General features: G+C 43.5%; 3 protein-coding genes across 13 annotated transcripts; all 3 read left to right on the top strand.

The window, feature by feature from the left end:
• The first annotated feature begins 16,485 nt into the window (after window positions 1–16,485).
• On the top strand, window positions 16,486–18,516 carry LOC114862783 (homeobox protein MSH-C-like). The gene is made up of 2 exons (XM_029163460.3): window positions 16,486–17,009; window positions 17,327–18,516. Exons 1-2 carry the CDS (start codon window positions 16,586–16,588, stop codon window positions 17,737–17,739), a joined length of 837 nt encoding a protein of 278 aa, XP_029019293.1. The 5' UTR covers window positions 16,486–16,585; the 3' UTR covers window positions 17,740–18,516.
• Window positions 18,517–19,530: 1,014 nt separating this feature from the next.
• Window positions 19,531–25,860, top strand: atp5pd (ATP synthase peripheral stalk subunit d). The gene is made up of 6 exons (XM_029146526.2): window positions 19,531–19,684; window positions 23,787–23,917; window positions 24,496–24,592; window positions 24,767–24,838; window positions 25,524–25,586; window positions 25,678–25,860. Exons 1-6 carry the CDS (start codon window positions 19,556–19,558, stop codon window positions 25,807–25,809), a joined length of 624 nt encoding a protein of 207 aa, XP_029002359.1. The 5' UTR covers window positions 19,531–19,555; the 3' UTR covers window positions 25,810–25,860.
• Window positions 25,861–26,446: 586 nt separating this feature from the next.
• Window positions 26,447–48,063, top strand: pnpla6 (patatin-like phospholipase domain containing 6). 11 transcript variants are annotated; one of them, XM_029146491.3, is made up of 37 exons: window positions 26,447–26,561; window positions 29,627–29,715; window positions 30,983–31,036; window positions 31,246–31,333; window positions 31,430–31,512; window positions 31,597–31,688; window positions 31,805–31,945; window positions 32,075–32,234; window positions 32,609–32,689; window positions 32,930–33,058; window positions 33,479–33,559; window positions 33,766–33,901; window positions 34,016–34,090; window positions 34,209–34,309; window positions 34,437–34,604; window positions 35,197–35,274; window positions 35,493–35,698; window positions 35,895–36,026; window positions 36,143–36,266; window positions 36,342–36,455; window positions 36,539–36,614; window positions 36,901–37,050; window positions 37,188–37,251; window positions 37,358–37,526; window positions 37,679–37,861; window positions 37,936–38,054; window positions 38,273–38,429; window positions 38,525–38,641; window positions 38,752–38,821; window positions 40,996–41,112; window positions 42,712–42,828; window positions 44,234–44,382; window positions 44,688–44,840; window positions 45,117–45,233; window positions 45,778–45,839; window positions 45,991–46,078; window positions 46,322–46,460. In XM_029146491.3, exons 2-36 carry the CDS (start codon window positions 29,668–29,670, stop codon window positions 46,046–46,048), a joined length of 3,969 nt encoding a protein of 1,322 aa, XP_029002324.1. In that variant the 5' UTR covers window positions 26,447–26,561; window positions 29,627–29,667; the 3' UTR covers window positions 46,049–46,078; window positions 46,322–46,460. The 11 variants fall into 11 exon arrangements, with proteins under 11 accessions (XP_029002324.1, XP_029002333.1, XP_029002272.1 ...); XM_029146500.3 differs by having other exon boundaries at window positions 46,319–46,458; XM_029146439.3 differs by lacking the exon at window positions 45,778–45,839 and adding an exon at window positions 46,586–48,063 and having other exon boundaries at window positions 26,448–26,561; window positions 46,322–46,461.
• Window positions 48,064–71,471: the final 23,408 nt, after the last annotated feature.

The raw sequence follows: 71,471 nt of genomic DNA, 5'->3' as shown, positions 1-71,471 counted from the left end.
AAGAAAACACGAGCACAACACCCTAATTAATATGTCACAGAGAAAATATTTTAATGACTTACAAATGGGGGTGACTGCACACTGCCCCGTGTCATTTATTTACAGTGAGGCTGAGACTTATTGGCATGAGGCAGCACATACAGTAAATTCTTAGACATCTAAATTAGAGGGGGCCCGGAGTGTCGTGGCTTCAGATACATGTGTGTAACCTCTGTGGTCTCCGAGCCCCCTCCTTCCAATTTGCGTCTTCCCTAATCACTGCCAAATGGATTTTTTTCCTCACTCCCACAGTTTGGGCAACGCAGGCAGTGAGAAAAGAGAGGAAGGAAGTCATTGTATTGAATGAGAGCCTTCCATTTTTACTTTTTACAGCCGCCTCACATACAGCTCCACATAAACGGAGCAACTCTTACAATTACCAACGCTTTCATGTGTCCCAGTCAGTGGTCGCTGGGGAAAAAGGGCCAATTGCTTATAATTAAGAGGTATTTGTTTGGGAGCTGTGGGGCGCTAGAGCCTCCATACACATGGCTTATTCTGCTCACATTAGCAGCACTGCAAAATGAAGATTCCAGCGTAAGCTCAAAAATACGCAAGTGTTGTTTTAAAAACATTGCAATACAATTCTATTTATAATTAATATTTTGCCATTGTAGTTTATTTTTAGGCAAAGCAGTTGTTGGACTGTAATAAACACGTTGGACAGCGGGTCTAAACGCGTATGAGGACCCGTTTAATCTCATTCGTGTCTAATGCCACAGTAAAAGAATTCCACACTTCACCCGGCATATGCTAGTGATTATTAATTAGAGTTTTGCTGCATTTCGGGTAATAAGAGCGGAGCCAGTTAACGTGCGATCCCTCATACCCAAGGCAAATGCCCGCAATTAAAGTTTACTATGTGTTTGTTTTTCAATAGATTTTTAATGGTCAGCTGATGCAACGATTTGGCAGACGCTCGTCCTGCATGAGACAAAGAGCTGCAGCGAGTTGAATTCGCCGCATACGTGTTACATACACGTGAAATGACAAAATGTCTTCTTTTAAAAAGGTTCAATAGAGATAAAACGTTCCGAATGTGCCAACGTTTTATAACCTAACTTACAGTTCCATTTTGGCAGTTCTATATAATTGCTGTACAGTTGTTGCAAGTTGGTTGCAGTTTCATATTTTCTCTTTCACATAGTTTTTTGGTGATGGGAAGAGGGTTATTAGCAATTTGAAGGAATAAGACCGAGCCTGGTCCATGTCTGTAGTCTAGAATTTCAATATCTACATGCAGACAATCACATCACTGTGTAAGACGCATGCACGAATGAGCAGGTTACTCTGCATAAACTCTCTGGATAAGACTCATAACTGGGGAACAGATGCCGAGTTTGCAACTGTGACCTCATTTTGAGTTTTAATAAAACCAAGCTTATAATGATCAACAGTGATCAGTAATTGACAGAGGAGTGAGGATCTCCTGAAGTGACAGGCTTAAAAGATGAGTTCTTGTTTTTAAAATGCTGATGTTATACTATAGTATCAGTACAGTCCAGCTTTTTTGCAAATCCTATATACATGTACAAAAAATGAATAATTTTACTTTTCCAGATACTAAATTTCATTTGTATGTGTTTTGATATAAAGTTTAACGTATAGGTGGTGTTACAAATTTGTTCCCAGAACAATGACACTAATTGCTTTATGGTCCGACCAGTTAAAACTACATGTGATGTTGGAAAAGGTCCCACTGCACAGTTGATCATTCAGCTGATCAGCAGAGAGGGCATCTAAGCCTCGAAAGCAACACATGACTCTCTACTCTGTCTGTGTGTGTGTGTGTGTGTGTGTGTGTGTGTGTGTGTGTGTGTGTGTGTGTGTGTGTGTGTGTGTGTGTGTGTGTGTGTGTGTGTGTGTGTGTGAGACACAGAGACTGGGGGGTGTCCTATCATGGCACCGTCATTCAGTCCTGCTGACATGGCAGAAAACTGTCTGGGTCACAGAGTCAGCTGGCACCAGAACTAATAGCCTGGCCTCTGTGTGTGTGTGTGTGTGTGTGTGCCGTGCTAATGGTTTCTTGCATGCAGGTCTATTCAAATTAATCAGTGTGTGTCTATGCAGATACACATTAAAAGTTCCATGTGTACACATGTGTGTTTGTATGAGTCCCTCCCGGGCCCCCAGCCCTGTTCTCTGCTCACAATGAGCCGCGCTCTGAAATGTGGAGCCGTGTGATGACAGGCCGATCGGCAGGGGACAATGCGCTGTAATTTGTGAGGGGCCTTGCCGCGAAAGGAATGATGGGTAATTAAGAGGAAGACACTGAGAGACGCGGCGGGGCTCGGTGACAGGCGACAGGCCTTTGGCTGTGTGTACGGACAAGCCAACAAACCCTTCTGTGGTTCCCCCATAACAGGCTGCTCCCCGCTCCTCATACACATAGACCTGTTGTCTCAGCTACATGCCACACACTGATACTCAAAGGATAATACAGTATTTCAGAATAATTTTTAAAAAAGACAAAAAAGAAAAAAATATATCAATCAAATCAATTAATTAAATAACATTTACATTTACTTACTTTATTATATTATATTATATTATATTATATTATATTATATTATATTATATTATATTATATTATATTATATTATATTATATTATATTATATTATATTATATTATATTATATTATATTATATTATATTATATTATATTATTGAAACCCATCTTCCTATCACCTATTTTTGTGCTTTTATGTATAAAGATAAGCGATTTTGTGTTAAACAGTGGAGTGCGTCATTTCTAAAATAGAACTTTGAATATTAGAGGAATTAAATGGATCAAGTTTGCCCTGAATTTGTGCAGTATTTAAATATCAGTTGATGAATTCCAACATTTTCCAGCATTCTCTGACTTTTAAAAGCACATCTTTAAACATTGTGTAGTTGCATGTTTGGGTTTTTGTTAATAAAAAATAACTTAACATGTAAATGTCTATAGCTTCTATGTAGCTAAAATAGAGGCAATTATATTGTCCTTTGTTTATGATTATTACTGCATCTCTAAATAAAAAAGTGAGTTTACAAAAAATATTTTCCTCATGTTTTCATGGCAAAACATTTCCATAGTACACAGTAAGAATGTTGCTTTTACCCAAAAAAGGCTGTGGTTGAAATCTAATACATATGAAAAGAGCCATTTAGACTCTCACAAAATCTCCTTTGCATTTCTTCCCTTCCTTTCCCAACCTTTTCATCTCACAGCAGTTTCACCACATTACTACAGGGACCTTAAACCGCAGCACCAACTCCTCAAGGTACATGCTAGGCTTCATTCCCACAGACCTGAAAAAAACCCTATCAGCCCATGTCTGCACATCTCTTCTTTACATCTCCCTCGCAGCCTGTAAATCACCAGAGCTCACTCCCGGCCCCATTAAATAAACGTGCTGGAGTCGCTGACTAATTGATAGCGTTACAGTCTGAACTGGTTCATAGTGGGTCTAAATTGAAAACACCGGGGGAGGAAGACAGGGGGATGTTGGTAGTAAAGCGAGCTTGTGAGGGCACCGACAAAGCACAGGGGGGATGATGGGAGGAGACAGACAGAGACAGAGAAAGAGGAAGAGAGAGAGAGGAGGAGGAGAGGAAAGGAAAGGAGGAAATGAGGAGGATGCAAAGAAGAGGAAAGTCTGCAGGCATCAAGAGAAACACAGACAGAACAATTAGAGCGAGGAATAAAAGACGAGAGACAGGGACCGAAAGCTCTCTCCGAGTGTTAAATGACCTCTGTGAATCTCTGTGATGAGGTAAACTGAGGTGAATTCACGTCAGCATGTTTTTCAAAAGCCAAACAAAATCTGCCGCTCATCTGGACCTTTTACGGCCCCGTTATTTACTTTAGCGCTACGCAGCCTGTCTACGCCCGACCTGGCTGAGGACCCGGTGCCCGAGGATTGATTACCGGACAGGTCTATCAGGCTCCGGCCCGAGAGGTCAGGGCAGCGCTGTGCCAGAGCCTCCGTTTGAAGTGAGTGTTGACGTTAAATCAAATGACCACAGAGGACGCGGAGAGGCTTGAAGGCTCTCCAAAGTGCCACAAAGAGACTGGAAACACCTCCAAAGAGATGGAAAGTGCCTACAGTGACACAGAAACCAACACACACATCAACAAGTATTTATAGTGGACCTAAGAAGATGTGATATGACCGCTTTTATTTGGCTGATTTTGGATTCATAAACTTTGATTCCTTCACTTGAAATCCATCAGCTGTATGGACGGATGTACAAAACACGGGGGCAAATTATGCATTGCAGAGAGAGAGAGAGAGAAAGAGAGAGAGGGAAAGAGAGAGAGAGAGAGCTTGAGCGACGGAACGCTGGAGGGGGGGGGGGGGCACCTCGGCCTTTGATCTCGCTGCATGTCTGCCATGCTGCTTTCCTTCAAGGCTTCCTGGTAAGTTTCAGGAGACACCAGCGGGTCCACTCTTGGGGATCGGACGCTAATGGATCAGTTAAAGGGGCCTATTCTTTATGGCCTGGCTAAGTGTTATCATCTGGGGTTAAAGACACTGACCATGGAGCAAACTCCTGCCAGATAGCAGCTCCTCTGGGGGATTACAGTAGGCCCTTCGCCAAACCAAGGAGCCAATTGAGGGAAAGTGTGTCCCATTCTTTGTTTTGTTTTGGTTCATTTATATCACTTACATGTTTCTCTTCTGTCTCATTTCTTCTCTCTCTCTCGCTCTCTCTCTCTCTCTCGCTCACTCTCTCTCTCTCTCTCACTCTCTCTCTCTCTCTCACTCTCTCACTCTCTCTCTCTCTCTCACTCTCTCTCGCTCGCTCGTTCTCCACATCGCTCCTGGTCTCTCACAGACGCAGACGCACGTCGGGGGGAAAACCTTCCTGAGTCTCTCAGTTTGAAACCATTTGTCAGCTTTGCCAGACAGAAAGCTGGCGATGGATTCCAGAGGTCGAGGTGACCCCTTTCATACAGCGGTTTATCCGTGGGACCTCTCAGGGCCGACTGCTTCAAATACAACGCAGAGCCCGTCAGATAAGGATCACAAAGACAGAGACGTGCCTCCTAAAGTGATCATTCTCCGCCTGTGTTTTTGTTTAACGAGGAGGCCGAGCGCTGGATTGACAGCTCATGGACTCCCTCTAATTGAATATGATAGAACCAGTCATTAAGTTAATTGGCAGCTGGCGTTAATCATGACCTGTCACACTCACTAACAGATTTTACGGCATCATTTTTGAGGCCAGTTGTGAAGGCTCCATCCGCCCGGTGAATACGTGGCCGGTGAGAACAAACTGGAGCTTTTGGGCACGTGGTTTTACGGCAGGCGTTGGAACGAGGATCATGGGGACATGTGCAGGTCATTTACAGTGTTACATGACTAATAACAAAGGGCTTTATGTACAGTAGGTATATATGAGCCATGAGGATTGCATATTCCTGTTCTCTGAGATCCATACAAATACAAATATGGATAAATCCATTTAAAAATAAGCCGAGGCGTTAATTGGCAACTATGTAGCATCTCTCTCTTTAATAAGGAATAATACGAGCTCAAATAAAGCACAGATATGAAAGAAAGTTACTTTTGCCAAAGCTACTTTTGATGATGTGATGTGCATGAAAGTCTTTTCGTCACGTTAAGTAGAAAGCTGAAGCTGAACAGGTCTGTTTAAGAGGACCTGTCGTAAAATAGCCCATAACACGTGTTTCAAATTGGCCATTGGTTATAGATCGGTTTACAAGACTGGCTGGTTATCGGCCCAGTGGCTGTTCCCCATGTTGATGAAGCACCGGAGAGTTGTGGGTCAATTAGTTCTTGCTGCAGCAGGAATTCGTGCAGACTGCAAACGAACGCTCTCGGCCTGTAGTCATGAAGCCGTTCCTCCCGTTGCTCTGCCCCGTGTGAAACCTTGTTCTGAGCCGTCGTGAGAAAAAGCTTCAGCAGAGGCAGCGATGCTCGTGTGTTGGTTTGTGCGCAGCCCACTGGCTGGTGATTCAGTGCAACGCACTGATTGGGCTCCCTGTTTTTTGAAGTCACTGGAAAGCGTATGCGCAAAGATAAACACAACATATAAAGAAACAAACACAATCAGAACGGGTGAAAACAAAGTTCTGGCTCAAAGTTCTGCAGAGTGGAGACAAAAGACGACGGGAGATGATTGCAGGGAATCAGTTTTCCATTCTGCTGGGCCCATCTGTGTCACAATAGCCTTTGAAACAAACCTATCCTCAGCAGCGAGGAGGACGAGCTTCTATCTTTTTCCCTTCGCTTGTGAGTCACAAAAACGTGCTCACTGTCACAAGCTTTTATTGTGAAGTCTTTTGTTCGCGTACGGCTGCAAATTGTTGTTTTTGTGACGCGATGCAAACGGAGCGTAACAATAAACACGGGTCCACTGTGGGCTGTCGGCTGAGGTTTGGAGATCATCAGACGCAGGGAGGAGGGCAGGAGGAGCTGCGGTCCAATCATGGGCTGACGTGTTTATGTGTGTGTGAGAGGGAGACACGGACCCATGAGGATCAAGTCGGCGCTAAAGTCACAGCAAAAGCTCACAAATAAACACACGTGTAAATTCTCATTATGATCCAAATCCAGGCATCACGCTCCATTCTGACAGCTACGACGAGATGAACCTGCTCTCAGTCGCAGCCGTATAATGTAATGTGATCGGGCTCGATCACATTATGCGCATGACCGCTGATCAGCTAACAACTCTGTGGACGCGATGGGCGTCAGCAGGCGCGAGAAGCGGCGCCCTGGGAGAATCTCCCTTTAAAACCCAATTACGCCGCGGAGCCGGAGACGTTTCAAAGGCCAACAGTAGAAAATGTCGGCCCTCCATAAAGGACACATGTGTTCCATCACACTTAATGGAAGCAGGGTTTCCTGAAAGAGAAACAACCCCGGAGCAATATGACAAAACAAACAGATTTAAGGACATAACAACTGTATTTGTAATAGGAACGTTTTTCATGGTGCATGGAAATTGGTTTGTGTGACACATTTCTTCTTTCTCAGCGCAGCGAGCGCAGTTCTTGTTGTTTTTTTTACTGGATATCACTCTGTCTTGGAGAGCACACCATGACGAGAGGTTTCAAACCTTCCCAAATTTGATTACAGCTCTGCAAAAACCTCAAACAATGCCGTGGCGAGCATGTCACTTACGGCCACAAGCCCGAGTCCGGCTCCTTTCTCTTTTTTCTTTCGTCTCCTCCGTTTCATCCTTCAGATGTGAAGTTCAGAATAAAGACACAAGTTTTGTGTTTGAACAGGAAACACACAGAACAAATTTACAGTAAAACTGAGCTGAGCCGAACGGGGGGACGGCCTGGCTAATATAAACACAACAGCAGGTTCTGGTGGCTTTAATTTTGGGAAGAGTTCGAAGCGTCCCTGTTCTGCGATGACATCATCTTCGCTGCAAAGGTGCACATTCGAACGTTTGAGTTAAGTCAATAATTAGATTTAAGTAAAATAAAAAATAACGACAGAGAAAGCAAAATAAAAAAGGAAAACACACACAGGAGCCTTGTGCGTCTGGATTCTCGGAGCGACTCTATTCCCCTGATCTGTAGGATGTATTTAGCATTTACAATTTCTCATATACGGGGATATTATTACCTCCCTGGCACCGAGCCCTGCTTTGAGAATGCCTCCCTTTAATGTTAAGTCATGTGGACATTAAAGTTGTTCCTTGACTTACAAGACATGACATCTCTGGAAACATACAACCCGGGTCAAAGATGGAGCTCGTTAAAGGATTGCATACGACCACAAATTCACCGAGTGAGCAAAAAAAAAGAAGAGGATAAAAAAAATAATGTTTAGTTAACGCAGACTTGAGCCGAGGAAGCTCCGCTTTGTAACTGGCTCAGCGGAGATGAGAGACAAAGACGGTTCTGTGCAGCCCTCTCAACAAGTCTAATCTAATTTATCCCAGGAAAACTGTGGTTGTTAGCGACAATGGCTTTCATCACACAAACTACAAACAATAGGAATAAGCATTACTGATGAAACAACTCTCATTTTCTCCCCCAATGTTAAATGTTGTAATATAGAGGTCAGACGCCTGCAGCTGTTTGGTCACCTGCAGGTTTCTGTTGCTTTCATTGTTGTGCAGCATTAGCACACAACAAGTAAAGCATCAGTCCTTCACCTTCCATTTCTGTTAAACACCTATAATTAACATAATACACAGCATTCAGCCAGTGACTTTCACCTACAGAGTACAAAGAAATGTCAAATTAAGTTTGTGTAGTCCTCGCAGTGTCCACGGCCAAAAAGCAGCTAGGCATGACTGCAGCTAATTGTTTGTCTCATTAACTGTAGTTTGTTTGCCATTAAAGCGAGCCAGGGAGACACTTAATGACCCCACAGATGAGCAAATTACAGAGGCCTACTACCACCTTTAATTAGCCTTTACTGGCTGCTTTCAGATTTGGAGACGGTATTTTAAAGCTTGATTTTCCCAATGAAATCGAAGCGGCCGGGCTGCTGCTCCGCGAGACACGTTTACACGTCCCGTAACCGGTCAACAGTGCCGTTTGCATTCGTTTTGGAGCGTTTCCCGCCCGCTGAATCCTCCAACATCATGATGCAATTTGGGCTTTTTTAATCACCGTTTTAGCAGTTACAGCGCGGCTGTCCGATTTCCTGCAACAAAAGCGCGTAGCGCCATTAGCGCCAGTAATTCCACACAGCAGGCCTCCAGTTGTGCATGGGCCCGGGAGAAAACAACAAGCTTCACAATGGAAAACCTGAGCTAATGTCCTCAATCGTCCCACCTTGTTGTGGTTGTTTTCTGGGGCAATTGCATTCTTTGGCCGTTAAGGGGGGGGGGGGGAAATACCCGCAGATGGGAGACGAACCCTCAGCTCTGCTCTGTAGCAGCGCGCCTACGTTTATGCCCCTCATGCTGAATTTCAGGTGTGTTTAGCGTCACACCGAGTCTTAAAACTCGTGACAGTCCCTCAAGATTTCCTAAATGGGTCTGGAGCGGCGTTGGAAAGCTATTGCAAGGTCAGCGGTGAGTCATGGAGCCGATGGCAGAGCGGTGCGGCGCTGGGGAGGCTCGCCACCGTGTCGTCCTCGCATTAAAACGAGGCTTGTTCCCCCGAAGCGTGCACCGTTTCCCAGGACAGGTCGTTTTGTGGAGGGAAGTGCACTTCTGCCGTATGTCTGACAGCATGGAGGCTAACCTCATCACGCCGGTCCACTCCACATCCCCGTCCCACGCACAAGTCAAACAAGCAGAGCCCACAGCGGGTCAGATATTGAAGTACGCTCGCTCAGAAAGGGAATTCTTGTCCTGTTTTAAACTCTGCCTTATATAAACGTTAGCCGGCTGGGGTGATATCTGATAAAATAGATCAAAATTACATTATTGGCTTTTACAGCCCACTGAAAACATAGCCCAAAGGTATGCTATTTGGCAGAGAGCAGCTCGTAATATGTCTAAGAATTGTTACCATCTGGCGCGACTGCAGGGAATGCTTCTCTTAAAAACCTCAAAGTTGAAATGATACAAGTAAAATGCAGCATTCATAACCAGGTCGGCTCTTTATGGACGCCCGTCCACATCGATTCGGCTCCGCGGCGTCTTAAAGATAACTCGTGCCATTCAGGAGTATTTGTTTCTGTCTGTTTTGCTCCGTTCCCGTGGGCTCTGCGCGTCTAAGAACAGCGTTACGTTTGACACCAAAGAGGAGCCAGTATTTTTGACATTTTGTGTTTTTGATTGGAATAAGTGCTTTCTGCTAAAGCTGCGGAGACGAACTTTCGGTGTGATGTTTGTTTCACGACTCAAAACCCTCAAAACACAAAACGTACAAAATACAACTCCTCAGTCTGGACAAGAAAATGTTATCCTCCGACATTTGACCCCGTTTTCTCTTCTAATCGCACTCCTGTACACAGTTTCAGTCCTCATTACCTTATTATGAGATTACAATGTCAATGTGCTTGGAATTGTGACAATTACAGTAAGTGGTGGAGTAATTTTCGACATTAAATGGAGTCTTTGTGTCGTACGTTGCCGTATTCCTGCAGCCTGTCATAACCTGAAACAGGGCGCGTTCTCATACTCATACGTACAACGGGGTTAGCAGGTATATGGACCGCGTGCATGTGTGTGTGTGTGTGTGTGTGTGTGTGTGTGTGTGTGTGTGTGTGTGTGTGTGTGTGTGTGTGTGTGCGCACGCCGGAGGCCTGTGGCACATGAAACATGAGTCCATGTTTAGCAGTGTGAACCGTGGGGGGGGGGGGCTGTTTTTTCAATGCCTCCTTGACCTGTTACTATTGATGATGTGTACGTGCATGGATGTGTGTGTGTTTGCATGTGCGTACGAGTGTGTGAGAATCCAGCAGACATCTCCCGCCGCCCCCACCCTCCTCCCCTGCTGCCGATATCCTCTCATGCCACCCCCCCTCCTCCCTCTCCTCCTCCTCCCCACCTCTCTGCCTCCTCTCCTCCCCTCTCCCGGCGCCCCGGTATGAGAGAGAAAGCTGTTGTTAATAAAAAGTTTTCAAAGAATGGGATGAAAAGGGAGGTGAAATTGAGCGGCCCTGGCTGTATTATTTCTTCTCCGTATGGGAGCTGGCCTCTCGCGGGCTCTCCGACGCTCTCAGACCGGGAGGGGGTCGCTGGCTCGGTGACCATTACTGCCCCGGGGCCAAAGCAAATGATTTGCCTCTCTGAGGCTTCAAAGGGGAGCAATTACACTTAAGTAACCAAATGAATAGATAGCCCAGCTTGGTAGCAGTTTGGGGCAAACAGTGGAGGCCTTTGAGGGAAGAGGCACCACACCTCAGGAGTAATACGTAACAGCTCACATCACACAGAACAAAAAAGAGAAGAAGAAGAAAATAAACAAGAGAAAATTCAACCGCTAAATTCAAAAGAAGAAAGAGACACTGAAACATGCCCAAACCAAAACAACAACATCATTTAGAGTGGTTTACCAATCCAGCCAATGGCTTTTAGAGTAATTGTGGCCTCATAGGAACCCAGAGTCGACCGCCAGCCACTTATCATATCATATAAACACACAGTGTATGTGCAGTACAGTGGCACATTTGGGAGAAATTAGATATGAAATTGGTTTGTTTTCATCAAACGCACTTAGTTGCGTCTTCAAACATTTGCTTTTGTTCGCTGCTCACTGACATAAAGAGGAGATCAAATCTCCACTATGACGTCCGTGTTTGTTTGTGGACATAATTACTGTACACACGCACACCGAAGAGTGGAGCTTCGTCTGGGAGGACGACGCTGCCGAAATCCCTTTAATGCCGCATTTAGCCGTACGAACAAGCCAATGAATAACATTAATTGCAACCTTGAGAACCCATGAACTGCGGCCCTGTGAGTGGCACACATAAAGTTTGCCTTTCCCCGCTGATAAAAGGCTTGAAAGGGGCCCTATTGACTGGAGGCGAGACCGGGAGCTCACCTGGTGAGAGGAGTCTATAGCTGCATAGAAGGCCCAACAGCTGCCAGGGTTGTAAGTCTAGGCACCTAGCAGAGCCGCAGAATGGGAAATGCAAGGCACTCTTTCAATGCACTGCCACTTAGTAACAGAAGGCATGTGCCAAACTTGCAGAATTAGAATGAAAACTCCCCCTTTGGAGTTCACTAAATATCAGCAGCGACTCTCTTTTAATTCCCTCCCGTCTTCCCCCCTCCCCTCTTTTTCTTTTCTCCCTCTCCTTTAGTCTATTATAATTCCTCCATAAAAGAACAATGGTTGACTGAAAGACCCCCAAACCACAGAGATATACCAACAATCGGCAGGGAGAAAGAAGAGGGGGGGACTCGGCTGAAGTGTGGAAGCCATCAATTACTGAGGGCCTAAAGTTAACATCCCAGCAGGATATGTGCATTAGAATGCAGATATGGGCAGGCTATGGGCAGCAGATGCCTAGCGGAGCGGTCAAAAGAGCACCTCCAGCTCAAGGGAGGACATATGCAATGTGGGAGAGCCGGCCTCGCCTCGGAATTTACAGAAGAATAGAAAATTAAGCTGAATGATGATTGTAGAAGTGGCTCAAAAGGGCCATTGTGTGCAGCTAACTGGAATTATGGGTTTGAAAAGTGACAAACAACTGACATCTCACAGAATGGATGCCAGTGCACGTCCCACTCGGGCTCCCAGACCATGGCGGCGGACCCGTGGGCCGCCGCCACAACAAGTGGGCCCGCGGGCCCCCGTCGGGCCCGAAACGCACCGTGATTCCTCCACGCGCACTGCCCTAACGGGATTTCCCCCTCTCGCCGATCGCTCTATTCTTGCCGCTCAGCAAGACTCGGCCCTCTGGGCTTCCTCGCGCTGCTAATTTACACTAGCCTGCAGGCTACCTTCACAGCCAGAGCACTGCAATTGTATTTTCGGGCTCATTAAGCAATAGCCCAAAAAAACAAAAAAAAAGGGGAGCTCCAACCGCCCCCCCCCCCCGTCTGCTTTCCCGTCCCACGTGAGAAAAAGGGCGAGTTCGAAATGATCCAAAGTTCTAAATTATAGTAGTCGGCCGGGTTGTTTGTGTTTACCGCGCCGGTTTGTTTGGGAGCTGGTGGTGGAGGAGGAGGAGAAGCCCGGACGCACTGGGCTCCCGTCTGAGAACCAATCCGGCTGCTCGGTAGCGGTTCCATTCAACCTCGGCCCATGCTTGTTTATTTGAAAGAGACCCCGCTTTTCTAAACTTCCCACCCTCCCCTTTGTTCGGCTTCTCACGGTGAGGACTTTGAAATTGTAATCTCGGGATATGCGAGCACACACATTAGCGCCGACCTTTGGTGCCTGCCGTAACATTATTGCTGTGAGACGGGCAGTGCCGGTGGGCCTACGGTGTCGTCACCTGCTCAAACCTCGACGAAAGATTTAAATTAAGAAACAGCTGGAACTGGGGGGAGGCGTTTTACTGTAAGCAGTTTATTTAGCATGTGTTTCACTGCTCTATATTAAAAACGAGCCGGTTTAAACTGGTTTTGCTCACGTTTTCAGGTGAGATCACGATTTTTTTATTATCCCGTAAAAAACACAATCCTAATTATAAAACTTTATAAATTGGTCCTGCGATTTTTATTATTGTTTTCAATAAAACATTGCCGGAGGAGTGTCCATTTTAAGTATATCCTCAAACTTATTGATCGTAAAGAGAAACAATATAAGAAAATTACCAACGACAAAATGTTACCTCTGTTCAAAAACCACCTAATATATTTTTTATGACACGTAAAAGAAGAGAACTCATAGAAAATCACCAAATTGCTGGGTTTGGCCTTGCTGGGATTTGGAGCCAGCAGTGAAAGAGAACATTGATGCTGCTTCCATGTTTTTTCGTTTTTTTTTTTTTATCTCAACACGCTGCTACAGCTTTGGCTGCCGAGAGCGTACGAGATTGTGGCGACATTCTTCGGTTCGTGAATGAGACCACGAAGAGCAGCCACACAAAGTTGCTGCTCCCCAGTCCTCAACCTAACTCGCCCACTCACATTGTCTCTAGACTTTCCTCAAGAATGTAGATTTCTATGGCCGACGGCAAGCCAGACGAAATTGACAACTGCATTGTCACCTCTTGTGGGTTTTTTTTGTTTTTTTTTGATGGGCAGTAAAGTCCAGGAGGAGCCTTCTCCGCGACAACATCTGTTTCAAAGACAGAGAAACTGTGTTGAGGACGCTATTTTAAAATGCACCTAGATCAGCAAACTTTCCCTTCAACTTAACTTTGAAATGCAAACGTTTCCACTATATTCAAATACAATAAACACCGCTGTGACTCTGAAACAGGAGCTGCAGCGCCACAGGACACTCTGCCCTGATTGCCTCTTCACAGTCCAAAAAAGAAGCCGCGATGAGGGCAATTTGCTTCCTTTACTTCAGCGTGGCAGGAATATTTCCCTCATTACTCCACATTCAAACATAGGGCACTCTGTCGCCACAAGAGGAAGTGGCTTTGGCAGAAAACGTCAAACCAGCGCTTAAGTGCAGGACTGAAGCTGGTCTGATGTGGATTGGATCAACTTGTTAAGGCAAATGAAAGGTCAAAGATTTTTTCCAAGGCGCTGAGTCAGCGAAGAGCTGCTATTTGGATTGCTATTAAATGGAGAATGCCGTGCTGGTCACCTCGCGGGAGGAGCGCCAGCGAGACGAAGCCTCATGGTAGTTGGTCCTCTCTGGATCTTTGCGTTTCAGATCTCAGTCATTAGACGTGAAGCGAGCGGTGCCTCGTCCGCTGAGTCGTGGCAAATACAGGCCTCCATCGCGCGGAGCTGCCGGCCTTTGTGCCGCCGCCGCCGCCGCGTCTCACAGGGATTGGGTTCCAGATCTGTTTGTTTGTGAGCGGGGAGTTCACACACCGCTGATGGAGGAACAGCAGCGCGGACGCGTCGGCCGCTGCACCTGAGGAGCCCCCCCCCCCCCCCGCTCAGACGTCGTGCAACACGAGAACGGCTTTAAAAACTGCAGAACACTGTTTTCTCGTGTAGGTTATTGCGCTGTCACTTGGCCCCTTGCACTTTATGAACTGGTTAAGTGGTTTCATTGAAGCATGGGAGTATTAGAAATGGCCCCCGCACATGCTGGTGATAGGTTTTCATTTCTGGTGCCAGCTGAGGGGAAAGTGCTTCCCATTGCGCTCGCTCCGGCCTTGAAGGGCAGATCTGCTTTCAAACTCACTAACACCTTCTGACACAGTTCACTCGCCTGCACGCTGTTACAGAGATGTCTGTGAGGTTTGCAGAGAGGGGGCCCCGAAGCCGAACGCGCCGGGCCGAACGCCGGGGGGGGGACGAGCAGGAACCGCGCTCCTCGCGTAGGTTTATCTGCGGGCGTACCTGTATCGGATGAACCTCCGTATGGGCCCGCGCCCTCCGCGGGGCCGGCTCTCATCTCCTCGCACGACGCCGCGATGATGAGATGAGAGGGGAAAAGGGGGCACACGGTCGCTGGGATTTAAACCCAAACCAGCTGGGAAGGGAGAGGCCCCCAGCAGGCGAGGAGACAGAGGGTCGGCCTCGTCAGATAGGAAATGAAGGAGCGGGCTGGGCATGAGGACTTACTCAAGTCGGGCCAAACAGATTCTTCCTGATGGAAGCTAAATGGCTCTTTACACCTGAAAAGAGGAGCTATGTTTCCGTCAAATACTGTAATATTTTTATTCATGATTGGATGCTGGGAGTCAGTCATTGAGGGTGCTGGTGTGATTGGATGGCGCTGGTCTGATGCCCAGGAGGCCACGCTGGGCCTCAAGCACCTTTAATGTGATCAGCTTAAACTTTACACGGCGTGAGGAACCCATGTAGACGGATCAGCATAACATGTGAAGGCGTTTACGTCTCTCTCTACACAGTCTGGGTCCAGTGTCTCCTTGACGCAGGAAGAGGAGGCGTTGGAGTGAATAGATACAGTACACAATACTGCAGTTAAGTACAGTATGCAGACATCTTTGCTGAGGATTTTTCATTTGATTAAACTTAATTTTCCCTTCAGGTGAATATTAAATATTTAGTCCATGTTATTTATTTCATTGAGTGGAACCTTTTTACAGTTCCAATTAAAATGCACTTGCTCAGTTTCTTTTCATCTATTATCCTATTTTTTTTTAATTATTATTTTCATAAACGTTTCTTAATCCACACCCACTGCATTGACCTTGATCCGTTTCCACACCAGACGTGAAACAGTTAACTGGCGGCGCTCGCTTCTTCCCAGCTCCATGCAGTGGACTATGAAATATTTGGAGGACAATTGGTTAAGTGGAGTTAACCGTTGCCTTTTCTCCCCGAGGTATCTTCCTTTTTGATCCTGCCGAGACTGGCGCCTCGCGAAACACAACTTGTCTGGCTTATTAAATAGTATGACCTGGAGAAAGAAAACGCCTGTTGCTTCTCAACCGAGGCCATTGTGAGGCTGGAAGGGCTCGTGACAGGCCTTAAATTGCTGTAATGCTGTGTGACCAAAAGTCGTACCTAATCAACCTCTGTCCTGGCTGCGCACGTTCACTCACGCAACCACTTTATGCGCTGTGGAGCAGAATTACTGTTGTTTATATTTGTTTGTTTTTATGATGTCAGTCGTTTGATCTTAAAAAGCAAACTGACACATTTGAAGTTTCTCCTCGTCGCGTGTGTTAATAACATTACTTTGACATTGACTTGTGACTCAGCTTTACAGTAACCATTAAGAGCGATGAAGTGTCCGGTTAATAGATGTAAATGGTCAAGAGAGTCTTCCCCACTGGTTAATTGCGCTAAAATTGGTCTAAGCTACTTTGTGAGAGCCATCAATAGCCCCGCGCTGCATGGGGTCTGTATGATTAACTTCTCCTTCCTTTCAAAGCCCTCTTGATGTTGCCTTGGAAGAAAGTGGGCCAATCGAAGCGAGGCTCACAAACGTAGCGAGGCCAGCGTGACGTGCTGATTGGTGGGAGCCGAGTGAGGGACCGGCCCCTGTCCTTTTATAGACCACCCCGTCCAACGCGTAAAAGGCTACCGGGCACTTGTGACAGCGCTGAGACGCACTCTGGGACGCCGTAGATCCGACTCCATTCCTCTTAACGGGCCACTCGGAGGTGCATGGCCCCAGCCCCTCGCGTCATGATGAATCCTGTGCAGGGGTCGCCGTCCCACGACGCCAAAGTGCCGCATCAGAAAGAGGAGACGGACGCGGAGGGGGAGGAAGTTCAGCCCAAAGACGTGAGCGCCGCGAAGGGATACAAGCTGCAGCGGAGCAGCCTTCCGTTCAGCGTCGAGTCGCTGATTTCCAAGAAGACCACCTGTCGGACTCCGTACTCTCCGCCCGACCCGTCGCTGGTTCTGCCCCAGCCCGTGCCGGGCCAGGGCGCGCACTTCTCGCCCAGGACTTTTTACGCGGAGAGGAAAGTTTCCGCGGAGAGCTCGCAGGCTGTTCCCCAGAGCCCCGGCGAGGACAGTCCGCAGTTTTGCGACAAAGATCAGAGCACTTGGTTCCAGTCGTCCTCCTTTTCTCCTCCTCCTCCTCGTAAGTAATTAAGTATTATATTAATCCATGTGCAGCCGTTGCTACAAGAATTTCAAAGCGTTATTAAACCACAGTCATAAAATGTGTATCACAATATTATTTATGTTCCTATAGTTTTAAAGTGATATATCGCTCTTTGTCCTTATTATGTCAAACACGACAAATGCATTAGGATGAATAGTTGTGCTACGGAGCAATTTGGGCTTTGCACCAGTGAATCATCCTATTTGTGCTTGCGTGCGTGTTCTAAGGGCTTCGGCCACTACGACTAGTATTCAGGTGAATGTAACCTCTGCTTTTTAACTGTTCTCCAACAGGAAGCTCAAGTCCAACTCCGTGTACTCTGAGGAAACATAAAAACAACAGGAAACCTCGAACGCCCTTCACTACCTCCCAGCTGCTGGCGCTGGAGCGCAAGTTCCGTCAAAAGCAGTACCTCTCCATCGCCGAGAGAGCCGAGTTCTCCAACTCGCTCAACCTGACGGAGACTCAGGTCAAAATTTGGTTTCAGAACCGTCGGGCCAAAGCCAAGAGACTGCAGGAGGCCGAGCTGGAAAAGTTTAAGCTGGCCTCGAAGCCCGTCCTGCCCGCCTTCGCGCTGCCGTTCCCCCTCGGAGCGCACATGGGCTCTCCAACGTGGGGTCCGTCCAACGCCTTCCCGAGGCCCAGCCTGCCGGTCCCAGGACTGTTCAGTGGACCCGTCACTTATGGGATGTACTATTTGTCTTAGTGTGTGTGTGTGTGTGTGTGTGTGTGTGTGTGTGTGTGTGTGTGTGTGTGTGTGTGTTTGTGTGTGTGTGTGAGATGTCCTCCGACCTTGGTTGCAATACACTTAGTTTACAAAATCTCCAGAAACAGTGTTTGTATTTAAATGTGGCGTTTAAAGAATCTATTTGTAAAACAAAATCTTCGCGAAGCATTTTTGATAATTACGCGTGACGGGATCAAGTCAGTACACTTGCTCTGCTCACTCTGACACTGTGTCCAGCGCTGCGGGTTGTGGATTTACAAGCCTAAATTACTTAGGCGACAGTCCAGATGTACATGTCAGGGTTTCAAGCGTCATGCCTTAAATATCTCAGTTCGCGGCCGTGAAACCGGACATTTAAAGTGTGAAGGAGAAGGAAAAAGTGGAAAGGTTCCGGCTCCTTGTCTGGAGTTTTTTTGGAAACCGCAGGGCGGCTGATTTCAGTCAGTTAAATAGTTTAATTCCCAGATTTTAAGGCTATATTTTGTAAAACACGGAGCAAAAATATATTTTAGAAATCACGTATATTAGATCATTTACTCTCACACCGTGGCCTGTAAGGGAGTGATAATAGAATGTGTTTCATGGCATTTTACTGTAAATGTAAATAAAACGTGTAGCGTTGATAAAGTCCTGGAGAGCAGCAGGAAATGTGATATTTATTGAATATCTTTTGTATCTGTACTGTGTACATACATCACTTTATCGAAATGTTCAGTTACTTGTAAACTGATTTTAGTAAATAAATATTATACATGACTTAAAAGATGTTTCATTTCCATCATGTGCACTGTGTTTCATTAATCAGCTCCTGTGGTTCGTAAGTCAGAGGAGCAACCGAGCGCTGTGACTTATGTAATGGACCAGGCTGAGTTAGATCGATCAAATGTCCCCTACAAATAATTATTTTATTCTAGGCTGTTCTTCTACACTTGCAAAACAAATTATACAGATTAATTTTTCTGTCTCAACAATGATTTTATGTAATTTTCAATTCACATTAAGACGCTTTATTTCGCGAATATAAGCGAAAGCTGATTCGCGAGGATTCATAACATCGGCTATTATGCTTTTAATGGCCTATTCAAAATGAAGAAATGTAGCACAGTTTACAGTTTACCCACATTTTACAGGTCACAGAACATTTGTAAGCGGGATTTTTAATATAGCGTCTTACAAATGTATTTAAATCCTCATCAATAAAGATTTAACACATTCAGAAACAAATAGTAAAATCTAAACTACACTATCTAAACTAGACGCACCAATGACCCTGGTTTTTACGTGCAATGTCCATATACATTCAATAAAATAATCGGGTTATTACAAATCAACAAAACGTCAAAATTAAAGTTTAGAAGGAATGTCCATGGAAGTGATGCACTTCGTTGTTTATTGTTTGATTCCACCTTTCGCTTAGCTCTATGCCTGTCGGTGTAATATGCACCTTTGCAGTTTTTATTGTAATGTAGCTTTTTTGTTCTTAAATTAGTTTTAATGTCCTCCTGACGTGTCATCGGTGGATCCTGAATGTTCCAGAAAAACAAATAGAAAAAGTAAGAGTAGGAAGAAGCTTAGAAACGAAAAAACATGACAAAGTCTCGTTTGCCTCCTTTGGTAAATGTTGTCAGTTCAGCAAAAGCAGAAAGGTTTTGGCATTTCCCTTCGGGACGATTTAAAATGCACTCTTCACGCACACCGATTGCGTTCTTTAAGTAAAACACAGCGCACAGTGAAAACATGTCTACTTACAGATGAAGCGGCTTCTGTAGGCTGGTGTCGGCGAACAGCCTCAGGTATGAGCGCTGTGCCTCCTCACCCCGTCCAGCAGGGGGCGGCGGCGCTGTCACTGCTGCTCCATTGCCCAAGTGAAGAAAAGCACTTCCGCTATTCTGTGTCGTTACAGACGGCTTCTGGCTTTAGCGAGGTGAGTGTGTGAATAGAGCCGCTTATTGACAGACATAACGTTTATAAATGAAAATATGCAGTGTTTTGAGGCCACGTGTACATGTCATTGTTAATAAGATGATACAATGAACATATTTTGATTTTGTGTTTGCTGAAAACGCGGATCTTTTGAAGAGATTTCTCTGACCTTGGCTTGCAGGCTAGCGGCTAACTGTAGCAAACGCAGGCTAGCTGACCAGGGGATTTGTATTAAAATGTCAAGTCAGTGTCATTGTTAGTCTTTGGCCAGATGTGTACGTTTGCATCCGTTCATTACCCGTTTGTCTTCAGAAAGTGCTGCAGGAGTTCATGCTAATCTTAGTATGCAACTGACTAACCTACTGCCTTCATACGTGGTTTAAATTAAGTGTACAAAAATATTTAATAAAAATTGAATTGTGAAGTTCAATATATAAAATAGGCATAAATATAAATGTAATCCTTAGTTGTGCATTTTGCTGGGTTTGATTCTAATACAGTTCATAACTGCGGTCAAGTGAGCCGTCGTTCGTTCATCCGTCGTTCAGCCAGCCGCGCTTCAAAAACGTCTTGCGCCCGTATTACGCGCTTTACAGCAGAGCACAAAACACGCTCGTCGCGACTTCCTCTTTTCATAGCGACACGTCTGGTCTGTTCAAAATATTGAAAAATACAAAACAAAATATTGCATATATAGAAAAACTGTCGCCTAATAAAGATCTTTGTACTTTTACTGTAAAATTAAGCATTTATTAGTATTTAAAACTACCATGTCATACTGTGAAACTTTTATAATTAATAACTTAACTTTGGTGCATAGTTCCAGGCCCAGACCACTTTCCCCTTGTTCTACTAGAGATGTACTATCACCACACAAAGATCTGTATATTTTTACTGTATAGTTTTGGATTTATTAGTATTCAAAACTACCATGTCATACTGTAATACACTCAACTTTGATCATCAATAACTTGACTTTGGTGCATAGTTCCAGGCCCAGACCACTTTCTCCTATTTCTGCTAGATGTGTACTATCATCACACAAAGATTCGTGTATTTTTACTGTATAGTTTAGGATTTATTAGTATTCAAAACTACCAAGTCATACTGTAACTGTATGGGCCGTATAGTCATATTTAATCGTTAATAACTAGACTTTGGTGCATAGTTCCAGGCCCAGACCACTTTCCCCTTGTTCTACTAGATGTGTACTATCACCCCACAAAAATTCATGTATTTCCACTGTATAGTTTAGGATTTAGCAGTACTTGAAAGTACTATGTCATACTGTAATACATTCAACTTTGATGATTAATAACTTGACTTTGGTGCATAGTTCCAGGCCCAGACCACTTTCTCCTATTTCTGCTAGATGTGTACTATCATCACACAAAGATTTGTGTATTTTTACTGTATAGTTTAGGATTTAGCAGTACTTGAAAGTACTATGTCATACTGTAATACAGTCATTGGTCTCAAGACTTTGGTGCATAGTTCCAGGCTCAGACCACTTTCTCCTTATTCTACTAGAGGTGTACTATCACCACAAAAAGATTCGTGTATTTTTACTGTATAGTTTAGGATTTATTAGTATTCAAAACTACCAGTTCATACTGTAACTGTATAGGCCGTATAGTCAACTTTAATGATCAATAACTTGACTTTGGTGCATAGTTCCAGGCTCAGACCACTTTCTCCTTATTCTACTAGAGGTGTACTATCATCACACAAAAATTCATGTATTTTTACTGTATAGTTTAGGATTTATTAGTATTCAAAACTACCATGTCATACTGTAATACATTCAACTTTGATGATTAATAATTCGACTTTGGTGCATAGGTCCAGGCCCAGACCACTTTCCCCTTGTTCTACTAGATGTGTACTATCACCACACAAATATTCATGTATTTTTACTGTATAGTTTAGGATTTAGCAGTACTTGAAAGTACTATGTCATACTGTAATACAGTCAACTTTGATGATTAATAACTTTACTTTGGTGCATAGTTCCAGGCCCAGACCACTTTCTCCTATTTCTGCTAGATGTGTACTATCATCACACAAAGATTCGTGTATTTTTACTGTATAGTTTAGGATTTAGCAGTACTTGAAAGTACTATGTCATACTGTAATACAGTCATTGGTCTCAAGACTTTGGTGCATAGTTCCAGGCTCAGACCACTTTCTCCTTATTCTACTAGAGGTGTACTATCATCACACCAAAATTCGTGTATTTTTACTGTATAGTTTAGGATTTATTAGTATTCAAAACTTCCAGGTCATACTGTAATACTCTATGGGCCTTATATTCAACTATGATGATGAATAACTTGACTTTAGTGCAAAATGCCATGCCCAGATTATGTCACTTTTCATATGAAAAACTGTGAGTGAGGCTAAGCACACACACATTAAATCCTTTTATTACCATCTGTTAGGACTCCAAAGTGTGACTTTTAATATTGAAACTAAATGTTTAATGTTTAATATAAAGTCATGGAACAGTCAAAAGCTCAATATTTATGTCTGAAACATACATTAACGTGGTGGAGGAGTTTGTGTGCCTGAATGACCCCAGGAGCTATGTTGTCGGGGGCTAAATGCCCCTGGTAGGGTCTCCCAAGGCAAACAGGTCCTGGGCTGGGCTGAACTGGAGGAAGTGTCCGGAGAGAGGGAAGTTTGGAGTTTGCTTAGACTGTTGCCCCCGCGACCCGCCCCAAGAAAAAGCAGTTGAAAATGGATGGATACTGAAATCGTTATTTGTTCTCATTAAACCATTTCCCATGTCTGGAGTTTGTTTTATCAAAGTTATTGCCGTCTCTGTTCTTACACATTGTAATATCTAGTTTTGAACACTAAAATGTAAATACAAAATGTATATAACCAAATATTCAGGATTAGATTTAATGCAATTATTCTCTCTTCACAATACAGACTTAAAACAATAAAAAAGAAAGTTACACACTACACTGTTTGTAGTGCAGTACTTATTGGTTTTATGCTTGACTGTAAGGGCCATATTTCAGCATAACATGGTACTACTAAAATCCTAAACTATACAGTAAAAGTACACAGATCTTTGTGGGGTGATAGTACATCTCTAGTAGATCAGGGGGAATGTGGTCTGGGCCTGGAACTATGCACCAAAGTCAAGTTATTGATCATTAAAGTTGACTATACGGTCTATACAGTTACAGTATGAACTGGTAGTTTTGAATACTAATAAATTCTAAACTATACAGTAAAAATACACGAATTTTTGTGTGATGATAGTACACCTCTAGTAGAATAAGGAGAAAGTGGTCTGAGCCTGGAACTATGCACCAAAGTCGAATTATTAATCATCAAAGTTGAATGTATTACAGTATGACATAGTACTTTCAAGTACTGCTAAATCCTAAACTATACAGTAAAAATACACGAATCTTTGTGTGATGATAGTACACATCTAGTAGAACAAGGGGAAAGTGGTCTAGGCCTGGAACTATGCACCAAAGTCGAATTATTAATCATCAAAGTTGAATGTATTACAGTATGACATGGTAGTTTTGAATACTAATAAATCCAAAACTATACAGTAAAAATATACAGATCTTTGTGTGGTGATAGTACATCTCTAGTAGAACAAGGGGAAAGTGGTCTGGGCCTGGAACTATGCACCAAAGTTAAGTTATTAATTATAAAATTTTCACAGTATGACATGGTAGTTTTAAATACTAATAAATGCTTAATTTTACAGTAAAAGTATACAGATCTTTATTAGGCGACAGTTTTTCTATATATGCAATATTTTGTTTCGTATTTTTTAATATTTTGAACAGACCAGACGTGTCGCTATTAAAAGAGGACGTCGCGACGAGCGTGTTTTGTGCTCTGCTGTAAAGCGCGTAATACGGGCGCAAGACGTTTCTGAAGCGCGGCTGGCTGAACGACGGATGAACGAACGACGGCTCACTTGACCGCAGTCTGTTCATATACTTACTGATCTTATTGAGGCCCAGTATTCAGAATACAGTGTTGTACACTTCATCAATACTTGAGTATTACTTCGATTTTGAAGGTTGTCTGAAATAAACACTTTTTTTCTCTCCATCTCTCAGATAGTCAAGATGGCAGGCAGACGTGTAGCCCTAAAGGCCATTGACTGGTTGGCATTTGCAGAGCGTGTTCCACCCAACCAGAAGAGCATGTTTAACTCACTGAAGACTCGCAGTGATGCCATCTCTGCTAAGTTAGTCATACGACAACTACAGTCATGAAAATGATACTTTCTCAAATCTATTCTTGCACCATAGGCATTCTAATCTCTACTTTCAATATACTGACAATAAAATGCTAGTGGCTCATGCCCTTTTTATCATTGTGTTCTTCTTGAATTTTAATAAGCACGAAACACTGAGCACAAAGATATTTTTTTTATTTTTATTGAGTGACCAAACTGTGCTTAGATTACAGTAGAGCAGGGGTGGTCCTCGAGAGCTACTGTCCTGCTAGTTTTCCAACTCTCCCTGCTGATTACCTGGATCAGGTGTGTCAGTTAGCTGCTAATTGACTGAACACACGGTGTTAAAGGTGATCAGTATTAGCTGAAACAGGGAAAGTTGGAAAACCAGCAGGACAGTGGCTCTTGAGGACCAGGAATGGGCCTTCTGTCAGTACCTTATGACCTAACTTTTTACAGTATTTTTGTGAACACAGTAGCTCTTTCTTGTTATATTTTCATACATGTTAGACCTTTTCATGTCCTTAGTTTGCCCATATGCCTTTATATTGGTATTTGTTTAAGTTCATCTTCTCTCTTTTAATCAGACTAGCTTCCCTGCCAGAGACTCCTGCAGCTATTGACTGGAATTACTACAGGAGTGCAGTGGCCAAACAAGGCATGGTTGATGATTTTGAGAACAAGGTGAGATTAAGTATGTTAAAAGGGTCTATGTGACAGCTAGATATACAATGGTTTGCACTAATAATTATCTCTCAATGAATTATTGTTTAGCTTAGTTATATTTTCCTTATCTATCCATTACTGAACTAGTTTTGTGTTACCATGCTAACCTGTAAGATTTTTTTATCTCTATAGTTCAAAGCCCTGAAGATCCCTCAGCCTGTTGACACAGAGACAAGTGCCATCAATGCACAGGAGGCTGAAGCTGTAAGTTTTGATGCCAACTTGATCACATACACACATACATAAAATCCTCATCACTTTTTATACTTTTTCATATAATATTAAACGGATGAGTTTGAAATTTACCCAGTCAGACTGCTCTCTGTGACACATAAGTGGCTCTAGACTCACCATATAATTTGAAAGTTTTTTTGTGCAATTATAAAAAACAAAACAATTTTTAAATGCATCTGGACTTTGATTTGGCCACACAAAGATGGACTTCTATAGCCACTGGAGTGTTGTTGTAGCTGTATGGTTCAGGTAATTATCTGTGCACTCTCAGTTCTTGTACATTCTTTAGCAGGTTTATTTAATGAAAATCAAATATATTTTGTTAGATTATATACTACTCTTACTCCTTTTTAGTTCCTCTGTTCTGCTGCCGAGAAATTGTAGTTGCAGACTTCTTTTAATACATACTGTTTCTGTCTGTTGTTGTTGAGGGTTTTAACCTGTATCATGTTTTGAGGTTGTTATGGTATTGTCAATGGATAAAAACACTCTATATTATACACTATATTATGAGGTAATAAAAAAAAACCTGACATGCTGCATTCTGAAATACATGTAAAGTCTTTGAGAGAAACATATGTATATGTTTGTCACCAGTTTGCTGGTGTGGTTTGTCATGTCTCTCTAACCGAATTCTTACAATTTTATGCAACAGAACGCGAGTGCCTCAGCCTACATTAAGGAATCACTTGCACGCGTTGCTCAATATGAGCAAGAGGTGAGGCTGCAGTTGTTAGATGTTGAAAATTTTCATAAACTTCCTAATAGTATTAGCATTATGAATGAATTTGTTCTGGTTTATGTTTCAGTTGAACAACTTAAACAACATGATCCCCTTCGATCAAATGACCATCGAGGATCTGAACAACGCGTTCCCTGAGACCAAATTGGACATGGTCAAAAATCCATACTGGCCCCACAAGCCCATTTCTGAACTGTAAACCTATTACTGGATACCCACCTCACAATAAAGATTATGTATTTTAAAAAGATTCATTTGTTTACTTTATTATTTGAAAAGCATTGTATGCCAGTTTGCTTTGAAAGATGAAATGCTGTGCCATATTTTGATACTTGAGATATTTACCAGAAGAGGGCGATGTTGATGTAGGTTTACTTTGAAAGGTAAGGGTGATATGTAATTGAATTTAAATCGTTCAATGTAATGCACGTATAGCCAGCTAGGTTTGGTTAGGTAAAGTTTATGGCAGAATTAAGATTTATAGGAATAGTTATAAAGGATGATTGTGTAGATAGAATTCACTTCCTTCACATGTAAAATGTAGTGTTTTAATAATTGATAACTCTTGAGTTACAAACTATTAAATGTTTGCAGCAGTATTCACCACCCTTGTAATTTGACCGTATACTAATGATCAAATATAGACGGAACTTAAAGAAAGTCGCTTGCCCTAACAAGCCAACAAAAACTGTCAATCATAAAGTACCATCCAGTCATGGATCGCCTTCTAGCTCTCCCTTGTGTTCATTGGAGCGCTTTTGTTTATTTACATAAATAGGTGGAATATCTGCGTGTCAACACATCTATGTGTTGTGATTGGCCGAGCTCAGTTCAGCTAAGTTATTGATTGGCCGTATTTTCCGTAGAATGTAATGGGAGGGGCTTAATGGACATGATTTCCGTTTTATGCTATTTGACTGACTGACGTTTAACGGGAGTCCATCAGCTCAGGTAAATGACTAATAATAACATATCTATATTGTCCTAATATGTTTTAGTGTAACGCAGGTTGCTTCACAGTCGTGCAATTTATCAAGGGTTTTAACCAGCGCGTAGATTTGGCGAATAACTAGCTGCGAAAACAAGAGGTACCGCTTCAAGTTAACGTGCCTAGTTACGCTAACTTAGATCGGTGGAGGTCATACGGAGTAGACCGCTGTCAGTGCATCAACATTTCCGGCGATTTGCTGGTTTGATTTCACAGTCTTCACGGTGGTCACAGTGAAATGCCGTAGCATCGACAGCTAGCCAACATGACCCAGAGGCAGCGTTAGCTACCACCAGGGACTACGGCACTGACCGGTTAGTCGTGCAGGTGCCCTCTGCCCTGGCCGGTGATGGAAATATGTTTGCCGCTGTTTTACTACCACTGGAACTGCCAATGGAACTGACGAGGATAGTAACCACCAACAAACCGTGTACGTTTGCGTTACCCTGGTGGAAATGCCTCGATTTACTCTCCTCCGAGTATAAACATCGAGGCCCTACTGTATCTGTTTAATAGCCACAGACATGTAACGTCATGCCTTTTGCTACGCTGGTCATCACTGCATCATAACATCTGCTGCAGGCGTGAAGATAATGCTGAAATATCACTTTTGACTTTTGTGTCAAACTGCTCCTCGTCGAGTTAGTGTGTGGAGCTAACGCTATAACACAATCCTGCCATAATGGCGTTAATCGGTGTGAGAGGTCAGCAGGGCAACACCTCAGTGGGTGCACATTGCTCATAAGCACGTCGGCAGAGGGAAAGTAGGAGCTGACGCCTTCTGGGTTTATGTCAGGTTTATGTGCTACATGTACACCCTTGACACTGGCGGTGTAAGTGTTCTCTGCTCTGCCCCTGGACAGTGGATTAAACACTAGGTTCACTGTTTGTAGAAAACAATAGGAGTAGGCCTGCACATAAAACACACTGTTAGAGAGAAGGCTAGTGTTGTTACAGTCCTATTACGAAACACAGGACTGTGTAGGAACAAAAAGACGCCCTAGAGACTCTAAGGCAACAACCCTTGTGTCAGTATGCTTACCTGCTATGACATGCTGCTGTGATGTTGTGTTACAGACGGTACTACACAGTAAGAGATGCAAGAAATTGGAAATTAAAAAGAATTATATAATTTACATCTTTAACTCTGTGGACTAGGTTTTTCTTTGGCTAGATGACATTTAGAATATAATAATAATAATAATAATAATTTTGGTTTAATAACGACTCGCTATCAAAATGAATACACCAAAACTGTAACTGCAGCTAACATTGGTTTGTAACGTTCATTTAGAGACTCATTAGAGACATTAAGACTCACACACATGTAGCAGGTGAGCACATCATTTACTGTCCCAGATTGGTGCTAAACGTACAGTACAATATTAGATGCCAAAAATCAGGACATGCAAAGGCTTGAAGTGTCCCTCGCTGCAGCCTCCTCCTCTTTGGTTTGTTTGTGAGTCAGAGGCTTACTTCATGGAACATGACACCTCGCCTTCCGTCTCTCACTGATTGAATTTCTTCTGTACCGTACTTAGGCCACCATCAGTCCCTGATGTTACAGACTTGATTAAGTAAAGAATACATCATATGAGTGAGGATAAATCTTCCCTGTCTGCTGTTCATAAAAGCATTTGCTGATTCTGGTTGTTTTATATTAGGAAATTGTTGCTTTAAAATGAGAAGTTGATTTATAGTCTGATTTATGACTGTGGCTATTTCAATGCTTGGATTATTTTACTGTGTTGTTTAATGAGCTGTCTTTAGCATTCTGTATTTTCTTCTTTATATGACAGTGTTATAGACTAAATAGAACACAAAACCTATAGTAGTTTTTTCTCTTGTGACTATGAAGTTTTGGCTGTTGTGAGACTTGTTTCTCAGTGTTGCTGGGGCCTACTTTGTATGCCTTCAGCAGACCCTGAGTCTGTTTGGTTGCCAGCTTGCTTTCCCTCCGGTCTCACTTTATGCAAGAGTTATTAGTAGTAGATGGACCTCAGCAAGCTAAGCTAACCTGGCTTGTTATTTGTCCATAGACAGTGAGGCTTGTTGTCCAGCAACAGCACATATGCATGTGTCAGCTCAATCAGCCTGTGTGGGCAGATGTGGGCAGGGAGGTGCCATGTACATGACTAAATGAACTCTTGAGTTCAGTGCAGCTCTAGGCCTGATATCACACCACTGAACCACTGACTATGGTTCAAGTGGGCTGCCCTCACTACAAAGCTAACAAAAATCTAATATTTTGATGATGCAGCATTTTTTCAAAAGTAGAGGCAGCTCTAGTACTTCCCTTCATCACTGCTGCCACTTTCATGTAACAAACACTTTTGTAACTGCCATGCTCTCAAAAATGAATTAAAAAAGCTCAGTGGTCAACGGTGATGTCATAACTGTATGGACTAAATCACTGATGGTAGGGACATCTAATTACTGGGACAGTGTTTGTATCCATGCAGAGGAGAATAAAAAGGGACGGGCAGGAGGGGGAGGGGGGTTGGTACCATCTGGATAGGTTATCTCGCTGTTTGTGTGCCAGAGAATAAGCACGGTTATAGTGCTCTCAGCAGCGCACTTCTGTGGGATGTAATCATTTGGTTCTGCTTTGATCCAGCTCTCAGTTAAAGTGATTTTAAGGTGCTACAAACTATCATTGTTACAAGCAGATAGATGCAGTGGGTATACAATTGCAGACTCGCCCTGTGCGCAACATCTCCCCTCTCCTCAAGCACATTCGTTTCCTCCTCTTTATTGACGTGGAGCCGTTTAGTGTTCATTTTTGTTTAGGCCTGTTTTCTGTAAGATCTTTGCTGCACTACTTGGGACAAAGAGATGGGTTAAGTTGTTTGGCAACATTGAGCCATTGTGTCTGTGTTGATGGATGAATTTATTTTTTTTCCTTTTCACATCACACAAGTTGAGTTGTCGTTTGTGACAATAATATCGATAATGATTCATTATATTAGCTACACCTGTTTTTTTCGTGCTGTGTTGTAAACATCTGTTGACCTGTCTTTGATTCCAGTGGCTGTTGATGGACCATCCCTATGAAGAAACAAGGTTACAATGGGACAGGGAACCTTGGATCAAGCTATCCAAGGAGAAATTACCAAGGTTGGTTGGTTCAGTGTTACTTTGCATAGTGATAAAAGCAGCACTACCTTGTTTATCAGATGAATGCAGGTTGTTCTGCCATGAATATGTAAAGTGGTAAACCACCATCTTACATGGAACACCTTAGTTGGGAGTGAAGTCAAGGGTTTCAGTTTAAATTAGAGTTTATCATTGGCCACATTGTACAATTTTAATATACTGTGGCACTGTAAGCAAGAACATAACACTGTTTTGATATGAGGTTTGCGTGTAAAGACTAGCATTAGTATGAGTGAAACAGTGTTTCTGTCATCCATATACAAGAGACACAGTTGCACACTCACAAGCTGCAACAAGTTGTACACGCTTACGCTATGTGAACATTTTGCAGCTTTTTGTAGCCTCTGCTTAAAGTCGGCTGATTCCTGCGTGTTTGCTGCTTATACACTCACTCGTGTCACTGTCAGCCCTCACGCTCAAATCATTAACAAATGATAACAGATATAACATTGGTCGCCAGCCAGAACACTGTACTATGTACTGTACTGTATATAATGACCACACACAAACACACACACACACACACACACACACACACACACACACACACACACACACACACACACACACACACACACACACACACACACAAAGGAGTTTTATTGATAAATGTTAGCTAGAACTTTCAACTAATGATATTGCAAGACTCAAGTCTTAAATCTACTGTTGTAAAAGGTTCTGGATCAAATGAAAAGTACATATGCACATAATTTACCTTTAGCAAGTCAGAGAAAGAGCAACTCTTTGCTCAGGTTCCTTAAATATTTATCTGTATAGATGCTTGGTTGGTTTTGAAACAGTTCACATAGACCACTTCCTCCTTCTCATTCAGTGTTGACCTTTCTCAGTCGTTGGCGTTTCGTCTTTACTGTAATCACATTCTTGAGGAATTGTGAAAGTGTCATATCAGATAACTTAACATGTTCTTGCTCCATCCATTTAAACCCTGTGTCCTATCAGGCATTTCACATTGCTAAACAACAGTGGCAGATGACAGTTTCTTGCTAAATGCAATGTCGCTCATATATTTCTTTAAATACGGAAAATATTGGCAAACAGATATAGTACGGATTATAACTGTATATGTAGCACATCTACACCTATTTGCTGTGAAGTCCAAACAAAATGAGAAGACATTTTTATTCTCTTGCTGTTTCACCCCCTCTGTAGATTTGCTTTAGGTTGTCTGCATCAGATGAGCAATGTTTGAATTTCTCTATTATGATAGGACGGGGTCAGTAACATCAAGAGCTTTGTGGAGGAGGAACTTCAGACAAGCATGGTGAGTGTTCAATATAGTTTCCGGGAGATACTTTCATTTGGCTTCTATTACATAATCCTCAATCTAAATTTATATTAGTACATCTTTCACTTCAGCTATATGTTTAAGTAAGGCAAATTAATTTCAATACGGTATTTAGAAAGTGTTCGGAAAACAATTAAATAATCATACTTTTCATACTGTACGTTGAATAATGTTTCTCTCTTCAGATGGTGGGGATGGTGATAGGTGCGGGCATTGCCATCGTCCTCATCGCCATCCTCATCTTTTTCATCTTGCGGAGAATCCACCTTCGAAGTAAGTTAATGCTGAGAGGCATTTCTTATAACGATGTGTACAACACATACTGTGGTAGAGGTTGTGTGTAATTTTATTATTCCTCTTTATTCACAGACCTGGAAGCTCAGGAGGCCCCCAAATACCGCTTCCGTAAAAGGGACAAAGTCATGTTCTACGGACGAAAGATCATGCGTAAAGTAAGCATTCAGCTGGAAAATGATTAATCTCCTGCATACGTCAAATTGCATTACGTTACTACATGCATCATATTATCTCTACAGGTCTCCCAGTCTACCTCGTCTTTGGTGGGTACATCCTCCTCCTCTCGGCCACGCCTCAAGAAGAAGCAGAAGATGCTTAACATTGCCAAAAAGTACATTCAAAGTTTCACTGTCACCAATCCTCCATTACTGCCATTAAAGGCCATGTTCTCTTTGCCATGCTTGGTCGTTCTCTGTGTCACTGCCTCCCTCTCTTTGTCCTGTGAAGGATTCTGCGCTTTAAGAAGGAGGTGCCCACCCTTCAGGCCAAGGAGCCCCCTCCATCAGTGCTGGAGGCAGATCTCACAGAATTTGATGTGGCCAACTCCCACCTACCGTCTGAGGTTCTCTATATGCTCAAAAATGTCCGGTAGGGGGCACATCAGAATTCAACTAATTCAAATGTGTCTATGTGGGTTACATAAGCAATAAAACCTGCACACACACTTTTTAAATACTTACACTTGCATCATCTGTATACTTTTCTTCTTCACTGCAGTGTGCTGGGCCATTTTGAGAAGCCCCTCTTTTTAGAGCTGTGCAAACACATGGTGTTTGTACAGTTTCAGCAAGGGGAGCACGTCTTCAGGCCAGGACAACCTGACAGCAGCATCTACGTGGTTCAGGATGGAAAATTAGAATTGTGCCTTACTGGAACGGTGCGTAGGTTTGTTTACATAACATAAGGGCCGAGTTAAACTGAAGCTGTTTTCATACTGTACATGATGCAACCACTGGAACCTTGAACTTAGGCATAGAGGCTGTGTTTGAGCCTGTTGGCCTGGTTAGCTCACTCCTGTGATATGATGTGTGACTGAGCCCATGTGCAAATACAGTAGATCATTGTGTGGCTAATTTACAACATGCATGCTGATAACCGTTGATCTGATCTGATCATACAGCTACGTCTGGTGCGTTTCAGTACGAACTTTAGTTTTGTGTCCTTGTATTTACCCGTGATAAATAACTCTGATAGGGAAGCTACTTGACATGTACTGTACTTTGGCTTGAATGTCTTAATATTATTGTGTAGGATGGAAAGGAAAGTGTTGTGAAGGAGGTTTACCCAGGGGACAGTGTCCACAGCCTCCTCAGCATCCTGGATGTCATCACAGTACGTTGCACCCACTGCTTGAAATTCACATGTTTGCGTCACACACAGAAGCACAGGCTTCCTCAGTACACATGCAGGCACATGAAACACATGTTCTGAACATTTATTTTATTCTTAGTTTATTTTACATCCTGACACTCATTCATTAAAGTTAAAGTGAAGTGAAGTTACCAGGTCATTTAAGCCTTCTATAGATAGTGTAGATAGATCTGTAATGTTCTGTGGGATCGTTGTGTCCAGGGCCACCAGAAGCCTTACAGAACGGTGTCGGCACGGGCTGCAGAGGTTTCCACTGTTCTCCGTTTACCTGTAGAGGCCTTCCTCTCTATATTTGAGAAGTATCCTGAGAGCCTGGTGCGAGTTGTACAGGTGAGTTATGTGTTTTAGTTGTTAGTCCTTTTCCTCTAATGATCTTCAGCTATATAAATACCAGTATAACTCTAACACGTGTTTGCAATGGCATGTGAAAGTTTGTAGTTTGGAAGTCAAAAATACAAATAAAGTGATTACACTTACAAATGAGTGCTTGTGTGTGGAGCAAGTATAGCAACACACACAGTAAACAACAACAACACAGCAAAACTGTCTGCTTTACTGTAGGTCTGTCCACAGCATTTATTCTTCCCATGAATAAACACTGACTAAAAAGCTTCATTCTACATAAAGACACTTCTAAATTTTTAAGAACATCACACTTTATTTCTTATAATTGTTTTTTTTTCATGCTTTCTGAAAATGCACGTGCTCATTTATGTGACCTGTCAAATGACTTTGTATTCTATGTTTCAGATTATAATGGTTCGCCTCCAAAGAGTCACAGTCTTAGCGCTGCACAATTATCTGGGGCTCACCAATGAGCTTTTTAGCCATGTGAGTTTTATGCCACACACACACACACACACGCACACGCACACGCACACACACACACACGCTTTACAAACATTTGTGAATACCGTGGTTCAGTATTTATCAGTAACTGTGCATTACTTCAAGAGGAACAGGTTTTATCAGTAAATGCTAATGTCGTTTCCCTCTTTTTCTCATTTCCAACACATATGTGGAACCACACCCTGTAGGAAATGCAGCCCTCTCGTCTGCCACCTCAGTCACCTCACCCTACTCGCACTAGTCCTATTCGCCATGGCAAGCGCTTTGGCAGCCTGACAGTGCCTGAGGAGCATCGGGAAGCTGCCATTAAGGGTGAAGTTACAGGTACTATAGCTGCTTGCCATTGGTTTGGAAGGTTTGGAATGCCACTACAATAGTCGATTTTCCAGTTTTGTTTTTAAGTCATCATTAAATGCACTTCAATGTATTTATTTATAGGTGGAGAACAAGGGAAGGATGGAGCAACAGTGCCAACTCTTAGCAGGGCTATCTCCATGCCTGTGGACATAGCCTGTAAGTAACTGCTTTTCAGTTCAGAGAGATAATATTTTCACTGGTCTTCTTTTCAGTTCTAATAATGTTGTAATAATTTATTCTATTTTCAATTATTGTTTTTTATTTGTCTGTGCAGGTATGCAGAAAAGTGTGAGGTCAGACTTTGATCTGGCTTATGAAAGGGGACGGATTTCTGTATCTGCAGAGGAAGGGAACACTCCTCCCACCTATACCCGGGTCAGACTGACATGAGATGAGATGATTTTTCATTCTCTGATATATTGGCTGATTGCAACAGAAACCCTGTATGGAAAGATGGCTAAGATATTTTCTTTCATGAATATTATTCAATTTGTTGTCGTAGGACCAGCGAGAGAGGAAGGTGACCGTGGATGAGGTTCCCTCAGGGATCTACCTGTATCCAGAAGAAGAGTCTGCAGTGGACAACATCTTTACACCTGTAACTAGCCGCTCCAGTACTGCCCTGTTTGAGGAAGCTCAGAAAGAGATTCTCAAACTCATGAAGATTGAGGTTTGGATTTACACTTTTGTAAATATTGCTTTATTAATAACAAACCAAGAGTCTTCGTGTTTTGTAATGTAAAAATGTTATCAGATGCTTCTAAAACTTCAGCCATTTTGTTTGTTTTTTTAACCTCCTGAAAGTAAAGAAGCATCTACCCATTATTTCTTCCAGTTATGCTGTAAACTATGTGACCAAAACTCATGAATTGTACAATAATAGGCTCCTTACAATTTTGCATGAATAACCACATTGTCTTAAATTACAATGGAGCATCTGCTGGTCAATAATGACCAACAATGTGAAAAGCAGGTCAGTCAGTGGGACTCTGGACAGTCCAGCCTATTATGTAGATAAGAGGAAGCAGAGCTGCCATGTCAAGCCTGAGACACCAGCCTTGTCTGGAGCATCTGTTTTTATTTTCTTTTTCATTTAAGGCTTAAAGTTGAGTACTTGCATAAAATACAGGATGTGGTGAACCCTCTCTGTGCATTGCTGCAGTCAGTCTTTCAGAATTTTACTTGCTGGAATAAAGCAGATTATAAATAAATTTTCAAAACTTTTAACTTGACCTCCTCAATTTTACTTTGTCGTCTTGAAGGACCCATCGTTGTTAAATGGGAGAGTGACTCTGCACCAAGCAAAAGCTGGAGCTGTCTTAGCCAGACAGGGTGATCAGGTACTAAACAAAACATAAAAAGTATATTGTATTCTGTACCCTGCTGTGACAAAAATTTAGTTTTTTCTCCTATAGCTGATAGTAGTATAAATAAGTTTTTTTGTAACTACAGTAAATACAGTAACTGAATCATTACCACAAAAAATCGATTGTGTCAGATAATAAAAGAAAAATGTTCTTCCCTTGTTCCCACTTTCTGTATCACTTCCCTATTTCAGGATGTGAGTCTGCACTTTGTCTTGTCTGGTAGTCTGCATGTCTACCAGCGGATGATCAACAAGCAGGAGGCAGTGTGTTTGTTTGTAACCCATCCAGGGGAGATGGTGGGTCAGCTCGCCGTGCTCACTGGAGAACCCCTCATATTCACCATCAAGGCTGTGCGAGACTGCACTTACCTCAAGATCTCCAAGTCGGATTTCTATGAGTGAGTATTTCATCCGTACTGTGCACAAACACATCTAGCAGTGTGTGCTATGTGTAAATAGGTTTTATTACGTTTAACTCTCACACATTCGTTTAAAATGCATAAAATTGTTAAAATCCCCTTGAGTCTTCTGCTGACAGCATTAAAAGTCAGTGTTCCTCATGCATGTGCTGGTGCTGCATCGTGTTCACTGCAGGATAATGAGGGAGCAGCCCAGTGTCGTACTGAGCGCTGCCCACACGGTAGCTATCCGCATGTCGGCGTTCGTAAGGCAGATGGACTTCGCTATTGACTGGATGGCAGTGGAGGCTGGCAGAGCTCTCTACAGGTAGTGAACAGTCGTGGAAAAGCTCGCTTTGTGCTGACAACATCACAGCCTTGTTGTTTATTCAGTCTGTTTCTTCCACGTTGGTTTTTATTGGTCTGGTTCCTTGGTATCTCCAGACAGGACGATCAGTCAGACTGCACCTACATTGTTCTGAATGGCCGTTTGCGTTCAGTCATCCGCAAGGCAAATGGCAAGAAGGAACTAGTGGGAGAGTATGGCAGAGGAGATCTAATTGGAGTGGTGAGGACATGGCTTTTTGCTTCTCACTCATTTTAAGTTTTATATAAAAGAAGCTTCAGGTTTTTTGTACTTTAGGTCGAGGCCTTGACCAGACAACCAAGAGCCACCACTGTCCATGCTGTAAGAGACACAGAGCTGGTTAAACTGCCAGAGGGAACGCTTAACAACATCAAAAGACGTTATCCCCAGGTTAGTCCACCAATCAAATGTTTTTGCATTGTTATTTTTAGTGTGCAGAGGAAATTACACTTATGCCTGGTGTGTATTTTTAGGTGGTGACAAGGTTGATCCACTTGTTAGGTCAGAAGATTCTGGGAAACTTGCAACAGGGTCGTGGACCTTTCTCAGGTAAGTCAATTGCAGAAATAAATTTACCGCACTTTGGGGATCAATGAAGTTTCAATAATAATAATTATTATTGTTTGCTATTCCATTAAGACTGTTTAGGGAGTGTGTTGCTATTCATTCACATACCATAACATGCAAAGTCACAAATGCCTGGTTTATAACCATTTTATACATGCTAGTCCAATTTGTTGTTTGGTGGGTAGTTGGGGTTTAGTTGCTGCGTCCTAGACCAAAATACACATGCAAAATATGTATCCATTCATATAGCATTGTCTTCACTTTCCAGGTTCAGCGTTGAGTCTGCCCAGTATGACCACTAGTGCAGATGTAACCAACCCTGCCAGCAACCTCTCCACCGTAGCTGTGCTGCCTGTATGTGATGAGGTGCCCATCAATGCATTCAACCTGGAACTCAGCCATGCTCTCAATGCCATTGGTAGGCCCACGGATTTCTCTATGATCTCAATTATATCTATAGGAGAAAGATGTTAAAGTACTTTATTGGAATATACCAGTAGATGTGGTGCTTTCTTTTTTTTTTTTTTTTACACTGCCTCTGTGTGACACTTGCAGGTCCCACTCTGCTCTTAACTAGTGACATAATCAGAGAGCGACTGGGTGCTTCTGCTTTGGACAGGTCTGTTTAATGATGAGAGAAACACGCTTAATTATCAGTGTCATTTCTGCCGTTACCTGTGTGTCACGTGTACTCTAGCTGCATATCTGTGTGCTCCTCTCATTAGTATCCATGAATACCGTTTGTCTGGCTGGCTGGCCCAGCAGGAGGACATCAATCGGATTGTACTGTACCAAACTGACAACAGCATGACTCCATGGACTCAACGCTGCATCCGTCAGGCTGACTGCATTTTAATAGTTGGCATGGGGGACCAGGAACCTGCTCTTGGGGAGGTGTGTGTGTGTTTGTGTGTGTGTGTGTGTGTGTGTGTGTGTGTGTGTGTGTGTGTGTGTGTGTGTGTGTGTGTGTGTGTGTGTGTGTACAAAAGGGAAGTGTGAAAGAGATGTTTGTTTACACTGGTTTTTCTTTCTGCTCTTCTCGTCAGCTGGAGCAAATGCTGGAGAACACAGCAGTGCGTGCTCTAAAACAGCTGGTCCTTCTGCACAGAGAAGACGGGCCAGGCCCCTCTAGGACCGTCGAGTGGCTCAACATGCGTAGCTGGTGCTCTGGACATTTGCACCTCAAATGTCCTCGGAGGGTCTTCTCCAGACGCAGCCCGAGCAAACTGGTACAAACCCACAGACTCTCCTGTCATACCTGTGTTTTAACCTGTATTTATATGTTCCTATCTATGTTTTCTAGAGGGAGGTATATGAGAAGGTTTGTGAGAAAACGGCAGACAGACACAGTGATTTCTCTCGACTTGCCCGAGTGCTGACTGGAAACAGCATTGCATTGGTGCTGGGAGGAGGCGGGGCCAGGTGAGCAGACGGCGGAGTTGGACAGACATGGAGAGAGAGTTTAATATTTTGAAGTATATTATTAGCAATGCAGCCTACGCACATGCTGTGTCTCATCAGCCCTAAACGCCCCTTCGTGTTATTATATAAGGTGACACAGGAAAGGATTTTAAATGTGAAAATCAAATTATTCAGAGCTGCAATAGAAGCAATGTCCATTTTGTGCCTCCCTCATGCAGAGGCTGCTCTCATGTGGGTGTGATCAAGGCCATGGAAGAAGCAGGGATTCCTATTGACATAGTGGGGGGGACCTCCATTGGTTCATTCATCGGTGCACTGTACGCAGAGGAGAGGAGCGCTGTCAGGACCAAACAGAGAGCTAGAGAGTGGTCAAAGGTAGAGCTCATGCAGTCATAGCATCACTGTCTGCAAATAGTTACAGCATCACACTCACAGAGCAGTTTGTTATTGATTATTTTATGTTTTTATAGGCAATGAACTCTGTATTCAAAACAGTCCTGGATCTTACGTATCCCATTACCTCCATGTTCTCTGGCTCTGCTTTCAACACCAGTATCTACAAAGTCTTCCAGGATAAGCAGATTGAGGTAAGAGGAAGTTATTTAAGCTTGGACAGCTTTAGTACGGCCTACTAGAAGATCAGCCACTGAGGAAGTGATAGAATTTATGACACTGAACAACACTTTTTTGTCCTCAGGACCTTTGGTTGCCATATTTTAATGTCACCACTGACATCACAGCCTCAGCCATGCGTGTTCACCAGGATGGTAAGTGTTTGCTGAGTTAAAGAAAAGAGCCGGCCACCTTTCTCTCAGTTTTAAACACGCTTAAGGCAGTAATGTGTTTGAGGCTTCATTAGAACTTTTTTAGGATGGCATATTTGCAGAATTATAGATTTTACAGCTGTAGCACACATATTTACACGTTGAATTAAATGAGCATGAGCATAATTAAATCTGTCTATCTCTATTACTTCTCTGAATGAATACTAACGTACAAGATTGGCATTATCATCAGTAAATGACCAACAAAGTAATTATTCAAATTTATTGCTTGCAGCAATCAGTGACTAAGGCTGTTATGTAAGCAAATGCATTGGCCTGTTAGTGCATTCAGTAAGCCATCCGCAACTTTCTAATACAATTCTATAAATATTAAAACACATCTATAATATATAAATAATATATAAAAGGAACAGTGTAGCTAGCATATGCATCGTTAATGGACTGTATAGCTTCAGATTCATATTTCTGGGTTGTATTGCTCTGAACTAGATTGAAGTTGGCTCATTGTGTAAATTACAGTGAATGTAACTATATGATGAAGCGCAGCATCCACTGCCTTCTGGGTTAAATTTCCTGCTACACGTAAGTGGAATGTTTGAACTCCACAAAGAACTCCATGCCAGTTTTAGTCTCCTGTGGTGTACAAGGCAACAGGTTTCACTAAATATCTCCAAAAGAAAATGTTGCGTACATGTTTGCATGCTTGTGCCTGTGTGCTGTTATGATGGTAAATGTGTTGGACTTGCATAAAATCGCATCATCACTAACATTATGATAGTAAATCCACATGGTTTCAAAGTCATCCCACCTCCAGCAGCAACCCTTCTAATGCAGTATGTGGTTATCTGAGCCATTCAACCTCTTTGTGTTATCAGTGTATTACTGCTTATGACTGATTGTGCCTCAAATCAAGACATTTCATTTGATTAATTTACTTTATTAATTAATAGTCAATAATATTTTAATAGTATAAGCTATAGTACTGGATTCGAGGGTCTTGCTGACTGCAGATGTTTGCAGCTTAGCATGCATATGAACTAACTGCTGGGCCAAAGCCTTTTCTCATTCTCATTGCTCTCATCAATTACTGCTTTTACTGTAGCTTTTCCCTGTTTGTCATTTTTCCTGTGTTTTCTATATTTCAGTGTGTTTTTGCTTTTCGGTGTGTAAAACGCCTCTTCTTCCTTTTCATGTGCTAAATTGGTGGATCTGTAGCTTTTTCGTTGCTTTTAATGACATGTCTGCCTCCCTAGATTACGTTCTCTATACTTTTCCTGCATATAAAGACATCCAAGATATGCATAGGTTACTGTGTAGACAGATTAACATGTGGCCCTATCATGCTGACTCCCCTCTGTGACAAACATGTAGGATCCAGAACACTGTGCACCTACGCCCCCCCCTTGTTGTGCTTTTGTCAGACATTGTTGCATGGTGCTACTCTGAACACTGTAGGTCGCTTTGGCTCCCCAAAGCAAAATGAAAAGCAGTACTGATGGTTTTTTCTTGAGAGCTTTTTCAGTGAGAAAAAAACAGGATTAATTTATGATACTTGTTTAAAACTATACAGAAATAAACACACCCTCCTTTTTGCATTTTTTGTGTTTTTCTGCTTAAGGCCCAGAGAATTTCTTAAAGCTATGGGCTTCGTCTCTATTTTCTTTGCTCTCTCTCTGCTTGTTTTTCTCCCACCTTGCTTGTGAAATCATCTAACATCACTAATGTAGTTTCAGCTGTTATGACATCAGACAGACCTTGCATCGCTGTTTTATTGATAAAGAACTAATTTACACACCTTTTGTAATTTATTCACGTTAGCATCTTGTAATTACTGTGATCAAAGCTTTAATTGGATTTCATATTATTATCATATTATAGTTATTCGGCTGATCTTTTATATGAATTTGACTCTGCTAGAATATGCTGCAGTGGTTTAGAAGCAGCAGGCTGCTTTGTTATCATTGTGTTCCACTTTGTTCATTTTTGCTCCTAACAACTTCTTGCACTCTCGTCTTCCAGTGTTTCGTCCTCCCAACTTTTTTATTTTTCGAATTTTTTTTTCCTTTCTTTCTTTTTGCTCTGGTTTTCCGTCTCTGACGTGGAGTCTAGCCCATATTTGATGTGTTCCTACTTCTCCATCTTCATTTCCCCGACAGGTTGTGTATGGCGCTATGTTAGAGCCAGTGCCTCCTACACCCCCTATTTACCTCCCCTGTGCGACCCCAAGGATGGCCACTTGCTTGTGGATGGTTGCTATGTTAACAATGTCCCAGGTCAGATTTTCAAATCCCCCTCACTAAAACCACCTCACCCTTCCCTAGGTCGACCACGTGGCTACCCTCCTTGGCTTTCTTTCCTCTATGTCCCAGGTTGTCACTCGTAACTAACCCCACCCTGACCAGGTGGACATTGGGAGACCATGGTTTGGAAGGAAAGACTCAAATCAAACATATAGACTGAGCCATTGATTTTATCGTTCACACACACACTAGCTAGAGTGTGAGGATTGGCCGAGCATGTCTGGACGTCTACGGCTTGTAGACGCATACATGATGGCTTCATCATGATCTCTATATCTGCTGAAACAAATTACTACCTCTTTTATAAGTCCTGGATGTGGCTTGTAAACATTGATGTATTCGTGTGACAGCGTATCTGCCTTTTCTGTCATAAATCACATAAATCAATCGTTTCAGCGCACATCATATAGAGTGAACATGACAGTGTGTTATGAAGCTGGAAATCTTTAAGGTCAGCACCATGTCAGCAACATATCTGTCTTTTTGTAGCCGCTTGATGTTGTGGATCATTGTGCCCTTTGATTCTCTTCTCTGGACCAAACAGCAGCGTGCTCCTCATTGGATTGTTATTGTCAAATAGCTTTTTTTTCATTCCATCTTTACCTACAAGCTCAAGTTCAGTCTGCTCAAGTTCAGTCTGTTCTGCATAGCTCTTGTCCTCTCCCTGGCTTTGCTTGCTTTTGTGTGCATGCCAGTGTTAAATACAGTGTGTGTATATATATATATATATATATATATATATATATATATATATATATATATATATATATATATATATATATATATATATATATATATATATATCGTAATTTTTTTTTATTTCTCTTTTGAATGTGTGTTCTGGATCCTGCTATTGCCAATTTTTGCCCCTAGTCCAAACTGAATAAAGTTACCATTAACCTAGCATAAAGTCACTCAAAGGCCATAATTTCCCTAAAGTCATATATCAGTAAGACAATTCATTCCACAGCATTCACATATACTCCATGCACTGTTGCACCCCTCGCTTTTCTCTGTGGTGCTTCTTATCCTTCCAATCCATGCAGCACCCTGCCTGTTTCTGCCCCCTGCTGGCACCGAGCTTTACTGCAGGACTGAGCAGGTTTGGTGCTTCCCTGCCATCCTCACGGTAAAATATCTCCAAACCATGTCACAACACCTTGCGGCCCCTGCTTGTTCTGCCACTGAAGCTTTGTTTTCAATAAAAAAAAGGTTTTTGACGTCAGTGGTACAGTGTCTGTGGATTTCACAGAAACCTAGCATCAAAGCACTGATGATGGGACATAGTTTGGAGATGTGAGCAGCCTCGGCGTTCTGTGATGGATGACGTTTGCATTTTTATACTTTAACTCACGCGGGGTGTCTCTGTGAGGTAATAGCATTGTACTGGTGTCAAACAGTCTAAAGGTGAGCAGGACCACAGTCCTAGCATTCAGAAGGGATTTGCTTCCTCCCATCAGCCATTTTCCTTCTGGTGTTGGGGCTGTGGTCTGTGCCAACACTAACCTGAAACATTTAGCAAAGGTTATTGAGATGTTATCCCCCCTTCCTCCTCCCTCGCTGGTGTGCCAGGCTCTCTGTGGCGCTATGTGCGGGCGAGCATGACCCTCTCAGGGTACCTGCCGCCTCTCTGCGACCCAAAAGATGGCAACTTGTTAATGGACGGTGGCTACATCAACAACCTGCCAGGCAAGTAGAGGTGGTACCCCGATCCCCACCAACATACTCAGTGTCCATCCAACATCTGCACCTCAGAGGAGGGGAGAGGTGGAGTGAGGTATGGGGAGGAATTTTAAGAGAGGTTTTATTCAGGTTGTAGGGGGGTAAGTAGAACTTTGGGAGCTAATGTGCCAAGTTTTACCCATCTGAATATTTTTAATATTAAGCTGGTTCTGATCATCAAGTGAGGTCAGAGAAACCTAAAATACTATGTCTTCTAGAAATATCACAGGTGTATAATGGGCTGGTGTCAGATACATGTAGCTGCAGAATTATTATAACTCTGCAAATAGTATCAAACAGAAACTTTGGCACTTTATGTAGTTAAGTGTCATTGTTTATGGAATTTTATTATACATCCTATCATGTTGAATTTAGACCTGATCCGTAAGGCTGGGCAGTATTGGACATTTACACTTATAAAACCCATGTGAAGTATGTTGTGAAATAATTAAACACGGTGTGTTTACTTAAATGAAGACTTTGTTCTCGGGTAATTTATAAATTATAAGTTAATTTCTGCAGTTTGATTACAGTTAAAAAATGAATTAAACATTGTAATAATGATGTCAAGTATATTACCCAGCCCTACATGCATGCTTGTGATACTAAAGTATATTGTTAAATCAGTATTGGCCTTGGTTTAAACCATGAGAGAAGAGCTGACCTTGTCTGCAGACTGTAAAGCCCATCATAAAACAGTTATTGCAGCATTTTACAATACTAAATACATATTTCTGAGATTGATTGTATTAAAATGTATGAAATCTAAATACAAAAGATTATTGGCTTTGATTATGGTGTGCAGATAAAATGTCCTCTCATTCTGTCTTCATAATTATAGTAAAGAATGTACTGTCATATTTCACAAAGCTTTTAGAGGCTAGTGAAATGTGAAGGTTTCTGAGCCCAAGAGTTGATCCAGTTAAATCCAGTCTAGTACTTACTTAAATTTGAGCACTCTGACTGCTCCCTCTAAAGTTTGTGCTAGATCAGCTGTACGTATAGTTGTTCTTGGCACACTGGATCGGCGCCTTGGGCTTGTGGGATGTCTCCCATTTATAGTCTTCAAAAAGGCTCAACACCACAAAAATGCCCACTTCTCCAATGCTCTTTTTAACACTGAAAAATAACTTCAGGCTCTGTGCTTGTTTCATAAATATTGTAGTCTTCTCTGCAACTAATTGGTTTTAAATTTTCTCTACTCTTAAGAAAGGTTTTTTTTGTGGTCTGTGTCTCTTTGAATGATATGGCTTCCAAAATGAAGGAAGGAAGTAGCCAAGATCTTCATAAAAATTTAATCAAGTTGTTTTTTTTGTGCGTCTGCACCTATGTGTGTATGTGTACACTGGAATGAACGTTGCACATGCAACAGCGGACATCGCAAGGAACATGGGTGCCAGAACAGTCATTGCCATTGATGTGGGCAGCCAAGATGAGACTGACCTGTGTAACTATGGTGACTGCCTGTCTGGCTGGTGGTTGCTGTGGAAACGGATCAATCCCTGGGCAGAGAAAGTAAAGGTACAGTAAACAGTCTGCACAACGTACAGTACTGGTAACTAGTGACGACTCAGAACCTTAAAATATAGAACACTACTTGAATGCTTTAAGTAAAATCTGGTCAGAGCATTTAGATCATTTGCTTTAAAGTGAAAATATGAAAAAGTGAAAAAAATACTGTAAATCATTTGCTAGTCTTTGCCATTGTAAATTTACTGTACTGTTTTTATTGTATATGTACTTTATTTACCTGTGTGATTGTGATTAGCTTTATATTGATCAACAGTGGCCGTGCCTGTCATTTTTATTTGTTTTTAATTGTTCAGGTGCCAGACATGGCAGAGATCCAGTCTCGCCTGGCCTATGTGTCATGTGTGCGGCAGTTAGAACTGGTGAAGAAAAGTGCCTACTGTGAATACATTAGACCCCCCATCGACCGCTTCAAGACCATGGACTTTGGCAAGTTTGACGAGATCTATGTGAGTGACCTCATAGTTCATTTCTTATATTATATTCTTTATATTTAAAAATAAAGTGATCATTATTTAGTGTTTACTGACATCTGCTTCGTTGGTATAAAGATGCGGGGCTCTTTTCTATACATCTAGTTACTGTTCATAATAATTTTACACCTGTTTTCTGTATTTCAGTTCTGCGACTGTTTATTTGATGGGACAATTTCTTTGTTAAAATGTATTAAAATAAGTCGGTTGATTGGTCTGTAACAGCTTGAATATATGTTAATGTGTTTACAGGATGTGGGCTTCCAGCATGGCAAGTTGCTGTTCACTGGCTGGGCCAGAGGCGCCATCATCGAGAACATGCTGAGGGACCACCGTTCAGCAGATTACAACGACAGCAAGAGGACTGATGTGAGTAGACTCAATACTCACACCATGCATTTTCAGCCACTTATCTGGGGCTGGTTCCCGGGTACAGGGTACCCGGGTTATGACCGCTTGTATCCACGATCGTGCCCTTTCGGTCATGACCCAAAGCTCAGGGCCCTAGGTGAGGGTAGGAACGCAGATTGACCAGTAAATTGAGAGCTGCCAATTCTTGGCATCCTCCTTTTCTGCCAGCAGATCCTACTCGGCCCCTCTCTTCACTCAAATGTCCAAAACATTCATCTGCTCATTTCTTCCTCTGACCTAGTGCCATGTGCACTGATGGACACTGATGTTAGAACATCCTGTTATTTATGGCCAGACTGTGCCTAGCACAGAAGTCCAGTAACATAACGACTTGGGTTCTCTCCAGAGTAGAAGAGAATCCAGACCCTCTCAAGGAGTTAGGTTCCTGAGTCAAGGCTGTGTGTGGAGGTGATCGTGACTACTTGTAGTTGGTACAGCTCAACCTCCTGCATAAGCCAACCCCGGGTGTTGTGAACCGCTCTTTGTCTGGTCCATCATCTAGGACCTGTTTGCCATGGGAGACCGTACCAGGGGCATTAAGCCCCCAACAACGGAGCTCCTAAGGTCTTTCAAACACACAAACTCCTTCACCATGATGAGGTGGCGGTTCATAGAGGAGCCATATGCAAACAATTTAACAAAATAGTTTGTGAAATGTAGTAAAAGTGTATACAGTTACCACATCAACACAAAATAATCATCCCGTGTCTCTCAGACTTGCACATGTCCAGGTGCTGACTTCACCGACCTTGCAGAGATTGTTTCCAGGATAGACCCAGTCCAAAGCTACGTCGCTGCAGACGGTAAAAACTCACTCCATCCTATACGGGTTATACTTGTTGTTTCTTTGCTTCACAGTACACATTTACTTTTGACACTGCGTTTCACTTAGCTTAATGTTTTATAAACATGATCTCAAAGCTTTTATACAGTAGGTCTGAAACAGTAGCAAATGTCATGGATAGTTTACAGTGTGGGTACTTTCTAAACCTAATAGATCAGCAATGCAATGAATTCTCTTAGTAATATCTCTATCCATTCAGCAGAGGAGTCTGACTGTCTGACCGAGTATGAGGAAGATGGGATGGACACAGTGCGGGAAGAGGAGGGTGAGGAAGAGGAGGAAGAGGCAGAACCGGAAGACCACTCCCCTGGAAGGTGGGGACAAAATGGAGAATTTCAGCCTGTAAGCATATGCAGCACTAATGCTGATTTTAATTCATTCAGATTCACATCTTTGATAATAAAGAGCCTAGGCTGTAGGCTGTCATAAGAAACTGAAAGCAACACACTCTCTCTGCTCTCAGCAGGATGATGAAAAATCTGTGAGACGACGCAGGAAATTTACCAGCGACTCCAACACTTCAGAAGTCTCTGACTGCTGACGGAAAACCTGGGGAGGGTGAAAGGAAAGAGAGCAAGGGACTGGTTTCAGGTCCATAAAATGTTGAGGTCGTGTGAACGTCACACAAAGCTCCTGCAACTTTTGAACTACTGAAACACTGTTGGACCTTTTTTGCGAGAATTGGTTTGCTCCTCGCTCTCACACAGACTTTATCTCTTCGCTTCAAGTCAGCACTGTCAGAATTAAATACTCTCCAGAAGCGTCAGGAAGTAGTTTTGTCGGTGTCTTCTATTGCCACAACCATCGCTTGTCAACTTTAAAACCCCAACCACAAGAAACAAGGACACTTTAAATGAATAACTGAAGCTATTTACTTGCTGCTCTCATCCTTTCCATATATCGGTACAGTTTCATTACACTTCAACAGACACACTGTCTATTTCATCTGCGCGCTTGTAGTTTGTTGAAAAAGAAATATATACAGTGAGTTGTTTAAATTCAAGGTAGAGAGATGTAATGACGCTGTTGACATTGACATTGTGGGACTGAAAACAATAAAGACGAAAGTGTGTAGATAAAAGAATAGATTGAGCCATGAGTAAAGTGTGATTTTAACTCAAATATTTCAAATTCACGCACACTACAACTTAACGAGCTTGGAGCTCCGTAGGTAGAATGGAGAGTGCGCCACAGGAAGTGGGAGGGGGTGAGACGGTACAGGCAGTGGCTGACGTGGCGTCTGTGTGCGTCCAAGGCAGCTTTACAACTGTGTGCTCAAGTCCATGCCTGTGTGCGATGCACTCGCAGTGACACAGAGAGTGATTTGACTGACACTACACGGCACTCATACACTTACAGTACTCGTGTACAGTTACAGTCGTCTGCCAGTGATTTGAAATCCTGTCGTGGGGAAATGCTGACATGTTCATCTCAACTTATTTCAAGGTAAACAATATGCTGAAAACCCGAGGAACTCCAAATAAAAGGACAAATTGTATAGCTAACACTGTATTAATAAGGACCTCCTGTAGAATTTGTAACTAGGTCATATTACATTATGCATAATGTTAATACTGATAAATGTATATGAGGTGGAAAAGTTGATGCTTTGCTGCGAAGCAAGGGAACTTAACAACAACAAAGATTCTCTTAAGTCCATTCTGTTATGGATAGTTGCCAGATTTGCTTCTATTGTTTTTACTTTATGTACATGTCAACTACTGGCTTTTTTAAAAACCTATTTACTTTTTAAATTGGGGGATAGAGGGTGTTTTAATATAATTAACCTGGCTTTAGCTGTATTTGCACTGAAATATTTGACGTATTCCTTGTTCTGAAGAGTTTGGTTTAATAATTGCCATCAACTTTGAGATGCCAAGGAAATCTGAGAAGGAGATAATAATTTATTATGCATATTTGAAAATAAATACAATATGCATCATGTCATGTAGCATTTAAGTTTTTTTTCTTCTTTAGACTGTTAATGCTTCTCTGAATCTGTAATGGTGTGACTGGGGTTCTTAGCTTCGCTGTGGACACACGCTGTGGTGGTGAACGAGGATCCTCGTTTCAGTTTGTCTCTGTAGCTGTTGCTTATTAAATTACCTGAATGCACTGAGCTCAGGACACAGTGCTTGTGATGAGAGGAAAACCAGAGCTGCCTGCGTCACCTACAGGTCTGCAACTGTTTACATCCAAGACATTTAAACCAGTATTTTACATTATTCACTACTTTTTCAAGAGACCATCTCAGTTTAATAGACCACTTAAAACTAAACAAACCAATCAGGCTGCTCCAAGTGTTGTAGTAAAAAGTATCACTGTACCGGCATTTAAAGGTTGACCTGATGACAATGAGGCCAAATTAATGAGCATGAGATCTCCAAATTTCTGACAGTGTGTCCTGTAGAATTTAAAACATGCTGATGGTTTCAACAACAACAACAAGAAGTATGTACTGCTTGAATTTCAGCCACTGTACTTCAGATAAATGCTGCGCTGAAGGCTGGGAAATGAGTCAGTGAGCATAACATGAGATTATTCACACCTGCAAGAAAAACACTCCCACTGTGGGACTCAAGGATTTAAGCTCGTCTTTTTTTGCAGTTGCTCTAAATGTGGTTCAAACAAGGACAAAAACTGCCACCAAGATGCATAATAACACTTGTTCCTTTTATGATGTGGAGCTTTGACTGTGTTATGATGGGGAAATATTTCATCACCACACTATAATCAGATGCACTGAACATGTTGAAGCAGTCAAGGCTGTAGATCCATCATAGATGTTGAAATAGCCAGAATTAAATAATAGCTGGAATGTGATTAGGACTTAAAAGCACGTTGGTGTTTTATTTCATGAATGATTATGGAGGATTCTAGGAAATGAACACATGCATATGATGCAGTACATACACAGAAGTAAGGAGGTCCAGTCTGCTACTGTACAGTATTGACTGAGGAACGAGCAGGGGGCATTTTCAGCACAACGTTGTTTCCTGCAGCTGATCTGAGGACATCCATCCATCCATCCATTTTCATCCGCTTATCCGGGGCCGGGTCGCGGGGGCAGCAGTCTAAGCAGAGAGTTCCAGACTTCCCTCTCCCCGGACACTTCCTCCAGCTCTTCCGGTGGGACCCCAAGACGTTCCCAGGCCAGCCGAGAGACGTAGTCTCTCCAGCGAGTCCTAGGTCTTCCTCGGGGCCTCCTACCGGTGGGACATGCCCGGAACACCTCCCCAGGGAGGCGTCCAGGAGGCATCCGAACTAGATGCCCGAGCCACCTCAGCTGGCTCCTCTCGATGTGGAGGAGCAGCGACTCTACTCCGAGCTCCTCCCGGGTGACAGAGCTCCTCACCTTATCTCTAAGGGAGCGCCCAGCCACCCTGCGGAGGAAGCTCATTTCAGCCGCTTGTATCCGTGACCTTGCCCTTTCGGTCATGATCCAAAGCTCATGACCATAGGTGAGGGTAGGAACGTAGATTGACCGGTAAATTGAGAGCTTTGCCTTTCGGCTCAGCTCCCTCTTCACCACGACGGACCGATACACCGACCGCATTACTGCAGCGGCCGCACCGATCCGTCTGTCAAACTCACGCTCCCTCCTTCCCTCACTCGTGAACAAGACCCCAAGATACTTAAACTCCTCCACTTGAGGCAGGAACTCTTCTCCAACCTGGAGAGAGCAAACCACCTTTTTCCGGTCGAGAACCATGGCCTCAGATTTGGAGGAACTGATTCTCATCCCAGCCGCTTCACACTCAGCTGCAAACCGCACCAGCGCACGCTGGAGGTCCTGGCCTGATGAAGCCAACAGGACAACATCATCTGCAAAAAGCAGAGATGCAATCCTGTGGTCCCCAAACCAGACCCCCTCCGGCCCCTGGCTGCGCCTAGAAATTCTGTCCATAAAAATAATGAACAGAACCGGTGACAAAGGGCAGCCCTGCCGAAGTCCAACATGCACCGGGAACAGGTCTGACTTATTGCTGGCAATGCGAACCAAGCTCCTGCTCCGGTTGTACAGAGACCGAACAGCCCTTAGCAAAGGGCCCCGGACTCCATACTCCCGGAGCACCCCCCACAGGATGTCACGAGGGACGCGGTCGAATGCCTTCTCCAGATCCACAAAGCACATGTAGACTGGTTGGGCAAACTCCCACAAACCCTCAAGCACCCTGCTGAGGGTATAAAGCTGGTCCAGCGTTCCACGACCAGGCCGAAAACCACATTGTTCCTCCTGTATCCGAGGTTCGACTATCGGCCGAATTCTCCTCTCCAGTACCCTGGCATAGACTTTCCCAGGGAGGCTGAGAAGTGTGATCCCCCTATAGTTGGAACACACTCTCCTGTCCCCCTTTTTGTAAAGAGGGACAACCACCCCGGTTGTCCAGTCCAGAGGAACTGTCCCCCTCCTCCACGCGATGTTGCAGAGGCGTGTCACCCAAGACAGCCCCACAACATCCAGAGACTTGAGGTACTCAGGACGGATCTCATCCACCCCCGCTGCTCTGCCACCGAGGAGCTTACTAACTACCTCGGTGACCTCAGCCTGGGTGATGGGCGAGTCCGCCTCTGAGTCCCCTGCCTCTGCTTCCTCAGCAGAAGGCATGTCGGAGGGGTTGAGGAGATCCTCAAAGTACTCCTTCCACCGTCCGATAACATCCCCAGTTGAGGTCAACAGCTCCCCACCTCCACTGAAAACAGAGTTGGTAAAGAACTGCTTCCCCCTCCTGAGGCGCCGGACGGTTTGCCAGAATCTCTTTGAGGCCGAGCGATAGTCCTCCTCCATGGCCTCCCCGAACTCCTCCCAAGCCCGAGTTTTTGCCTCCGCAACGGCACGGGCTGCAGCACGCTTGGCCTGCCGGTACCCATCAGCTGCCTCAGGAGTCCTACAGGTCAACCATACCTGGTAGGACTCCTTCTTCAGCTTCACTCCTCCCTGAACCGCCGCCTTACCGTGGTGGAGGAGTTTGTGTGCCCGAATGACCCCGGGAGCTATGTTGTCGGGGGCTAAATGCCCCTGGTAGGGTCTCCCAAGGCAAACAGGTCCTGGGCGACGGGCCAGACTAAGAGCGGTTCACAACCCCCCTATGAAAGATAAACCACCAAGGCCAGAGACGTCGCCCGGTATGGCGCAGCCGGGGCCCCACCCTGGAGCCAGGCCCGGGGTTGGGGCTAGTATGCGAGCGCCTGGTGGCCGGGCCTATTCCCACGGGGCTCGGCCGGGCACAGCCCGAAAGAGCGACGTGGGGCCGTCCTCAAGTGGACCCACCATCCGCGGGAGGAACCGTAGGGGGCCGGTGCAGAGTGGATTGGGCGGCAGTCGAAGGCGGGAGCCTGGGCGCCCCAATCCCTGGATAACCAATCTGGTTATTGGGACATGGAATGTCACGTCACTGGGGGGAAAGGAGCCTGAGCTTGTGCAGGAGGTCGAGCGGTACCGGCTAGAAATAGTCGGGCTCACCTCCACACACAGCCTGGGCTCTGGAACCCAACTCCTTGAGAGGGGCTGGACCCTTTTCTACTCTGGAGTTGCCTGCGGTGAGAGGCGGCGGGCTGGTGTGGGCTTGCTCATAGCTCCCCAGCTTAGTCGCCATGTGTTGGAGTTTTCCCCGGTGGACGAGAGGATCGCTTCCCTGCGCCTTCGGGTGGGGGATAGGTCACTCACCGTCATTTGTGCTTACGGGCCGAATGGCAGTGTGGAGTACCCGGCCTTCTTGGGGTCCCTGGAGGGAGTGTTGGAAAGCGCTCCAACTGGGGACCCCATCGTTCTTCTGGGAGATTTCAATGCCCACGTAGGTAACGACAGTGATACCTGGAGAGGCGTGATTGGGAGGAACGGCCTCCCTGATCTGAACCCGAATGGTGTTATGTTATTGGACTTCTGTGCTAGGCACAGTTTGGCCATAACTAACACCATGTTCGAACATAAGGGTGTCCATCGGTGCACGTGGCACCAGGACACCCTAGGCCGGAGGTCGATGATAGACTTTGTAGTCGTTTCACCTGACCTTCGGCCATATGTTTTGGACACTCGGGTGAAGAGAGGGGCTGAGCTGTCAACTGATCACCACCTGGTGGTGAGTAGGATCCGCTGGCAGAGAAGGAGGCTGGAACGACTTGGCAGGCCCAAACGTATTGTGAGGGTCTGTTGGGAACGCCTGGCTGAACCCTCTGTCAGACGGACCTTTAACTCACACCTCCGGGAGAGCTTCGACCAGATTCCGAGGGAGGTGGGAGACATAGAGTCCGAGTGGACCATGTTCTCCGTCTCCATTGTCAACGCGGCCGTTCGGAGCTGTGGACGCAGGGTCTCCGGTGCCTGTCGTGGTGGTAATCCCCGAACCCGGTGGTGGACGCCGGAGGTAAGGGATGATCTGAGGACAGAAGGATTTAAACCTTATTAAGGTATTTAGCTAATCTTATGTACAGAAAAGTATTAGGAAACCTAAACATTTTTTTAGTTACACCCACCAATAAAACAAATGTTTAGTCTCTGCTGTTGATGGAAATTCTCTGTATTATCTAACTAAGAAATGAAACAATAACAAATAGTGCTAGGAGAGAATTCAACTAACAAATAGTAACAAAAAGTAGAGATTTTATTAAAACCTCAGAGTTTTACAAATAGTACATGTATGTGATAAACTATACATTTCATTCAGAATACTTTTTTTAGACTTAGTCTGTTTTGTGCAGCTTGACCACTGTTTGTCATTGTCCTCAGGTCGTTACGCAGTCAAATACACTGAGATCGGCTGCATCCGGTGACTTCCAGCAGCTTCACTCCGGCTTCCAGGTGGACGATGATCAGGTATCGTGAGAAGCCTTCAAAACAAGCATAGTCTTTATTTGAACCTCGATCTGTCGAGATGTAGGAAACAGTTCATCAGCGGTTCTTTAGTCAAACCCAGAGAAGACGACAGTCACCGCGAAATTTGTAATATATATGTACATGTTTTAGCACCTTCAGATGGGTCTTGGGTAACATGGACCCAGTGGAGTACATCCCACCTTCCATCTGTGCCAATGCAAATCTGAAGGAGACAGAGACACCATATACTGATTTAATGGCACTGGAGTTTACAACAAGTAGTAGAGAGTGTTTTTAGTGCCTTTAACAGCGCTTCCTCATTCCTCATCCTCATTAAAAGGTGCTTATTTAATCATGTCAGGAAGGAAGAAGTGCAGTTTTGACCACATCAGCCATGGATACAAATGTGCTGTATCTCCACGTAACCACATGCAGCACTGACTCTTTTGCAGCAGATGGAGGCAGCATTTCTCTAATCTCAGGAGCCGCCGCTTTGATTTATGCACTTGCCTTATTTGTCACTAAAAGCTGAAAGTTTCTGAAAGCCGTTTTAACAGCTCAAGGGTTTTATGCAGTAGCACTTGACTAAATCAGCCAACCACCCAGGCGCGAGTTAGCTGTTAACAGAGATAATGACGTTTGAATGTGTACCATTCATATACAGGGCTTTATACTTTATGACGTACCCACTAGAATCTCCTCACTTACTACACAACAGTTAATAGAATTTCACCTGCTGCTGAAGCCATGAGAAGCAGCCAAGAGCTCTGGGACAGTTCATCTGTTCAGGTGTGTCACACATAGAATGAGGTAACAACATACTGTCTATGATCAGCGAGTGAACATGGGCTTCACATTAATTAGGATTTAATTAAATAACAGTAATGAAATGACTGTGGCGACGAACCGAGCACCAGCGGCCCACAGACCTGCACTGTCTCACAGCTGTGAGCTCTGACTGGAGCGCAGACAGACGCATCACAGCGACCGCTGTCTGAGACAAAGCCTCCCACAGTGACTTGTTTTAAACGTCCACAGGGACTTTTCAGGCGGTTTTAATGCAAAAATTTCCAGGTGACTGCATCGACATGTGGCCAGAAATCCAATTTGCCCACATTACTGTAAAAGTATTAAAGCTGTACTTACCCTGTGACTCAGTGACGTCTGCCTTTATAATGTGACGTGCATTGGATGTATATGAGGTGCAATGACGCACGTCACCTTCTCGTGGTAAAACAAGCTTCGGAGCCTCATTTTGGTGAAATCTCGTCATTAAAGCTTTGTCACGTTGGACCTTTTAACAGGAGCGACTGTTCGCTGAAAAGCTTTTATTTAGTTTCGCCTTTGAGTGACTGCGCCAGTGTGGCGTCTAACTAAAAACCATTACGAGGAGTATGTGTTTTTGTCATGTCGGGTTCTTCACACTTGCGTCTCCTTCGGGGACCGTGAGTCATGTTCTAATAATGAACGTGAAGGTGTTCAGAGGTGGCCGCCTAACCCTGCTGTCAAAAATTACTCATCTGTCTTGTGTGATTAAAGGGATGAGAGCCTGCTCTGGAAGCATTAGTGGCAGTAATGGCCTCGCTAGTCTGTCTAATTATCAGTGTAGTGATTATCTCAGCGTGCTGGGACTTTGGCGCAGGTCTGTGCGCGAGGAGCCACGGCCAAGTGTAAAGTGCCTATTGTGGCAGGGAAATTGTGTTGTTGAAGCAAGTTCCATTTTCCAATTTTGCCAGATTTAACTAAGCTTAGTAGTATACTCTGTATGTAAATGTGTTCATTTTGTGCCTGACTGGCCGTCAGCGACAAAGTCAGCAGAAAGTCAGACCAATTTCAAACCCTGTCGCTTTATAATTCTCAACAGTGTCAAACAAAGAGGCGAAAAAAACTAAAAGTTTAATTTCATAGTGACACGCCAGATTCAAAACAGAGAAGATTTGATGTATTACTGCCACGAACAGTGGGTAAAATTAAACAAAAAGATGTGAACAAAGATCCCCGCGTACACTATTTATTTATTATTTTCCTCCGTATTTGTGCTTGCACAGCCTACGTGCCGGGAAAGAACAAGGGTCCCAGCATGTTTCAGGTGCTGGCGCCACTCACCGACTACAGCACTGACCACCTGCTGAATTCACTCTGATCTAATCCAGTGCAATTCTACTTCAACCTGTTTCTTATTCCTCCTCTGTAAGTTGAAGCTGTCAGTGGTGTTGCTGAGGTCCCTAGGGAGTAATGGAGTATTCAAACGAATGAGAAGAATATAGTGTGAAGAATATTCCAAAGTAGTACAGTATACAGTGATCTATGCACAGGATCTGATTCTGAAGGACTTTAATGGTCACGCTGCTGTCCTTTCTCGAACTCTTTTACCTTTCAGCCCCGAGGAGGTTAAAACTCACTGTATATGATGTTGTTTCTACAAGTTTGTTTGACAGAAGGAGCTTTTGGTGAAACCAGGCAGACTTGGTTCACTGTGATAGTAAGTCCAGGGTTTCTCATTAACAAATGAGGCTCATTAGTAATATCCACATGCAAAATAATACAGGCTGTCATCTGGTGAATTTCAATAAGTCACTCAGCATCCAGCAGAACAACATGTGCAGGAGTCGGTTTTGTTTAACTTTGAGCTTTATTTAGAAATGATCGTGTTCACCTGCTGTGTCCTTGTTTGACCAGTTATGCTGAAGGCATCAGCAGATAACAGTACGTACTGTACAACTATTACTGTGTTTCTAGGGTTCTGGATATTTCCTCAGTGTTATGAGAGAGTTAACTTTGTGCACTGCACACGGTGTACCAGAAAAGGCAAACTGAATAAATGCATGCATGAACCCACTCATTCACCAGCACACACACACACACACACACACACACACACACACACACACACACACACACACACACACACACACACACACACACACACACACTAAACAACTCAAACACCTCTTTTATTACTACTCAGTGTACTTACTGAGTACTCCAGCCTGATCAAAGCGGCCTAATTACATGCATTAGTGAGTGCTGAATCCATTGAGTGGGTACTACCCAGTAAAATAAGACTCTGTATACAAGGTTACCGGGATTAATGTTTGTGTATCAGAATGTGTGTGCTTGAGTTGTGAGGTGAGTGTGAGCAGGACTGTACCGTGCACTGAGCTTGTTTACGCACACAATGCACCATTCATCAGTGGATGATGGACGTCGAAGGGTGAGCCACCAATTACCCACTTTCCACAGGCGAGGGAGGCCGACCCTCCTCTTCACAGTCCTCCATCTCATCCGCTCTCGCTTTCTTTTGTCATTCATGCTCTCCCTCTGTCTTACAGCATCTTTATCTGTTAGGATACACAGGATTACATTCTATTCTAGTTTTCTTTTTCTTTTTTGTTTTAACACTTCTGATCCCAACCTCAATCAGTGGTAATTTAGTAAACAAAGCTACTGTAAGATTGGTCGTTGACGGCCTGTTTGTCACTAAACAAGACTAAATGAACTAAATAAAAAGCAACTCGAGAGAAAGGAAAACAATGACAAAATGTAAAAGCAAAAACACTCATAAAAGCTATTGTTGAAAGCTGCTTGACTATAAATGCAACAGGCACACATCACTTATTAAAAAAGCATTAGGTTTGTCATTATTCTTTTATTATTTATTACTGAACTCAGTGAACATGACTAGTTGGGCTGTGTCACCATTTATTGCTGCAATAAATGTTACAAGATGAGGTCAGCTGTAAGTAAAAGTAAGACAAAGTAAAGTTAAATAATAACTTTCATTAATTTGTTGAAGTTGTACGTTTTGCTACATTTATTGCACTTCATTGAAAGTTTCCAAACAAACCTCTGTGATGCTTTTGTTCTCAGTCTATTCTGGTCCTTTAGGTGCTGCTGAATGCTACTATAGTGAATGGTGTAACAATGTAATTTATTGGAGGGGACAGAAAAAAGAAGAAGTTCATGGGTAATAAATTACTTTATGACTTTGCTGTTGTGTCACACGTTTGTTTACACAAGCTAAAGTATTTATATGGCAATTAACAATCCTGTACTGTACATGCATAAGGTGTATTTATGTATAGGGAAATATTTCATGTGATACATGGATTTGCATCACAGGAGTACATGCATTTATATCCTACTTCATGCAGTGTAAGATGTGTGTCCAGAGGTGAAGACTGAAGGACACATGTCAAAGAAAACATGTCTTAGCCTTTTTTTTTGTTTAAAATTGTCGCAGATAATTATGCTCTTGCTGGCTGAGAGGGAACAAAATGCCCAGACAGTCCCCCAGAGGAAACATATTGTTCCCTTTTATACGGTAATCCAAGAAAATCTCCCCACATGTGCGCCATCTGAGTCGGCCAAGTTCTCACAGAGGGTGACTTTTAGCCAAACGTTAAATGGGATTAAAAGCAGCTTTTCCCAAAGTGTACCATTAAACTGGGTTTCGGGCGAAGCGCGTTGACAGAGGGTGTTAATCATATTAAAGGCCCGTTTTGAGTTTCCTCGTTGGACCTTAACTAAGAGTAGGAGTTTAGTGTGAGAAAGCTCATCTCTGCTTATTTGTTCACTGGCCTTGAGTTGGCTGCCAGCGTCTAACGTTACCCACGGAGGGCTCTCATTCAGCTCAGGCCTTCGCGGAGTTAATAATAAAACCCCTCAATGGCACTTTTCCCACCTAAAGAATTTCACACAGGCATTTGAGAGTCACGGACCACGTCGAACTCGTTTACAGTCTGATTACACCACTTTACGAGCCCCTGTCCCTGACCTGTCTCCTTTAAGTGCCAGCTGTGCCGCCGCCGTCACACAACACACACAAACGCAGCAAAGCGGTGGGAGAACTGAGTCAATTGAGTGACACGTCTGAGCTGCAGGTGCACAAAGACAAGGAAATGCGTGAGGCCCCGATCTGAAGAGGTCCGTGTGTGATTTACAGTCTGTGAGCGTGAGTGTGAGAGCAGTGCAGCAGCAGCAGCCATGGACACGAGTAACCATCCACTCCAGGGCCGATGCTAACGCCGTGTTTTTATAACATTTGAGCCACTACTGCACTGTAGGATGCTCCACAACCATTCAGCTCCAACGACCTGTAACACAAGCTGGAAACTCGCACGCGTATTTAAACGGTGAATTCATTACTGCAGATGAACTCATGTGAACTAAACTCAGACTTTTGCCTTTTTAGCGCAGGTTACAGGATCAGGCTGATTAAAGCCACTCATCTGCGAATCAGAGGTTCTGATTTGTAAAGGTTTTGATATATTTAAAGTCCACTTGTCTCATTTCTTTGCTTGTGATGACGCGGACGGGAGAGGCTCACCTCGTGTTCAACCTGCCACTTTCTGTTGACTGTTCCTCACAATCTCCCGTGAGCCGACGGAACCCACTGTGCAGGACGTGTGATTTCAGGCGCCACGCTCCGTGTCTCCCCAATGGCCTGTGGTCACTCGCTGCCATCGCCGGGCGCTTCTGTTGATCTTACGCAGCTCCATCCGGCCCCGCATCCGCCCCGCGGCCGCCGTCGCTCATCACCGCGCGTCAGTGCTGCGTAACTGAAGACGGCCGTGGCTCACGGGCACGCCCGCACGCCTCTGCTTTGTATTTACAATGAGAGAGAGTGTGTGTTGAGCACTTGTTCTTGTTTGTTCGTGTGGGAGGCTTTAAACGGCCGGGGATTATCAGCGGACATGTGATACAGTGACCCCGACGGCGTTCACTCCAGGCTGCCTGTCAAAATATTTGACCGAATCAATTGAGAGCTGGATATTCCGGGGCTTTGAATGCACCACTAGGGCTGCAGCTTGACAGCAGCTCCTTCTCCTTGGGCGTTTGTCTGCAGGGATATTTGGACTAGATCATGCTCTGGTATTTGGGTATTTTTACCTAATAAAAAAAATAATAATTTCTTCTTCGTCATATGTTTTGTGGCTATTTAAGGCACAGCAGGACAAACAAAGTGGGCTTTGATCTCAGCTGCCCAGACTTTACCTCAGCCTCCAGAACCGGCGCGAGCGAAAAACCCGCTGCTTACTGACACAGTTATACAAACACCCGACCACAGATGATGGGAGAAATAATGGATTCAGTCCATCAACAACCTGCCATTATCCACTCTTTAGTCCTCACATATCTGTTTTAAGTTCTGCTTTCATGTGGACATGTTTGTCCCTGCATGCAGCTGCAGAAATAGCCCGCTGAGTGGATGTGTAATGGGGAGCCAGGGTTAAGAATGCGCGGCCTCCATTACACCAATGCTGTTGCTCTCCACCGGTTCGGCTCTGATGTTCTCAGCTGATCTGATGCTTTTTTGATGTGCAGCCGCTGCTTGTTTGTCAGCCGGTGACCTGCTTTCACCACATTCCTTGACCTTCTCATAATGTCGCCAAGGTCCCCTCGCGTCCTTGTGAGTGAACATGTCTGTTTCACATAGTCATTAGAGAGCACGGTAACTCACAGTGGAGTACTGCAGAGTCATTAAATGATGTTCAGCTGTTAGAAAACCAGTGTCCATCCATTATCTGAACCACTACTTCCTGTTGAGGGTTGTAATCAGGACAATACAGGGACCCGTACACACTCACGTTCATGCATTGTGGCCATTTAAAATCACCAATTAACATCACTGCATGTGCACTTTTGGGACTTTGAGAGAAAGTAATCAACCATTGCAAGAACAGAACAGGCTCCACACACCGTGGGTTCAAACCCAGTCCCTCGTTGCCGCGAGGCTCTGGTGCAACCACTACACCTCCGCTGTTGCTTGCACTTAATCCTCCTTCTTTTGACCCACAACCGATGGGCTAAGTGCAGTCACATGCCCGTATTCTGTCACGTGATTGGCTGATTAGATACTTCAGATATGTTTTAGTTGAACAGGTGTACCTACACCCACCCAGGTGCAGCTGAAATACAGTGGCAAACCATTATGCAAATGAGCAACCGCTCATTGTCCTTTGTTAGTTGGCAACAACTGAAAAAGGAAAGAAAGGGAACTCAAACACAGTATTCAAAGCTAATTCATTGGTTTTGACATTATAATAAGGGAACTTTTCACAGCTTTAGTGTAAGTACTGTGGTAGACAGGCATCAAAATGAAGGACCACCACAGGGTGAGACCTGTTCGTTTCATATTTTTTGCATTTTAAATTGCTCTAGACCCTTTGCTGTAAATTGCTCTAGACCACTTTAAAAGATGTATTATTGCAGACATCGTGAGAAAAGTGACTGAACGCCATTATCAAGCGCCATCCGAGAAGAAGGGGTATGACCTTACTGACGTACGTCAACCGGTGACTCCCGAAGGACCGGAAAAAGATTCATTTCATTCAGTTCACTTTGCATTTTTGTGATTCACCACCACCAGCTGCTTCTTTAGATTAACCTGAGAAGCACAGAGCAACAGCCTCTTATTCCCTCAGCAGGTGCGTGATGAAAAGAGCAATATGTTGGTGCAATCTGAAAATTTAATTATGAAATTTATGCAAGAGTGAATAAATTGTTTCACCCTTTTAAATAGAAAGACTCACCATCCTATTTATAATGAGCATACGGATGCTGTTCATATGTGTGTTAGGAACTAAACTCCTCTCCTCCAGCTCATGCAGATCCTATCTCTCCTATAAAGACTCGTTCTCAAAGTCTTGTTACTTTGTGACTTCATGCGCACACTGGGTAAACAGTCACGCTCTACAGATGGTGTCCAGTCCCACGGCGGAGCTGCATACAATATGCATGGTGCAACAAGCCATAGCCTCTACACTGAGACCTGGCAGAGCGCTGGAGGTCTGCAGCCAACTGACCGGCATTTAGAGGGAAATCGCCCCGCTCCATTTACCGCCCAGCCACAGATGGGGCTGAGGAAGCCGAGGAGGATTCGAACCGCGGATTCTCAGCAACCCAGCGCTTGCTTGGGACGCGAGGTCTGAGGTGATGCTTAATTACAATGAGCCCCGTTTGGGCGTGTTTCTCTCCTCAGATCCTTTAGAATTGTTAGTTGTGAAGGTAGATGATGGCAAATGGTGCTTGCAGACATGATGATGCCTGTCAGAGGTGAGGAATAATTACAGAGATGTTATTATATATCCTTCTCTCAGGGGCCGGCAGAGCCTTTTGAATTGTTATCTGTCAAGGCGTTTAGAGTGACATGATGGCGGAAGGCATTACTTACAATGGGCTCAGAACAAAACCCCCCTAAAGTGAAAATGGTAAAGAAAATCCAAAACATAACAGCTGCATAATTTCACTTTCACCACACAAAATAGACAAACTTGTCACATCAAATCCTTCAGATATTCAGCAGCCAACGGACGTCTCTGCTGCCAAATGGTTTTCAGGTAGAACAAACCCAGACTGGCTGCCAAGGTCGCACGGACGCCGACAGACTCACAAACAACGTTTGTTCTCATGCTCTTCGTCTGCGTCGACTCCCAGGATCCCCGAACGAGAGACAAAGACCTCAGCAGAATTAGTGAGTCGCAATGTTCATACAACCTCATATGGGAAGCCAACAAAAGCGTGAGTGTGACTGGCATCTGTCAGTGTCCAGGAAAAGCAGCAGCGACTGACATGAGCTCAGCAGCCGATTCTGAGAAGAAAGTGGAAAATACACAGAAACTGGAAGACGTCCAACAGTTTATCTGCTGGTTATTTCTTGGCTTCGGCATTTTTTAGCAACACAAACTCCAGGAACAGGATCACATCCCTATATGTGAAATGGATTTCTCTTCTGCTGTCTGTTTTCTGTTTCTCCACTGTACTGTTCTACTGTGTTTCCTCCTCCACTCTAAAAGCTTGCTGACTGATCTTGTCTCTGCACGGTGAACAGGCTCACAACCTGTGGAGGGCGTGTCCTGCCTCCTAATGAGGCCGTGGAACGGAGCATCTGGGAAATACACAGTCAAATAACACTTTATGCCACCGTTGGAGCCTGAGCTCAGATCTGATCCTCTGCAGCCATTTCAAGGCTAGAACACACAAGCCCAAAGCGTGTAGTCACTGAAAGGTTTCGCTCGGGAGGATGATTCAGTCGCTGCTCGTTTAATGGGCACATTCACTCCTGTGCTTGTTTGACTGATGTTTATGCAGAGCGTCATTTATTCTAACCTTTACACTTGGTGGCCGGTGGTTCAGCGAATGAAGATTACCTTGAAATGAACGACATTTCATTACAAGCGTTTCGGTTGAGTAGCTATTGTTTAGCGTTTGGTATTTATGAGTATTATATAGTGGCTGTTCATAATGTCCTCGTACCTGCGACCCTTTGTGTTTCTGCAGTTCTCCAGAAAAGCTCATGTTGTCCCTTTAGTGAGCAGGCGTAAACATTAGAGATGCCACTGCAACCTGTGTAGAATCAGCTCATCTCTCTCCCTCCGAACTCTGCAAAAGGTGGGCTTGATTTTTCCAACGAACTTCTAAGAAAATGTGCCATTGATGTGTGTGTTTTTCTCAGCTACCTGGAAGTAGATGCGCTTTGTTTTTTTTTTTAAATGCACAAAGAAATCATGCAAATAGGTGTCCAACAGGGGCCAACGGGCTATCCATGAATTTTAAAAAGTGTCAGACTAAGCGTGCTGTCATTATCCAAAGTACCGAGCAAGGCACCGGAACACACAAGCCCCTAGAGAATCGAAATTCCCTCCACAACCTGTGATTTAAAGTGACAGTAACCAAGCAACCGGCAGCCACATGGTTCTCATTCATGTACTAAACCACTTACTTTCACAGGAAACTCTTTTCTCCCTGCTCTGCTCAGTAAAACAAACCCTGAGGTCGAACAATGGGACCGTCACTGTCGAGAGGGAACAACGGTAAATACAATTTTCTGCAATTTTCTGCTTCTGTATTTCTTTTCCTTGTATATATTAAGCCGGGAGATGGATCAGGTTCGAACAGAGAACATGAACTAGATGAATTATATCCCGATGCACGGGTGACACAAAATATTTTCCACATCTACTGATCCATTATTTGTCCACTGTGGCTTTGACCGCTTGACCTTTTCTAATTGCTCGTTGTTGTGCGAGCAGAAATTGCACCGAGCCTTTTTTCCTCTAATAATCAGAATAATGTGTTGTGCAACCGACATCATAGAAAGTGTCCCTTTACAGGATGAATTCTGTAAATGTTCCCTGCTCTGTTCAGCAGATGTTGTCATGCAAATGCTGCCTCTGATTACACTGTTTTCAATATATTCTCGCTGCGTCGAGTCAAACCAAAATCCTCGTCTTTTATAGGATTATTGCAGGGCGTGCGCTCGTGTGGATCCAATCGTACGATGGAGGTTTGTAATTTTGAATTAAATTGCAAACTTCCATCGTGCGATTGCAGATAGTTTTCCTTCCTGGCATTAAATTTAATTATGTTTTTTGTATTTTTTTGAAGATTCCCCACAGTGACTTGAATCTCGGTAAGTGTTTTACTTGTTCCGCAGCACGCGACGGGGAACTCATACGTCCTTAAACACGTCAACGGGACACATTAACACAAACGCTCCTTTTTTACAGACGCGGCGCGTTCCGAGAGGAACGCTGTGGAGGCGTTCCAGCCTCTGCACCTGGAAACGTGCTCCATCATCAGGCTTGTGAGAGTGATCGGTAGAGGATGTGCTGCCTCTTTGATAAAACATAATAATAATAATACCACTAATATGTATTTGTACAGTAAAGTGAAAGGTCCTGGTGCTCGTCCATCTTACAGTACGTGGGGTTGGTGTTTTTTCTGCTCCTCTTATCATGTGTCCTTGGGTTTTTGCCATCAGTGTGAGCGAGCGAGGAACTGATTGCGTGTTTTTCTAGGTGATGGTGAAGCAGGGCCCCGCTGGCTCGTGCCTGCTGTGGCAGGGTGGAAACGCATTTTGTTGTGACATTAGTAATATTCTTTCATTGTTATGCAGACTTTGAACGCCGTGACTCAGGTCTGATGTCTTCGGCCCCGCGTTTCCTGCCACCGCTGCCCTCCGCTTTACCTTTACTCGTTTCAGGAGGCTAATTGGGCCGTAAAGTTGACTCAAGTGGTGCAGCTCAAATAGAATTAGCCCTGTTCTGCTTCGTTTGGCAAAGGCAGAATAATGCCGGGCCCGCTGGCCAGCAGCCCACTCTGTGGACCAGCGCTCCCCTGGCTCAGAGGAGGCGCAATCAGCCTCCTCCTGCAGCCGCTCTGGATGCTCAGGCTCTTCAGCACGCAGCTGTGTTACTGTACATGTACCTGAGCGTCTCAGGCCAAAACACACACTGTATGACCACAAAAAGGTGGTAATATCACAATTTTTTTTTGAGTTAATTAAAAATTCCATCTTTTAGCAGGGCATTATTCAGAGCAGATCCATTCGCTGTTCATCGTCGCTTCAGGCTTTCTGCTGGACCGCTCGGACTCCTGATCCCGCTGAACTCAAACGGACTCGCTTCCAACCCGCCGGCCGCCGCTCCATCCGCCGCCGCCGCACCGTGCAGCATTTGCTTGTGACTTTCTCCACCGCCGGCTCATTAGAATCCAATCTCACCTGCGCTGGGAGGTTGTCTGCAAAAATGAAACAATACAAATAGCTCACACCTCCCGCCGTATTCTTCTGGGAACGCCGAGACCTCCGTTTGCGGAAACACGAGGCTCGAGCCAACGTGCATTCGCGCAGGTTGGACATCTTGACAATAACATGTCTAATTCGGGCTGGTTGGCGCCGGATTCTGGACGAACCGTCTCCAGGTGACACTGAGTGGGAGCAGCCTGTACCGCGTGGTGGAGTGTATGTATGAAACACACTCCTGGAACACGAGGAGGAAGAGTAGGAGTCAGTCCAGAGCTAGTAAATAACACTGCTGCTGTAATGAGCTGCTGACTGGGCTCCCACACCTTAAATTTGCTATTGATTTGGACGCGTCGGGCCGAGCCAGACCGCCGCTGTCAAATCTGGGGATTCGCGGGGGAGAACAGTGACAAAGCGCTTTGTTAATTTTGCTTTATCATCACATTTTTTTCTCATTCCCCGAGTCTTTTGTCCAGAGAACTGCACCGTGACACGAGGCGAAGATAATGCGTGATTAAACGACACGCCTGCGTGTCATGTGTCATAAATCATTAACAGTCTTCGCCCTCCGGTCTTTGTGGATGTATTTTTAATTCATCCTTGTGTTACATAAACGCAGACAATTGCACGGCAGAAAACCGCTGAGCGGCACACACTTTGTCTGCAGACTCCCCAGCATTAATAACGTTTTCATTGACACAGTCTCTGTTGCACCACCGGCTCGGAGCACCTGTGTGCTGTTTCACGTCATTAATCTTGCTCTGTTTGCTCGAGTTAAAATCACTCAGCCACATATCGGCTGGGAGGGCTCACTGTGGTCTCCCGTGGACGGGGACGTCTGGCTAATCTGCTGAATAACTCTCCGTCTTTGTGTTTCAGCGCTTCACTCCTTTTTATAACCAGTCAGTATCTCCATCTCGTCCGCGCTCTTCTACACACACACACACACACACACACACACACACACACACACACACACACACACACACACACACACACACACAGGTTCCAACTATTCATTTTGCTGTCCGTCCTTTCACACTTTTGGATACAGTAATGACATCAGATGGTCCAGTAAAAACGCTTTACCCTCTCTCTCTGTCTCTCTCTCTCTTCCTGTCATGCCCACTTCCACCTCTTCATTCTCTTGTTCTCTCTATCCTCCTGTTAAACGCTGTGGCCCCTTTTCTCCTTCTCGTTCTTCTACATCCTCAAGCAGACTTTTGTTTCTCAGGGGACCGTGTGAAGTGCAGAGCACAAACTGTCCTGCACAGAAAAGCATTTTGCTTCTGCTCTGTTGATAGATGTGTCAAAGCAGCATTATAAGTCTCTGTCACTTGGCAGTAATGTACATTGAACTGTATGCATAATTGCAGCAGAGTTGCTAATTAATTAATCCAGTAATTGCACAGCAATGTTAGCAGTTAATGAGCCACATTTCTTTTAATGTTTTTATTTCTCTCAGCTGACATCTGGGGGAAATATGTGGCTTATTACAGTAGCTGCCAAAACTTTCTCTGTGTTCAGCAGCCATTACTAATTGCACCGCTGTTAAAAGCTAAGCAGATTGTTGAAAGGCAGTTAATAGGAACCAAAACATCGGATAAAAAAGCAACATCACCACTACTTTAATGAATCTTTACAGTTCAGGAGAACCAGGAAAAATTTGTCTTCTCCCTCACATGGCAACAAAGCAACCAAGGCTCAGGGCGTTTACCTCGAGGTGAGTGGGTCTGAAAGTTCATATTCATTTCACATTCATCTTCCAAAAGTGTACTGTTGTCATTGAAACCATCTCCCACAACTGTAGCATGAGAAGTGTGGAAGTACTGCAGGCAGAGGGTCCGGTTCGGTTGCGTCTCTTGGTAAATGCACTGACTGTAGCAGATTTCTGTTTTTTTACTGTAGCCAGACAAAGGGAAAGACGGCCTGTTCTCCCGCCTTTGCTGCATTTGAACAGGACTCAGCGCAGTAAATAAAGGAGTCGTTCTGGTGAATGGGTTGTCTGTAAAGTGTGAGACGGAGCCACTCTGCGCCGTGAGTTCCTCCCATGTGCTCTCAGCCGTGAGAGAAACATTTATGATAATGAGGTTGGCATGAATTCATAGAGCATGTGCATCACTGGTTTGAGGACAGAGTAATGAAGCCCTCATAAAATGCATACATTTACAAGCATTAACACTTGACCCCCATAAGGAACCTGCTCTGACTATTGATGTGTCTGCACCAGGAGTCAGTGCGCTTCCTGAGCCGCCACGTTGACCTTGCATAAGGATTAGATGTTAGAGTTGATATGAGCGAGAACGTTAAGCCTGAAAGGATGTCAGAGTTCCACATGCACTAGGTTGTTACAAGGTTTAACGTATGATGACTACAGTAATAGGATGTAGAACGAAAACAATAAGACATACATGCAACAGGATATTCTTAATTTGGCTTTGGCTGTTGCAGTGTGAACCCTTTCTGGTTTAATTCCTTCTCCAATAATGTTTCTATTAAATGAAACATTATATGGTTATATGGTATATGGTTATTATATAATAATCCCATCTACTGGATTCTGTTGCCATCTTGTCAGTTGATCCCATTTACAATGTTTTTTTCTGGTCCTAATACCACCTAAATTAACTTTAACATTGAATATTATAAATCCAAAGATTAATTAAAGTAAAAAATAGAAAAAAATGAACACATATATATATATATATATATATATATATATATATATATATATATAGGGAAGGCTGTTTAAAAATTGAATCTATATAAACAACATAATGGCAGAGATTAAAGGTCACTGCTTGAAGCTTTTAACTCCAGCCTTTGCCCAGAAAACCAGTTGTTTGTTGCACTGCCATTACCGTCAACCTCTGACATCACGCATTCAAACTCAGATTATTATTGTACAACTATTAAAATAACGGTGCTCTGTTTAATGATATGGTCCAACCTCGTTTTACATTTGACATTTTTGCCCAAACTGCCCTGCTGTAATCGTCGTCTCACCTCCTCCTCATGTCACAGGAAGTATCTTGTTCTTTTATGAGAGTGCCATGAATTATCTTGCAGGATTCAATCTTGACCCCTAATGCGATGCGCCTGTATTATACCTGTCAAGCCCTGAGCACCATAGAGCTAAACTCCATGTGTGTGACCTGCATCCTTGCTAAATCTGTGCCGCTTTATATTTCCCTTTGCTTGTGTTTATCTAAGCGGGGGAGACTTGCTGTGATCGGATGGTGACGGCAGCATGATGGGCATCTCATCAGAAGTCCATTCACTCTCTCTTTGTTTCCTCCTTCTTGGAGACTTACTGTCACGCTGTTTACTGCTATTTATCATCGAAGGCCACTTTGGAGATGTGACTGTTGTCAAGCTGATGTGACAAGAACTTGATTGTCCCCATTCAAATGTTCTCTCTCTATTTATTTAAAATGGACAAATTTTAAGGAGCTTTTGGTTTTTGTTTCCTTATATTTGATCCCAGTCCTTGGCTGTAAACTTTACTCTTTGGTAAATAAGCCCGTATCATAGTTAGGATAATAAAATGCAATCATTTTTTATTGGTAATGATCATCATGGTAATACATTGTAGAGCAAGTATTCTACAATGTGTGAAAATTAAGAAGCTGTAACGAGCTTTGTCTCTTGACACTATCAACATTTGGTTTAAACCCAGTGAATATTTTCTCATTCAAACAGAAAAAATAAAAGTGCATGTAATTAAAACCATCATTAACTACTTCTTAACGGCACCCACAGTATTTGCTGATAGTTCTCACAGTCACCTTGGTGATGTGACTGATCACACCCTTATTATAACAAAGGCTAAAGCGATTAAAGTGATGGTCTCTGCTGCTTTACTTGTACGCGTGCAATTAAAACATGACATCTATAGGAACTGCTGCAAAGAGTAAATATGCAGATCATAATAACGGCTCCTGATCGAGGGACAATAAATCCTTCATGTGAATTAAGAAAGGCTTCATTTTGCAGCTTCAGTAGGAAGCCAAGGACATATGCCAGTAAACATGAATAGTACACAAGTAATGAAAGGTTTCCAGTAATACTGCAGTCCACAGTACTACTACCCAGCTTGTACTGAGAGCATAGGTTTTCATTACAAGGTGAATCCAGTGTTTTTCCCTTAGATTGAACATAGAGGAATTTGAAAGTCGGAGTTGAAAACTAATTGTAATGTAGAAATACAAGTGCATATGTGACACAACAACACTTTCTTCCAAATTCTCCTCCGCATCTACACCTACAGTTTATGAATTTATATTAATCCAATATGCAGAATGTATGTTTATTAAATTCCCATATGTGTGACGTCAGATGTATAATCTGAGCAGGTTTTCAGGCAGAATTCCAGGCAGCACCTCTCGTCTTGTTTCAGTCAGTCCTCCATTTTACCACACTTTAGCGACTGAGGGGCTAAATTACCCGACGCCTGTCTGAATGCGCGGCTGCTCACACAGCTCTCTGCTGGGACGCGTGCGATGTTATCGCTCTCTACGTGCAACTGATCGATGTGTATTATTCACCGGGCCGTAAATATGTTTGCTGGGTTTCACTTTTCCCATTAAAATGAAAATGAGTTATGTTTGCGCGAGGCGAATAGTCTCATCCCATCTCTACTTCATCCTCCGTCTAATAGAATTGCAGGATGTGCAAATGAAAGATGTAATGACAGACGCCAAACACTCAGCAGAGAAATAGATATGGAGGCCTCAAACTGAGTCTAGCTATTAATTAAATCCAACCGAACCAGAACTACACTCAGAACCTGCTTCAGGAGAACTGATCGATGCTTTAATGCTGTATTTTGCATTGGTAAACCTTAACACGCACATCTTCACATCTGTCCTGTTGCACACACTCCCCGGATCGACTTGTCTCCAGTTATTGCAGACTTCTCCCACCCCCCGCTGTCAACACTGCAATCAGCCCAGTTTAGTATTAAAGTCCCTCCCCAGCGTTCGCCCTTTATCTGCCTGCAGCCTTGAAGACATTTTGATTGCCTACCTGAACCCTCGACCCGTGACCCTACATCAGACCCGGACCTCGCTTCCTGATTCCTCGCTCTGCCTCCATGAACACACGCCGCTCTTTTTCAGAGAGCGGTTCTTTAATCTTGCATCTCTCTGGGATTTGTTTTGTGTTTGTGTGCCTCCTGGCAGGAATTTTCTTTCACCTACAAAGAGTGTCGAGGATCCAAGAAATGGTTACCTGACTGTGGTTAAGAAGCACTGAGTGGACTGGATCTTTTCATCCAACCCTTGGTGAGAATACTAAGTGTCTTGTTACTAAAGGGAGAACTCTTCATCCAAACTGCTCCCATTGTATTTTTTCTATCTGACATTCAAAACTAAAAAATTACCAGCATTTTCTCAAGCTTTGTGCCACTAAACAATCATTAGTCCAGACACGTTCTGTGTATCCTACAGTCCTATGCTACAACACTTCTTAATAAGAAACTTCTGTACATGACATTTTTGACAGCTTACTATATAAGCGTGTTTTTGGTGAAACACTACATTTTGTTCACCACATACTGTACAGTATATGACACTATTATTCCCAAATACTATACTATGACATAATGGGTGATTATCTGGCTGGATCTGTAGCTTAGGCTAAAAAAGACACCTTTCACTCTCTTATATGTCTATTTGTACATTCTTCATGTTAAGTACCCTTATATTTTTATATATTGTTTAACAACATTTCAGCACGCTACAGCACATGTCTGGAATATAGAGCTGTACTGACAATAAAGCAGACTTTGACTTTGACTTTGACTCAATAGTTACATTGTTGTGCTTTGTAGTCAGAATTCCCTTATTCAAATCTTGCTGCTGGCAAGTGCTTTCATAATGATGTGTGCTGCCAAGATTTCATTCTATACTATGGCAAAATGTTCACCTTCATATTTATGCTGTATAATGAAATGTTTTCATCATGAGGCTGATTGGCACGTGTACTTTGATGAAATAAGATCAGTCACATCACACAGTTGGTGAGAATCACTTCCTGTCTGGTCCTGTAGCTCAGTTAGGCAGCTGTGCTTTGTGTTCAGACCCAGGTTTAAATCCTGTATTGGACATTTTGTTATAATGATGTGTGCTCCCACCAGTTCAAAACCTTTGTTTAATTGTAGATGGCACACTACACTATGAACCTTTCTTCACCACATATTATATTACAGCCTAGGTTTGATGAAAAACTATACTATGACACTTTATTTATTGATGAAATGTTATACTAAGACGTGTTTACATATTATATATAGATTACATATATTACATACATCTCATCTGTACTGCTGTTGTGAGAGGTAATTTCCCCACTGCGGGACTATTAAAGGTTTTCTTATTCTTATTCTTATTCTTACATACATGTGTATATATCATTACATACATATAACACATTTTCACCACATCATATACTAAGACAGATATTACTGTCTAGAGCCTGTTTTTATTGACAATCTATACTCTATTCTATACGTCATGGTGTTGAGCAGAGCCCACAGAGTAAATATGGATACAGCAGGCTGTTTGTGAGGGGCATTTACGCGTGTTTACGTGCTCTGAGTTTATCAAACTGTCATGAACTCCTTTCATGAGTCTCTGTGATCCCTCTGCTTCACCGCTGCGTCCAACTGAGGCATTCTGGGAAAGAAGCTGTTCTCTGCAGACCTGGGGCGTTGACCTTCTCGCCAGTCGCAGCAGGGCTCTCGTGCCCGACTGACAGGTCAGTGTATAAGAAAGGAAAGGCTTTTTTAGTAAAAGTCTGACAGTGTACGACAAGAAAAAAAATGTAATTTGTGATCTTAATCGTAGTCTTCTTCAATATTCTCATTGCATTTTATAGTAGAATTTTTTAGTGCAGATTGGGTTTTATGAAAGAAGTTTGAGAGTTTTTTTCTTCCCTTACTCTTTTTCATTGCATAGAATTTTTACACATGATATAAGTATTTATAGAGAGTAGCAAACAACCAGGGGT

The sequence above is a fragment of the Betta splendens genome, chromosome 1 (genome assembly GCF_900634795.4).
Source record: "Betta splendens chromosome 1, fBetSpl5.4, whole genome shotgun sequence".
Taxonomy (NCBI): Eukaryota; Metazoa; Chordata; class Actinopteri; order Anabantiformes; family Osphronemidae; genus Betta; species Betta splendens.
This window is presented reverse-complemented; position numbering and strand designations above follow the sequence as displayed.

Excerpts from the sequence above, each read along its gene's own strand:
- atp5pd (XM_029146526.2), top strand. The coding sequence starts at position 19,556 with ATGAGCGCTGTGCCTCCTCACCCCGTCCAGCAGGGGGCGGCGGCGCTG. Across the intron at positions 19,685-23,786 it reads CGGCTTCTGGCTTTAGCGAG|ATAGTCAAGATGGCAGGCAG; the intron begins GTGAGTGTGTGA and ends TCCATCTCTCAG. Across the intron at positions 23,918-24,495 it reads AGTGATGCCATCTCTGCTAA|ACTAGCTTCCCTGCCAGAGA; the intron begins GTTAGTCATACG and ends TCTTTTAATCAG.
- pnpla6 (XM_029146414.3), top strand. The coding sequence starts at position 29,668 with ATGGGACAGGGAACCTTGGATCAAGCTATCCAAGGAGAAATTACCAAG. Across the intron at positions 34,310-34,436 it reads CTCCTCCCACCTATACCCGG|GACCAGCGAGAGAGGAAGGT; the intron begins GTCAGACTGACA and ends TTGTTGTCGTAG. Across the intron at positions 36,027-36,142 it reads GCTGGCAGAGCTCTCTACAG|ACAGGACGATCAGTCAGACT; the intron begins GTAGTGAACAGT and ends TGGTATCTCCAG.
- LOC114862783 (XM_029163460.3), top strand. The coding sequence starts at position 16,586 with ATGGCCCCAGCCCCTCGCGTCATGATGAATCCTGTGCAGGGGTCGCCG. Across the intron at positions 17,010-17,326 it reads CTTTTCTCCTCCTCCTCCTC|GAAGCTCAAGTCCAACTCCG; the intron begins GTAAGTAATTAA and ends GTTCTCCAACAG.